This window comes from Rhea pennata, chromosome 5 (assembly GCF_028389875.1).
Source record: "Rhea pennata isolate bPtePen1 chromosome 5, bPtePen1.pri, whole genome shotgun sequence".
Taxonomy (NCBI): domain Eukaryota; kingdom Metazoa; phylum Chordata; class Aves; order Rheiformes; family Rheidae; genus Rhea; species Rhea pennata.
Window position 1 is genome coordinate 30,100,255 of NC_084667.1, and position 71,230 is coordinate 30,171,484.

Sequence of the window (71,230 nt, forward strand, 5' to 3'; positions counted from 1 at the left end):
GCTTAACTGCAGCCGCTGAGCGACGCGCGGAGCCCCTGGCCCAGCGCGCTCCGGCGGCCGCGCCGGTCCGGGCGCAGCTGGCTCGGGCGCAGGCAGCGCAGCCCCAGGACGGAGGGGCAGCCGTCGGCCGGAGCAGCGTGCTCCGCCGCAAGGACTGAGGGACGGCCCGGGCTCTGCCGCCGGCTGGCATCCCTCCACTCGCTCCCTCTTTCCTTAAAGGGTTGCTTGTTTCCATTTCCAAAGGCCTCCGGCCTCTCTGTGCTATCCAGTCGGGTTGACCAGTCACCTGTAAGAAACTGTTCCTCACTCTCAGAGGAAGTTTTATAAAGTTGCGTTACTAACCTCCAGGGATTGTTCCTTAAAACCCTCCTTCTTCAGAATACCTACAAAAATACCTAAGTCTTTTCTGATGTTAGAAGTAAGTAAAGATAGAAGTAATTAATAATAAGTATAGATGAGGTGATAGAAAAATAGATTTGAAAGGGAAAACATAATACAAGACATGAAGGAAAGTAGAAGAAGAAACAAGAAATAACAGGAAATCAGCTAGCCTCCATACCTCTGACTAGTCTTTACTACCTCTTCTCTGGGCTTTATCGAATGGTGAGAGTGCTGCTTCAAAGAGAAATAAGCAGGATATAAAGGTCCTCAAGTAGGAGTCTACATCTTTCATTTTTCCAGCATTCCTAAAATTCTTCTTCCTAAGCCCCCCTTTCCCCAGGAACCAAATCCCTGAGGCTCTGGGGGCTTCAGTCTGCACAGGATTGGAGCAAGGGGAACGGGAAGGGCTCTAGAGAGGTCATTCACCCATCTCCCACCTCAAGGCAGCCCTGTAGCCATAGCACGCTAATAAGCAATTTTGTTGGTCAGAGATCCAAATAGATAGAATTGCAAAGATTTTTTTAAAAAAAAGTTTAAATTGTGAAAGTTTGGGTTCAGTTGTTAAAAGCTTCATATAACGGTTAACAGAATCACAAGGTTAACCTTTAATATATTTCAAATTAAGAAAGATTCAAGATGCAACACTTACGTCGTTATTTATTCCTTTGCTACAATGATATAATTGTAATAGCTGCGAAAACGTAATAATGATTTTGGAGTAGTATGAAGAATTACTTAGTCTTTGTATTATAGAAAACAAATCTATATTTACTTATGATATTATTGCCAAACATTTGTATAATTTTTATTGCTAAAAGTCCTTCCCAGAACATGTGACTTTTAGTAGCCCTCAATTTATTCTATAAAATGTTTCTGTTTCTGGAATGTCTCCCACCTTGATTATTTCTAAGTGTTTTAGCCAGTATTTTAAAAAATCTGTATGTTTCACAGATATATCTGTTTTCAAATTTGAAAAATAGTTTTGTGAACAGATTGTTGTTTTTACTGTGTAAGTGCAATGTTAGATTTTACTAGATACTTCCATAAACTATTGCAAATAAGTTCTTCAGAAGGATATAATTAATGGTTAATTGATTTAATGTTAATGTATGTAAAGTTGTATCAGTTCCTAAAAATTATCTATGGTAGCTAACTTTTTGTTTACTTGTCATTAATCACTTAGGTTCAGTTACATGAATTTTGGTTTTTTTTCAACTCCATTTATAGTCAGTTGAAGCCTGGGTACTGTTTGTGTGCATTTTGTAACTGAGTTGTAAGCAACGTTAGGGAAGGTTTTTACAAAAACTGTGTTAGGAAATTTTCCTAATACTTAAGGGAGAAGTCTTATACCGGAAAGTCTGTTCTTAGTACCTCTGTAAAACAGTACCCTTGATAAAATAAGTTACGCTGGCAAAAGCACTTGCTAGCGTAACTGTATACCAGGGATTTTATTGGTTAATACGCACGTATATACATATATACACACATAGCCCAGCGAGAGGTGCTAGCCCCCGGGGACTTGCTCGAGTAGCCGTGACGAGGATCCTGGTGTCTCGCCCTCTGAGGCAGACCGGTGGCAGAGAAACCCCCGCGCGGCGTTCGGCCTCCGTGCCGGGCTGGCGCTAAAGGCTCGCTCCGCGGCGCTTCCACCCTGTCGTCTTACGTATTCTTCTCTTCCCCTTCCACCTTTCTTTCCTGTTGAGAACAAATAAAATAATTAGAAATTGTCTTCGGGCAGAGGGAGGAGCAGAAACAAAGCCCGTAATAAGTTTTGTCGGAGCTGTTTTCCTTTCGTAATGAACGCCCTGGAGCTGCGGGCTTAGCTCTGTCCTTTAGAGCTGCTCTTACGGTCCCACAGCCTTCGCGGCCTCCCCAAAACCGGGGAGTCGCGGGGCACCAGCCCTCCGCTCTGCTGGCACCGGAGCACCCACCGTGCCCCGCCGGGGGCTGTGTGTGCGCAGTAGCGAATCGCCTGGTTTGGTCGCCAGCCATTTCCTTACCAAGTGCATGAAGCCTAGGCTGTGATTCTGAAGATCCTCGGTTTAAACCTTTCTGACAGTATGGGTAAAAATAGTATGGGAGCATGTAATTAAAAGACATTGTAATAATGCAAATACACAGTTACCGTTGCATAAAGGAAGTTTATCCTGGCATTTCCTAGCTTTTATACTTCTAAATTTTAGATTTCTTTTGATATAAGCCTTTAAAAATTAGTACTAGCAGTGTGATTATAGGACCCTATTTTCACTTGTCTATTTACTGTTGCCAAACTATGACCGTTTTGCCTGAAAACAATGTTATGCTGCCAGCTTGTTGTATGCTACAGGAATTTTTGTGTTTATCCATGCACTGGAATATTTTAGTGAAAATTTTGAATTATTTACAAGAACAAACGAGGGGAAAATATGTAATTTTGTATCTATCAAAAGAGTAACATTTATGCCAGAGATGTGTTTTTGTTGTCCTGTGACAATCCAGATCTGTTTGGCCTGTGTTGTTCAGATACTCTCGGTGCTGCCTGTTCAACTTGACCTTTCTCCAGGGAGCTGCCCGCTCTGCAGACAGCGCATTCCCCAGGTGACGGCCGGGCAGTTCTGCCCCTGCAATCTCGCCGCAGCCTGAGACGAGGAGCCTGCTCCCCCTCGGCTGTCTGTTGCTCCCCGTCTCTGCCTGAATAAAAGCAGCCCAAAAAAGGAAGCTCGCGCCCTATTTGCAAGGGAGGAGACCATCCGCTTTTGGGGAGGCATTGCCTGGTCTCGCAAAGGGGCAAGAGCAGGCGGTGGCAGGGGCAGAGAAACTGGAGGTTGGAAATGGGGAGAAGAGGGCAGGCTGGGCTTGTGGGAGAGGGAGCGAGGCAGAGAAGCCTGACCGCCAGGAAACATTTTGTCCTAAGCTGGGACTGCATCTCTGTGGTCAGCAAATACCTGTGACAATGTCTGATCATTCTGTAATGCTGGTGTTAAAAAGGGATCAGAGGCTATTGGGGCTATCAGTTACTGTGTTAGTTCAAGTGACTGCGACGTCCACATTGGCGCCAAGGATTTTAGGCCTGTTGATTAACCTTGGGTGTCTGGATAATGCCATGTGATGAATGTCCAGTTTGTTTGTGTTTGAAAGCTTAGGAATTTTTTTTTAATTGTTAAAAATATTAGTAGGTTTCATAGTTGCAATCCTATTTATATTTTTAAGATGAGCACACAAGACTGCATTTTAAAATGCCTATTCATGCTTTTTTCAGACCTAGCATGTGCATGAATTATGATTCATATCTTAATGGCAGGATAATATACAGCTGTTTTCCTAGGACCTTAATCTTGTTTATTGTTCAGAATACATCTGATCTGAGGATAAATATGGCATATGTAGTGAAATATGCTTCCTAGAAGACTAGTAATTTGTTGTGATATTGGAAAATGGGGGTAGTAAAGAGGAGAGGGACTGCAAGAGGGAGGGTCTCATAATTAAGACACTTGAGTGATATCTTGGAAAGTATGATGTGTGTCTGCCTGTATCACTGAGCTTTCCTATGATCAGGTCGCTTCAACCTAGAATTTTTATTAATATACTCTTACTTTGTGTCTCTCGCTTTCTGAATGTCTGACTCAGGGTTCTTGCAGAAATACTGAGCACTCGTTGCTGCAAGTGACATTAGTGTTTGATCATGCAAAATGCTGCTTAATACTAAATATTCTGGAAGAGCAAGTTCTAAAAAGCTCAAAGTGTGTTTCTGAAATTAGTAGATACATTTGATCTTGTTTTTTGTCAGTCTCAATTCCTTGTCTATAAAATAGAGATAAATTTGCTGCTTTATCTCACAAGAATATTACGAAAATAACACAGTTGGTGTCTGTGAAGCATTCAGGTGCTATATACTGACATGTAGCACTGAAAAGCTATTCTGTCTTCAGAACAATGTTTGAATACTGTACAATAAATATGTCAGAAAAGTTCAGAGTAAGTGAGCAATGACAAGAAAACAAAATACTGAATGACCATCACTGAATGAGCACTGTGCATGCTCATCACTGAAAAAGATTAGGGTGTAAAAAGGTTATGTATGTGTGTAACTAAACACTATCATAGCACATATATTTGTAAAACCTTAATTCAGTCCCAACATCCAGTGTGAGGATCTTTAATTGTGACTTTTCCCGTCTCAGGCTTTGCAAATTTATCAATATTCTTCAAGTACTCCTTTCTGTTTAGATTATCTGTATAGAGAGAACACAGCACCAACTAAGAGGCCATGTATGTGGCAAAGATTCTTTTTCCCCCCTTTAACCAAGAGTTTAAATCCAGGCCAGTGTAGCAGGGTTTACAGTCATTCCCTGCTTGTGGTATTAGTTAGTCCCTATGCAAGAGGAATTTTCTGAGTCTCAGTTCTGTTTGCTTTTCATCACCTTGCTCTGAATCCATTTGGCAGACTTGGCAAAAAGGTCAATAATTGCACAATCGAGGAAACGGTACTGCATTTCCCCTAAAGGAAGTCTTCTCCCTCACTCCCCAGTGACGCTAGAGATGAACTAGCAGGCAGTGGAGACGGTTGGATTATTTCACTTGTCTCTGTGGTTCCCCCCTGCCAGGTACCCTCTTTCCTGTTAGTAGAGCACTGTATATTTTTTTTGGAAAGAAAATGTGACTCAGAGATCCACAAGGTGCTGCCTACTCTGTACTTTCTGGAAGGAATCTGATTAACACTGGCCTCTCCTCTGACCTTTGTTTTCCATGCTTAGGCCTCTTCTCATAAAACCTAAATTGTATTTTGACTCTTTAGTCAGATTTCTTTCTCAGCAGGCAAACATAAGAGGCAGATAGCATAGTTTAAGCTTTGCTGGTGTGAAGATGGAACACCATGGACCATGGTCAGTGCCCACAGCCGTACTTAACCTTTTTAGGCTAGGTATAATATGAAGAACTGCAGGTGAAAGATACCATACCAGAACACTAGTTTTAACGTAGTGAAATGCAAAGAGCCACATGCTGTTACTAATGGTATATACATATATATATATATATACAAGGTCCTTTTTTAACTACATAAACGTCTGGCTGCCACCGCATGTTTCATAGGCAATGTGCTACCAATAAATACAGAACATTTGTTCTATTTCAACAGCAAGGTATTGCATCTCACCTGGCGACTGAACTTTCCTGCTCTCCCTATGTTGCTTGTAGGCGTTTTCCTCCCTCACAGGCAGCAAACGACCCAACGCACACTCTTTCCTTGTGCCGCGTACAGCCGGTAGTGGGCTGTAGCAGGCAGTCTGGGACACCTCTCGCGTTGCCTCTGACTGCACAGTCTCAAAGCCAGCAATGAACTGAACAGTCAGCGCACTGTGAATACATACGTTTGTTAGGCCTTTTTATTGAATCCCTATCTACGTGAAGAAAGGAGCCTAAAAAAGTTGTAAGATATTGAATAAAGGGAAGCTGTATGTGTTTCATGTTGTGACATAGGGAAAAACATAGCAGAAGCGGAGAATAAGAATGTTGCACACAGCCTCCTCATACAGTTCTGTAGCTGCTGCTGTTACCCTGCTGCCTTCAGAAGCGTGTATGTTTTAAAAGAGCAGCCACCCAGCTTAGCCTTTGCCTACTAAATCTTTCAGTAGCACTTGTTTCATGATACCAGTTTCATAAATGATAGCACTGTGTGTGTATATGCTGTTCAGCTGGGTCTTCTGACTGGCTTCCAGTCCTTGCTATGTCCAAAACTCAGTCAGTAATTAACAGAGTAAAGCTTCAATTTTGCTTTAATTTCCAACTTACTATACCAAAGCTAAATGATAATGTCATATCTTTTATATACCTCTAGTGTCACAGAAGCCCCAGAGGGAGAGTTAAAATCTTTCTATCTATCCTGATTGAAAAATAAGGTTTATTATGCAAGAACTGCGTGCTTGTGGACAACCATGTAGTCTGTGTTCATCTGTAAAATGGATGTAATGTTTCTACAGCTCACAAGGCACTGCAAGGTTTAATTAGCATATATGATTGCGTAGTAGAAATGCTACTCATTTTGTTAGTGACAGAGTACTGTCACTACTCATTTTTATTAAAAGCTGTCAATAGAATATGAAGATGAAAGACTTAAAGAATAATGCTACAACTAGGGTGATCTCTGTGCGTCTTCTGTCCGTGGTGATGTTTTTTTTTAAACTCTGCCATTAAGTAGGTGTAAACATCTGAAGAGAAAGTATATTGTAATGACAGAGAAATCAAAGGTTTTGATATAGCTGTTGATAAACAGGCAAAACACTCGCTTTTGAAGGAAACATGCCCATAGATACAATTAAATACCTCAAGTAGATTTAGATATTGCTCAGAAAATTTTCATGAGGAAAATCTATTCCAATGTATGGAAGCCAGTATTTTGAAGTGCACTAGGAAAAAATACACAACTATTTCCATGCCAGCCTAAAAGACTATAGAGCAAGTATTGTGTCTGTGCGAGTAAACACTGAGCAGTGGGGGGAAAGAGCGTTGTGAAATATGCTATGGAAAATGCATTTTGTTGCAATTATTCTTTTATTTTTTGCTCCCTGTTTCTCTCTCTCTCTCTCTCTCTCTCTCTCCTCGGTCTCCCTCTCTCTTTTTCTCTCTCTCCTGAAAACCTCCTGCCGCAGCGACTGCATTTGCCTCCAGACTTGTCAGACACAGTGAGCCGCTCAAGCAAACAGGATCTGGCAGAATCCGCCAAACTGCTGAGCTCAGGATGTGGTGCGATGGCCATCGGCAAGAAGCACCTGGACTTCTAGTGATTTCTACTTAGCAGTTTCACTCAGATTTATGTGACACTCTAATTATAAGTGTTAATGACTTATATAAATATTTTTCTTAATGATTTGACCCAGCAGTCCTTAAAAATACACATTATCGTATGGTGCCTCGTTTTTTTGTTCTGATTTCTTTGTGCTAATTTTTGGCTTGTTTGGGTTTTGCTTCTTGTTAATGCTTCTGTTACTTTGGGTCCTGCCATTGTTCTGCTCTATTGGAAGTGTACAGGATTTTGTTCTTTTCCTTAAAATATGAAAATTACTTTTATTTTTTCATTTCTAGGTGTTCTATAAAATAAAACTGAAGGGATATTTTTCCCAACGGAATTTTCATATATTTAATGTTTTGTATGAATAGTAAGTTAAGTGGGAGTGTTTATTGAAATAAATGAATGAAACTAAGGAATTCATTGTCACATGTTACTCCAAAAGCAAACTGCACAATTACTGTTTTTAAAAGCATTCATTTTTATATTGGAAATATCATTATTAAATTTCAGAAAGTATTTGCATTGTTTTATATAATATATAATAATAATTAAAAGATGTTCAAGATATTTTTATTCTAAAATTCCAGTAATTAAGAAAGGTTGGGTTTTAGTCAGAATGTATTATAGGTAATTAGTTTGCCTTATGGGTTAATTCATGTATTAAATTGCAGTTGAATTGAATTTACTAAACGTAGAAAAAAGAATTGATTTCTTTATGTAGTTCAAAACAGTAATCCTAAACAATTGAAATCAGCACTATGAAATTATGTCAACAGACATAATTCGAGACTGAAATTCAAACCGACAGCTACACTCATGCTAGAAAACCAGAAGAGCGCACTGGAGCTTGGGGAAGAGTATCACAGCATGCTGGTCTAAAACAAGGCAGCAAATAAAACTAATTCAGGTTTCTGTACAGTCACGTATGCTATTTGTGAACTTACGACTCTTTTGTATGTATCTGTGCATATATCTCATCAAATAAAAACTGTTAAATATTTTTTAAACGTGGATTGGCTGCTTGGCAGTGCTGACCTGTAAATTAAATGCTTTGTATCCTTTCTGCTGCTGCTGACTTCCATTTTGAAACGTAATCTCTTCTTCTCTGTACAACTTCTAAGGCATCCAAGTGTAAGATTGCATTATGGTTTCAAAATCCGGTCTTTCTAATGTGTGCTGCGTGGCGGGAGTGAAACTGCTCTTCCGAGGACGCGTTAATATGATGCAATAACTGTGATGGGGCTGGAGCCCAGAGCTGGGTACGTGGCTTGCTTTTTTATGCAATCCAGGTTCTACTTTATTTTTTTTTCTTGACAACACTGTGTAAAACAAAGACATAGCTTTTAAAACTGTCTAACTAATATGATGAATGTCAATCACTTAAAAAACTCCACTGTAGCATAAACACATACTGTATACAGCTTTTATTCTGAATTAGAATAATTGAATCAATGACAGTGATTTGCCAGGATGTCAAATCTATCCATCATATCCTGTCACTACCAGTTTATTTTTTGTGATCAAAATCAAAAAGACTACTATTTTGTCATCAGCTATTTCATTAGTTGTAACAATCAGGTTTTCTCTTCTATATTTTTTAGATATGCCTGTTATATTTTTTATTTCTAAAGACACAAATCCTTTTTAAATCTTTTCAAAATAAAGTTTCAGAACTGAACTGTCAGTTTAATAAAGCAAAAAGACATCTACTTTCCAATGCCAATATATTTAAAATATTATCATTGATGTCTCAAACATTTTTTTCTTTCTGTATTATGTGTAACATTGAATGGAAGTTCTCATTAGCTACTTAATAGTGCCTTTTGAAAGCATGAAATAATTTAAATACGTAGGATAGAGTGATTTTTAACAAAGGTGACGTTTTATGCAGTTCAGATTTTTAATATAAATAACAGAAAACACAGTATTTCTTTGTAAAATATGAAGTCAAAGGGCATATAAATTGCTGGCAACGTATTTAAATAGGTCATTGACTTAACATACAGGAGGGAAAATATCATGAAAGTCACAGTCAGTTTCCAGTTACCATATTAGCTGAAAATTGTTAGCGAGTAGTGTGAGTTTTGCACATGTGTGTGTAATTCCTATGCAGTTAAAAGACTTCAGTTTCCAAAACTTTAGTTGGTTAGTGTTGAGGCTAACAAACATTTTGAATAATAGAGAGAACTCCTGCTGCAAATCTCGATTAATCTTTTTCAGATTCACTAACCATGCTTTGTAGAGTGTTGCAGTTTACAGATGTACAGTGTTGTTTACCTAAGGCAAAAACATGTAGCAAAATTTCTCCTCTTTTATTCCAAAATTCTGTATCGGTTACAACAGCATATGACAGCGACTTGGCTTATCTAGTAAACTGATATGTGAAATAATGCTATATGTGCGTGCTGCTTGATAGTATGTAAGATGAAGAGCTCATTTATTGCACCAGAAGACTGCCGTCTCTCGCTTTGACTTGGGAAGCAGGAGAAATGTTTAGATGGTGATTTTCTGTGAATTTTCCCCATAACCACTCCATGCTGTCAGAGCCCTGTGTACAAAACCCCTTCAGTTCCTTCTTCACTTGATTTGAAGACAGATGCTCTAAGGGAGCAGCTCAGGTGATGGGAGGAAGGGCACAGCCTCTCTCCACAGCCTGGTGTAATGTGTTACCAGCTGCATTTTGCATCTTCAGAGCCCCCTTGTTGACTTGGGTGGAAAATTTGCACAAGAATGGGCACAACCCTGACTTGTTCAGAGGGCTCTTTTTGCTCCAGAGCAGGCGTTATTGATTGCGATGCAAGGTCTTTTTATTCGTAGAATTTTTGTAAGCAGAACTTCCTACTTTTTAACAGGCTACAGACTGAAACCACCTAACTCAGTAAGGAAACAATAGCGTCGTTCCAGTGAAGACATCCCCAATTCAGAGTTAGAACCTGATCCCTACAGAATTGTGACATACAGTCAAGAAAGCAGTAATGAAATTTAAAACATTGTGCCTTTAATATGTCAAACAGGAATTCTTTATGTAATTTCTGTTGTGTTGAGGTTTTCAAAATATAAATATTTGGAACATGAGAAGAATATTATGATAGATTAAGTCTTCTTCTATGTTTGTAAAGAAATTTGAAAAGCAGTTTCAAGGATGCAGCTGAATTCAATTTTCTGTAGCAGTAGCTGCGAGAATCTGAAAATGGCCATTGAACTACTTCAGATTTGATACATATGGTAATATGCCACTGATTTCATCTTTGAATCTTTAGCAGTGTTGTTCCAAATGCAGCTTCTGGAAAAGTGCAAAGCTCTAATTTGCAAAAATCCTGTACCATGCCAATATTGGAAAGTGGTCTGTTAATCAAGTATTTCTGGAACCACAAGATTGTAATACATCCCTGTAAAAATGTATATATTACATACACTACATGCACACTTTACACTAGTGTTTATACAGGATCACATAAGTTTAATAAATTGTGCTTTTTCCTGCTTTGGAGAAACACCGTTCTTATCTACAGAGCACAATAAAAATAGGAAAAAAAAAGTGATCTTTATCCCTTTAAAAGATAGTGGAAGCAAATACTATCCCCACATGACTTCTCTTGGGGTTGATGTTTTCTGATGGGGGTTATCAAAGTGCAAGTCTTGCATTTCTCCATTTTTTTAAATCCTACTGAGTACATACTTCTTGACGCTTATTCAATAATAAATGTACCTGTGTAGAAAAAGAATGCATGTGAATCCTCTTCATCTTAAGCAAAAAAAGCAACTTAGCTGAAAAAGGAGGAAAAAAAAATCCACCATTTTTTTGAGTTTCTAGTCTTACTTAAATAAAAGTCAGATTTTTTGAAAGAATGGTTCATTAATGCTGTGGATACCTAGATCTGTATTCCAGCATCTGAAGAGACAGGCAGATTTTCAGAAGCACTGAACATCAAGCATTCCAGATCATCTGCTGAAAACTTAGCTGCTTATTTTATATCAAAATACAGACATCTTTTATGCATTTCACTTTTTTTTTTTTTTCAGATGTATTTTCTGGTCCTGTAGAGCTCAATCTAGAAAATCCTCCAGAGAAGTCAGTGGTCATTTAGACCAAGAACAAGCTGATCGGATTAAATCCAGTTAAATCCAGTAGACTTTTTAGAAAATGTTACCAAATCTAGAGAATTTGTAGCTGCATATTCCTGTACAAAGAGTATTTTTATGTCTTCTGGCATGGAAGGTAAATGTTAAATCCAAAATGTAATGAGGATCAAAGGAAAACTCTTCACTCTAAAGAATCTGGCAGAGTTTGAGCCTGAATATTCGTGACCTCAGAACACCATCAGCACTTAAACATCAGAGAAATTCCCATAAGTCTTGAAACATATGAATTTGATGTACTTTCGTCTACCCTGGGAAGAAGTGAGATCTGTTTTGGTATTAGATACAAGATCAAACTGTTTTCAGTGCCAGTGTTTAGGGAAAGCAATGACTGTATGGAGAAAAAGCTGCAAATATGTTTTAAATATATTGCTTGAGTGAGACTTCTGCACTTCTTACACATTTGTTTATATTATCAAAGCATCTCAGAGCCATTACTCTCTTGCGCTGGGCACCACTCTTGGCCCGGAGGTTGAACCAGTGCTAATCACATTTGCCTTCCTGCCCAATTTTAAATCGATGGGACAGATGTAATTCTGGCAGGAGCTGATGTGAGTGCTGGGCCCCATTGCTTCCAATTAGCAGTCGTGACTGGAAACTGCAGCTCCACCACTTGGTTGCTGACCAGTGAAAGGCGCACGGGTCAGCGACCTCCCTGGACGGCTTCCACATCTGTAGGGAACCAGCAGATGAACTGGTCAGCCCACAACAGCTGTGCGTCTGTTATCCATCGCATATAACCAAATTCCTGCCACAAAATGGCCTTGCACTTGGAAAGGCTAAACCAATGCATAAAGCTGAACTCAGTCAAGATCAAATTGAATAAGGAGCGCTAAAAAGGCTTCTCAAGCACAGAGTGCTTTCCATTCATAGCACTTCCTAGCCTACGTCCAGAATAGTTCAGCAATTTCGGAAAACCACTTGAATGAAGAGGAGCTTGGCAATAAACTCTTGGAGCAGAGTGGAGTACCAAGGCCATCTGCACGGCAGACTGTGCTCAGGAGTCACCTCAAAACCCCCGTTCTTCCTAATGAGCAAAAGTTCATAAATACAGAGTTTCAAACGTGCACCATAAATACATCAGCTTCAAGCAGGCAAGTAAAACTTTACCACAACAACACACTGGGAAGGAGGATGCAAGAGTAAGCAGTATGCTAGTTAGACACAGCTAGTGTGTGGCAGAGGCTCTTGGACAGCACAGCACATAAGCACACCAAAACAACGTATGCAATGGAACAGACTATTAAATGCATCGGCTTTGCAGTCCTGGCCTAAACAAAGCTCTACAAAGTTTTAAATTTGTCCCTGCCCAAATGAGTGTAAATCAACAACAGTTCATGCGGAGTGACTGAATCATGAATCAGAAACTAATCAGACCCAGCAGAATCTTAGTTTAAGTAAGAATTGCATGGTACAAATGTATAGTTTGTAAAAGCATGCTATTGACTTAAATGTGGAGAAATCAAAGTGTACAACTTGCTTATTTAAAAGCAAAATGTTACAGAATTTAAATGACTGAATTTTTATTTCAAGCCAATCTGACAGAGAGGCGTTTTAAAAATCTTTCCTTGCAGTACCTGAAACCCAGAATTGCAGACTACAGAACCTGAGTGTGAAGCCAGCTTTGCAGAGAGAAATGTAAAGAGTTAAAAACATCAAAAGCTACAAAGAAAAAATATCACTTGTGATAAACTAACATATGAATTGCAACAACCTAAAGAAGTTTATCTGTTGTATGTGATTCCATATAAATCACAATCTTTCTGGTGCCTATACATAATTTCTATGGAATAGCTGTTCATAAACTTCTCAAAAGTCATTGGCGCAGGCCTGAAGTGAAAGAGGTTATCTGTGAAGCTACAAGCTCCTCTGGTACAGCTGGAAAAGCTCGTATGTCCCAAGAGAAGAAAAACTGCAATTCACAACCCGTACACATTTTAGCTGCTTGAGCGTACGTGAGGTTTGGCAGGTGCCTGGAGGCAATTGCAGCCTCTGCTGGAGGATTTCCTGCAGCTTTCGGCTCCTGCCAGGCATGGAAAGGCAGCTGGAGTCCTTGCAGGCTCCCACAAAACCTCTGCTCACCGTATCACCCTGCTGCAGTTTGGCATCACAGGTCAAGTCCCCACACCTGAGAAACCATATACTCAGCCGTCCCAGCAAAAAATATTGTAATATTTTGGGTGCATGATGCACCTCTATCGCACAAGCCACAGATGTACATCTTTACCTTTGCCCCCTTCAAAATTATGATCATCTCACGAAGCCGTCATGGTGCAGTATTACTCAGAGGGAAGAAGGGAATAATATGCAAGGCCCCTGAAAGTCTTACTGTGTTTGGTTAAAAACGGTCATCGGTGGTTCATAGTGAAACTTCAGGGAGAGCAGGGTTCTTGAGGACTTTCCTTTAAAAGCCCGGCTATTAAAGAAACAACCAGGACTCTGGCAACTGGCCTTCTCGTGACAAATCTGTCATACATGTCGGCCGTACATATAAAAAGCCTGATCAGTGGTTGCATTTCTTTGCAGTTTCATTTCTGTAGCCTCTGTGAAAACACTGGTATCTTTCAGGGGATCGCTGCTGAAAAGCGTCGTAGGGCAGTGGACTACGCGAGGAGTTGTGTGCTGGTTGAGGACAGGGTGCCGGCTGCAGGGGCTGTTCGGCTCTTTACTGCCACACAAGGGTATTTCCATTCCTGTGCTATTTTCCAATACTCTTTAAGAACTACTAAACAGGTAATGTATGTGAGAGACTTACCTAGCATCATTCCCCAACAGCAATCTGAAGTGAGCTTCCCAAATGAGCGATTATGGCAAGTCTCTACTCTTAATTCTGTAAATCACATGCCTGTTTTTGCTGGGGGCGGGGATTTGCATATGGGTGCATTTGCAGGGGACAGTCGCAGTTTTGCTTGGGAACAGGACTGCAGGAGCTCAGTGAGCAAGCAGGTATCTTGTCAAAGAAGCGTTATTTAGAAAGGAGATGCTATGCCATTCCCTTTGGCTCCCAATCAATCTGCTTCCCATTGCACCACTGTCCTGACAAATAGCCGCTATTACGAAACTACTCCAAGTTGCCAAGAGCCTATAAACCTTACTATCTGGGTTTCTAAGGCAAACAAAAAGGACTTTTCATTTTTAAAAAATGCCCATGTGAAAGAAGAGCCATGAGATTCCTTATGCCCTTAACACCGGCAAGAGGCATAGAGCAGAGGCAACTTAATAGGCTGCATGTAGCTCTGTGCTCAGCTCCTGCTGAAGCAGAGGACAAGAGCAAAGGCAAATGAAATGGAGGTGGAAAAAAAAAAGAAAAAAAAAAAGTAAGACATTCTCAGTTTTACTACTAATGCTTATATCATGGAAACACGGGGGAAAAAAAAGACTTAAAATAACTCTAAACCAGCATATAATATCCAGAGAATGTGAGATTATGTTTTAGTTCGTAACATCAGCAAATCAATCAACAAAAAAATACCAAAACCTGTGGCCACGGGAAGTGAAGGAAACAGAACCAGCAGCACATGAAGGCCCCGGGAAGCGGAAACATGCAACCAGTCCCGAGTTGTGCCTTGCAACTCTCTAACCTTGCCCTGAAAGATAAATGTAATGTTCAGCTGCCGGGTCTATAGGGGCAGTTCGCTCATTTTGTAAATAAAGACACAGTTAAAAAGGAGCGGTGAAGTCCCCTCTCTGCTATTCCCCAGGCTTTACAGGCTGGGTGAGAAAGCAGCTCCTCCTGTCTCATTAAGTGAGGCACACGCTGACTTCTGCTTACCTTTTAAAAACAATTAAAATTAATATCGGAGCAGTGCAAGGTGATCCCGGCACGTATGTCAGCGTCCGCGTGCCTGCCTCACCATCGGCACGTATGGCGCGTCAGCTGTCTGCTCCGAACAGTAACTGTTAGGTTAGCAGCCTTTTCACTTGTAAATGTAAATATTGTATCTAGAACACGATATTTGAAATACAAAATACAGTGTTATTAAGACAGCACTCACACATCAATTCTTGTGCGACTATAATTTGTGAAATGCCTTAGGAGAGGCTCATAAATGAAGTACAAGGTGTTATTATGAAATGCATTTTAACCCAACGCACAGAAATTCTTGTTCTTATTGAAATCAGGAGGAGGACTCTCCGAGGCGGAGAGCCTCGGGCAGACGCGTGCTGCACGGCGCGATGCGTTCTAGCGCAGTTCAGGCTTCGTGAGTGTCGCCGCGCGCAAGGAACTGGGTGCGTGGGAACGGGTATTAGATGCCGTTCAGCACATGCTGAAGATATTAATTTACTGGTTACGCTCCTGCTCTTGGTGCCTGCCCGGGCGGCACGCAGCCCTGCGCGCACGCGGCGGTGCGACGCCCTCGGCCTCGCGGCCCCGGCGCCGCGCTCGCCTGAGCCGAGCGGCGTCGGGGCCCGTGCACGGTCTCTCCCCGAGCAGGGGAAGAGGCCGGTGCCAGGGCGCGGAGCTGTAAAAGGCTGTGTGTGTGTGTGTGTGTGCACAACACGGTGTGTCCAGTCCATGCTTTCCCTAAAAAAATAAATAAAACCCTCCCGAAAGAGCACACGGGGCACGCTAGCGCCGGCGGCAACGCGGCCGCGGGGCCCGGCCCGAGGCAGCCGGGAGAGCCGGCGAGCAGTGCGGCAAAGCTGCCCCCGCGCTGGTGTCTGGGCCTGCGGGGAGAGCAGCTTCCCCACGAAAGCGCTCAGGGGAGGCAGGCGTGGAAAGCTCATTTCCATCTGTGGTTAAGCAGAAGTTGGCATTTAGATAACCAACTACATTAGTAGATATAAATATGCTAAGTGACTATATAAATGCTGGGTTTGTACCTGTAATTAATTGTCCCCAGAATCAATTTAGCTATGCAAGGAGGGACCTGCCTATTGTGCTGTTTAATGTGATCTAGTCATATCTTATAAATATATAATGTATGTGCGTGTTGGATAAAAATATATCTAAATAAAAAAAAATCTGCCTTTGTAATTAATATTTTCAAATTGATGGCTTCCAGGTAATTAAAACTATTTAACGGTGCTGTAATGAATATACTTATAACAAACCAATATCAATTAAAAAGAAAGATTTTAATCTGATCTTTTTGCATGGTTTTGCTTGCTTCAAGCTCTTTATTTTATTAGCTATCGTCCTGCGCTTTGAGCGAAGCCGCTCTTTGTCCCTAAAGGATTTTGCGTTTACGTGCGTTTGATCTTGTCAGCAGCGCCGTGATTGCCGCAGCTCCACAACTTCTGCTACTTCAAGTTTACGACGCAGCGTTATCTGCCGTTACAAATACGCTGGACTGAGCAGAAAGCAAAACATAAGCAGCCCAGATAACATCTCTGCTTTACAAAGGCCCTTCGTGACGCCTGCGCTCGGACCCGAATCTCCCTGCGCGTCGGCTTTGCAATCGCGGGAGCGAGCAGGGGCCGCGCCGCGGCAAGCCGCCTGCCCGGGAAGGGCCAGGTCCGGCTCGCGCTGCTCGGCGTTGCCGCAGCCCAGCCGGCGGCTGCCGGGGCCGCGGCGCTGCCAGCCCCGCGCCGCGCGCTGCCAGCCCCGCGCCGCGCGCCCCGCGCCCCCCGCGCAGCCGCCAGCCTCGCGGAGGGCTTGCTGCCAACACGGCTGGTTTGCGTTTTCGACTCCCTACCAAACCCGACTTTATAAAGCGAGGAATTTGTACTTGTGTGTGGGTCTGCATGTATTTCCCGTAGAAATACCGCAGACGCACACGCCCGCACGCACGCGCCTCGCGTCTCCTCTCCTGCTGCCTGGCGTAATCCAGGCTCCCCACTGAAAACTCTGCTCGAGCCGGGAGCTCACGCAGACCGTCCCCAGAAATCCCGGCTAAACGAACAGCCTCCTCCTGGCCTCCAACGGCGGTTAGGTGAGGGAACCTCTCTTCTTTTTTTTAGCCCCAATTGCAGGCTGATTGAAGCACTAGAAGTCTATAAACATGTTTCTTGAGAACCCTCCTTATGGAAAACTGAAAATAAATTCAAAATAAAGCTTAGTAAGCTTAACCTAGCACAATAACAAAAGTTGCAACACCACACTATAAGGTTAAAAAGAAAATAGTATAATAAAGGAAATACAAAGGCTTTGGCATGGTTTTTACAATCAACAATGGTTAATTTTGATATGTAGTTGTGAACAACTTCAAAACACTTAAGTTTAAAACTCTTGCAAGCACTTTTAATTGATTAGGAATGAATTCTAGATGCACAAAAATGATTGGACTGTGAACAGTAGTACAACTATATCTAAGAACAATTAACTTCTGCCGACCAAAAAAGAAACGTATGATGCATGAAAATGTGTATAAAACATCTATAGAATATTCTTGTCAAATATAAATGAAATTAACTTTATTATAGAAATCATTCTGGGAGATTTCTAGGGAAGACAAATACTTACATTTCGACATAAAACAAATCGGATTATATCGAAGACACAATCTACCTTTTATCTATCAAACTCTTTTCTTCATCGAAGTTCTCTCTTAACCCTTGTTTGCACATAGCTTCATCCGTTAACAACCTTTGGAAATACCAACAGATATTTTTCTTACATAAATCTAGTGCGTATTGTTCCAGGTTTAATTATATGCAATGGAATGATACAAACTTGGAACATCAATCCATAATCTATGAACAGATTGGTAGAAGTATTCGATATATCTTGATAAAACTCTTAAATTCGTGGCAAAGCTTGTTGATCATGGCTTCTTTTTTTTTCTTTCTTTTTTTTTTAAACAACTTCATGACCAACACAGATCAAACATCCATCCAGTCTACATTGTTCTTTTTTTTTCATTATAACATACAAATGCCCATTTACAAATAATACACCAAAATGAATAAAAGTTTGGATACCAAAATGAAGATTTGTTCCAACTGATATAATGCCTTCAGTGTACAAAGGTCCATGTTAAAGTCTTTTCCATGTGTTACAGGATAGGGCACAGTTGCAGTACAGAAGTACTCTGAGAGCCATTCTTCCTTTATAAAATACTGCTGAACATCCAACTGTTGTCCATATAGTCATTTACGGAATTAACACATGTTTTACTGTAATCTTGGCCAGTATTGAGACATATCAGGTTCGCTGCCAGGAACTTGAACTGGAACTGACACTCCAGGGGAAATAAGACCTGAAAATTGAGTAGGAAATTTGATATTTTAGTTTTTCTACACATAGCACAATTTGTGCTTTGCACTTTCACAGAGTTGTGCTTGTATCCTGGTACATACTGAACTTCGCCATCTACCAGCTTGCAGAATCTGGGGGGAGGGCAGTATATTTTAAAAATCAATGCACATCTAACTGATTTGTTGTTATAAATAAACTGTCGTGCCTTGAGAAAAATGGCAGAGCCTCAGCTCATTTATATCAGCTGGGAATTCAGCCCAAAATACACCAGACATTTCTATTTTTTCTCAAATGTGTTTAGCTTGTCGCTGTTCACACTCACGCTTACCCTATCTTTACTGTATTTTGCCTTATTAAGCGCAGATTAAAATTTTTACAGGTTATCTGCCTTTTAGATAGCTTTGAATCTTTAGCAAAAAATAGCCTCTTGACGTAGACACTGTAAACACATCTTCAGTCCTGCACTTTCATGTACACTTAACTTCATGGGTGTGAGTAACTCTGCTGAAATTCAATATCCAAATAAATACTATGCCTTAACAGCAGCAGAACTTAATTATACACTTAAGATTTTGAAGGCTTGGGGCCTCCCTGAGAAGCTCTGCACTGCACCAGTATTAAAATACTACCTCCATTAAACAGTCGTCTTCTACCTGTTCCTTCAGTGGCAGCTTAAAAATGAGACTTTCTGCACTAACCTGCAAGGTTATACATTTTGTCTCCAGCCCTGTTCCACAGCTACTAGACCCAATGGTAACAGGACTGGGCCTGCTGGGAAAGACACCGCTCCCAAGAAGGGAGGACACGTGCAAAGCGGGCTTGCACGAGCCCCCAGAGTGCCCCCGCAGAGGAAGGGGACGCGCGACGGGCCACTCACCTGTGGAAGTGGTGCCAGAGGTGCCCATCGGCTGGCTGTTCATGTGTGTCTGCATGTGCGGAGGTGTGTAGGTGTCATAGCTCCGGCCGTTCACGGATGGGCTGGTGGGCAGCATGCAAGAGTAGGAGGAGGTCTGACTGGGTACGGGGGGCTGAGGGAGCAAAGCACAAAGCAGCGTTACGCGTCTGCGCAGGTAAACGTGACGGTAACCAGCCCTGGCTGCGCCTGCCGGCCCTCAGGGGCAGCACGGGCAGCATTTCCTCTGCCTGAGCACAGATGAGCTGCATCTTCAGACTCGGGGGCCTAAATCTCAATCCATATTTGGGATACAAAGAAGCTTTCTGGAGGTTCTCAGGCCACAGAATTGGTTCTGATAGTCACTGGCACATCCTCAGATACACATGCAGAGCAGACCACTACATCTAGATGCCTAAATAAGGTGTTAGATACCAAACTTCAGGAATCCGTCCGAACGCTAGTCATGTTTGCACTTACGTAAAGGAAAAGAGGTCTCGTGCTCTGGCAGCTACAGCTAGACAGAGCAGGGCGAGGGCCTCCTCTCCCGTTTTGTAGTGGACCTTTGGAAAATAATTCCTGAGGCACGTGGCTCGGAGCCTGGCTACCCGGCATTAGCCAAGTGAGTGCTTGTGCATGTGCATGTGCACATGCACACACACAACATGTGCATTCATCTATATAATGATATAACATGTGCATTGATCTATATAATAAGATTTCAGTCACCCCAAACTTATGTCAACAGTCTCCTGTGCTGCATGAGGTCAGACATCTCCGTTTACCTAAACCCCAACCTGTAAAGCTCCCTGTGCCGGCAGGGAAGGCAGGCTGGGGGCGGGAGGGCAGGTGGTGGTGGGGAATCGCCTCGGCAGCAGGGCTGTGCCGGGAGCTGCTTCCCGGGCTCCCGGGAGGGACCCGGCCCCGGGGCTGCCGCGGCGCGGCGCTGCGACCCCGCGGGGTGCGGCGGGCGAGCAGCGAGCGGGCCGAGCAGTCCCGCTCCCAGGGCACCAAGGCCGGCAGGCTGCCACCTGCCACCTCCGCCTGCACGGCGCGGACACGCACGGCCTCCCTCGCTAAACGTGCAAGCCAGGGCCGTCCACGCAGACGGGCTCGGGGAGAGCCCGTGACACGCTGCGTTTTCCCCGAGAAACGCTGATGATTCAATTGCCCAAGCTTGCACGTCATGACCACATCGGCAGGCATTTCCAGAGCGGCCCTCGGGTGCCAGGTCCCTGCCCAGGTGCCTGACATTGCTCTGCCAGCACAGCGAACACCCAGACCGCGGAGAAGTGATGAATCAGGGGCCTTCTGCTCCCCAGGAGCCCCTCCGCCAGCAGCCTTTGATCTTTTGTCATCTGCTCTCAGCTTCGGCGAACCGGACCCTGGCCTCACATATCAGGAAAAGACGACTTCGCCAAGGAATTTCTTTCCATGAACTTGAGGGACTCTAACTTTATTTGGTTAATTTTGGTTCAGCAATTAGTAACATAGTAATTGCCACAGTGAAGGAGTCACACTCGCTCTAATCTGCTCGCCTGTCTCCAGCAGTGGTCAATGCTGTGTGCCTCAGACAAAGCTGTAAAACTCCCGTAATTGGCCAGCACCTTCCTAGGCCAACCCCACCATTAAAAAAGGAGGAATTTTGCATCTGAAAGGTCTATAGAAACAGACCCCAAAGGAATAGATTTCTTCCTAACCCAGCTGGTGATCAGCTAATGCTTTCAGGCATGAGGATTGACAGCTCTTGCAATTCTGGCTTAGCTAGCATAACCACTGATGCTAATCACATCCTTCCCTTTCTCAGGTGTTCCTAATGTGCCTCCACCACACTACCTAAGCAGAAAAGGTCTAATCCTTCCAGCATTTTATTAAGTCTGTAATTTCAACAACACTGCAACAGAGAGTTCCATAGGTTAATGGTAATTTTCTGAAAAAGGTGTTTTCATGCTGAATTAGTTGCCTTTTAATTTCGAGGATCTTTTCCTCTTAAAAATGCTGGGAAAGGACTTGTCAGAGTGCCGGTACCTAGTGCCACCCTTCCCCTTGCGATTCTTCCCTGACCAAAAGAGGGCAGCTCTTCTCGAAAGCAGGGGAGCCCATGGTGCCCGGCTCCAGCAGCGCGCTTCCCGCGCAGCAGCGGGCCCGGCGGCCCTCGCGCACCCTGAGACACTGCCCTGGCCTCGCACCCCGTATCTTTTTTGTGCCAGTAGCATGTCACTTACTTGCATAGGCAGGTTGTTAGCCATCGTGAAGCTAGGCATGGGCGGCAGAGCGCTGTATGTGTTTGTGAGCGCCGTGTCTGTTCTGCCCAACATGGAACCTGATGTGAAAGAGGAAACTATAATAGAATAGACAGATAGATGAGCGCATTAGTTTAACCACAATTAAAAATGACAACAGAGTCTCAGAGTCTAATTTTCCCAAGAGGATGAATTAATAGGAGTGGATTTGCCATATTACCGGGGGTGGTTGGTTGCGGAATAGGTTGGTAAACGCTCGTGCTGAAACTACTGCTGATGGGAATGTGGCTGGGAGTGTTGCTCGCTTGTCTTCGCTGATTCCTCAGCTTCTCTTCCCTTCGCCACTTAGCCCGTCTGTTAGAAAACCACACCTGAAAATACAAGATTTTAAAGACTTGAGTGACCTAACCAAGACTAGAGGCATGTGGTCCTTTCCCCGCCTTATAACACAACGCTGCGCTGGGACAAAGCTGTCACACAACGTTGCAAAGCAGTGCATTAATGCAGACCACATCTGCTGTTATTTTCTGGAAGGAAGAGGTGGACAAATATCCAGCCACAAGTAGTGGCTTCCCTGTACTTTGAAAAGCCAGTAATAAAAACATTATAATAGTAATAGTAAAAATAACAGTAGTAATAATTACACAGCAACTTCGCTACCTGTATTCTTGCTTCGGGCAGGTCTATTTTAGCAGCTAGTCTCTCTCTTGCAAACACATCGGGATAGTGGGTTCTCTCAAATTCTGCCAAGGGAAATAGCATTGTATTAGTTATAAAGAATTAAAGTGCCAGACTTTAAAGTCGTGATCATTTTTACACTACCTGTGCTCTCAGTTCTGGTAAGAAATGCTACTGTAAAGAAAAGTTGAACTTTCTGCACCTACATGTATGTTAGGAAGGATGACACCTTGCCTACCAGGGAATATCGCTACAAGGATTTGCAGGATTGGGTCCAGTGCTAGCATCTTTCAGGAAAGGTTGAGACAGAATAATCGGGCTTCTGCCTCCACTTACAGGGTCCCCAATGCAGTTCTGACCCTGCCACCACGAAGTGAAATGGCACATAACAGAGTAAGAGCAGAAAATGGGACCAAAGACCCGTCCTGGCTCAAAGAGAAGGTGCATCCAGGCCAAATCAGGGAAAAGGGCATCTGCTACCAGCCGCTGTCAGCAGCAGCCCCAGGACAGGGAATTAGCACAAGGGCGAGCAGCGAGCGAGCGCTGCCAGCGCATGACTGCTGAAGCCGTGCTGCCCTCGCTTCCCGGCGCGCGGCAGCACGGCCCCGAGCGGGGACGCGGGCGCTGCCAGCCGAGCCCCAGCCCCCGAGCTCACATTTACCCCATGCCTGGGGTAGGAAAGGGTTTGCAGAGAGGAAAGAGAGAGGCATCAGGATGTAACTCTGATTTTTCAATATATGTCCTAAATACGTTCCCTTTGAAAATCTTTTTATAGCTTTTCAGTACATACTACAGCCAACAATAAAAGTCTTCAGGACGAGGAATAAAGGAGAATGGAGGGAGTCACAGACTTAAAATACACACACACACACACACACACATATATACTTATATACATATATTTATATATATATATATGTATGTATGTATGTATGTATATAAAGCTCATGAATGCCATGCTTCTCTTTTGCTCTTAATATAGCACATTTTGCTTTTCTCTACTGCTTTAGTCATACGGAAATGTCACTCACCTTTCTCAAGGGCTTCAATTTGCTCTTGGGTAAAGGATGTCCTATTTCTCTGCAGCTTTCTTTTCAGCTGAAGTCTCATTTGGGCTTCATCTGAATCTTCTCCATTAGAGCTGATGGAGTTAGTGTTTTCCCCTCCTCCCTCCTGTTGCGGGCAGCCATCTGCAGAAATAAGAGTAGGAAACTGAAATGCAGGCACCCTTATTTTAAGATTCCTATCACAGAAATAATGCAATTGGAAACAAGTTCAGCCATGTTTGCTGATGCCCTTTCTTAAAAAGGTCTTGATTATCAAAGCAATATTGCACTAATGACATAGGTAACGCAGAAACATTTAATTTTCCAGTGTTATCGTAAACATTAGAGACGAGGAATTACAATCATATGGTCTTAATTTCATTCTGTTTTCCCTCTAAAATAAAACCTGCATAAAAATACTTTCCACTCAAAGTGATTCTTTATATGGATTGTTACTGAAGGGCCATGGCAGTCTTCTCCGGCTGCTGAATTTATTTACCTATTGCTATATTTGAAATAGTGATGTTCAGTATTTCAGATTATCTATAATCAGTAATTCCTATCTAATCAATTAGATGTTGATAGGTTTGCAGAAAATGCTATTAAGAAACCAAACCAAGCTTGTAATCTTTTTAAAAAAATATTTATCCAGTTTTTATTTGAATTCTGCACAGTCAATTTCATTTTAAAGGTTGTGAATTTAGAAGTGCCTGCATTGTTCTGCAGTTTTATTCAACTATTGTATGAGTGTGCATTGCCTTGACACCTATTACTGAGCACAGCTGTAATTATATCATCACCAAGAACAGGCTATAATTGCTGAAAATGGAATTTTATATTTAGATAAAAGGACTGTCCATTCTTTGTAATGTGTTGCACCAGAGAAAAGTAAGATTTCTTTTAAAATTTTAACATGTAATTTTAAAAGAAATAGTAGCGAGTTCACTAACTAGCTAAATATGCTATTCTGCAGCTGAACGTTTGGCATATCATTTAAGTGGCACATTTTTAATTAGGGCATTTCCACCACTTTTAATGTAATTTCTATCATTAAACTGGGGAAAGTTTTATTGTGTTCTCGTTTCTGTTGGACGTAAAGATGTGTGCTCGGTCTGGCTGTCTTTCAAAGTAGCTGCAGACACCTAAGCCGGTTCGCGACAGAAACGGACGTTTCTGCTGAGGCAGAAAAGTCGTTGTCCCTAAATTAGCTCGCCCTCTCTTTTCAAAGCATATTTTTCGAGGCGTTTTGATGTCGCATAAAGGGGAGCGGCAACGAGGGCCGCATGGGCTACTTATGCTAATGCGCTTTAAAAGTTAGGCTAAAAATAAATAGCAACACTCCCGTTACATCCTTTAAATATTGTGGGAAATCAACTTTGAAGTAATATCATTTATAATCGGCTAACAATAGGCCCGGTCTTCAAAGCTTCGGGAGAATTGTGACAGAATCTGGTAGGATCCTTTCAAACACTTTGAAATGTTTTAAAACCCCAACTTTCTCCCCCATTTAAACAGTTGGATTCATCGACAGTGGTCACCATATGGGCGTCCGCGGATCTATTGAGATGACCACCAACACTTGAATAGCGCGGGGCTGCTTTTCAGCGGGACACAATGCCGCCGGGCCGGGGGGACCGCGCCGCGCCGCGCCGGCCGCGCCGGCTCGCGGGCCGCGCCGGGGGCCGCGGGCCGCGCACAAAGGGCCCCGGCCCGCGGCGCCGCTTTGTGCCCGGGGAGCCGCGCCGCGGGCGGCCGCCCCGCCGGCCCCGCCGCCGCCCTCATTAATCACTGTCGCGGCCGCCCGCGGGGGCGGGCGCGGGGCGCGGGCAGCGCCGCGTTCCCCCTCCTCCCCCCCCCCCCCCCAGCGCGTGCGGGGCGCGGGGCGCCCGCCCGGCCGCGCCCGCCGAGGCTCCGCGGGCGCGGAGCCCCCTCGGCGCCGGCTCGCGGGGGGCGCGCGCTGCCCCGACGCCGCTGCGGCCCGGAGCTTTTCCCTGCAGCCCCTTCCTTCCTTCCTCCCCCTTTTAACTTCTGCAGCAGCAGCTCTCGTAACCTCGGGAAGCCGCGTCTTCAGCCGCTTCCTTTCCTCCCCAAACGGGCGCTTCTCAGCGCTGTTTAGCGAGCTAAAAGTTCCATAGAGAGTTAAACTCGATGATGATTATTTTAAAACCCCACGCCAGACAATTAAGATATCTTCTTTTTAGACGGGGGCCTTTCTAGGAGCCCTAAAAGAAACCATCTCAATAGGGCTGTTCCACCTTCCAGACCTAATCCGTAAGAAAGCGAGTGAATGTCCGTCCCTATTATCCTATAGCTAGACCATCTGACGCTGGGTTTAGGATTTGTTTCCTGGAAGAAAAAAAAAAAAAAAAAAAAAAAAAAGACGCTGGGAAATAAAATCATTCCTTAGTTTCTTAGTGTCTTAATCAGTGAGGCGGAAAACAAGCAAAAAAAGATAGCAAACCAATTGCGGCACCTCTCAGCTATAGAGCTGGGATCAAAACATTGTAGCATCTGTTGAAAGAGAAAGTGTCTAAATCCTATAGAAGGCTTTAGTCTTATAAGAGAGAGAGGGGAAAAAAAAAGATAAGAAACAGTGTCTCGGCGATCCCTAAAACCACTAAATCACTAGAGAATTTCTCCCGGATAGAGATGTCTCTTTTTGTTCTGTCAGCCCTCATGTATCCATTATTTTATTCACTGCTGCATGGCGTTTATCAGATTGAGACCATATTTGTACCCCTCTGAGACCTAACCTTGCCTTATGTTTTTTGAGTAATGGACTCTTAAAATCCAGTAACATACCCCTGCAAGGAAAAAAACATTAGAGGGAGCATGAATATTCCAGAGGAAATCCATTTTATTAATTTTAATTTCGTGATGTGGACGTTTTAAGTGCCTGCCTGCCTCCCCCGCCTCTCCCCTCCGCACACGCACGCACACACGCACCCACCGTGTAAAGCGCTGGCTTTACCCCGTCGCACCTCGGGCCCCGGCAGAGTCTCCCCGCCCCTGCGCGCTCTTGCGCGCGGGCCCGCGGAAACTGCGCTCGGTTTTCTACAACATCGGAGCGCGGCGAGACCCGCAGCCCCCGGGGCGGCCCCGCCACCTCCGCGGCGGCGCAGGGCGCCCGCCCTGGCGCCGGGAGCGCGCCTGGCCCAGGTGCGCCTCTGCACCCGCGCACGCCCGGTGCTCCCGGCCCGGGGCCGCCCGGCCTTGCGCTGCCCGGGGAGGGCAGGCGGGGGCGGCTCGGCTGCCCCGCTGATTCCTACAGCCACCGCGATCTCTACAGTCCTGGAGGAAAGGGGGGAGCGCGAAGGGCCTGAGCCCTGCCGAGCGCCGCTCACCGCGGCGGCGCGGCCCCGGCCGGCCCGTACCTGGTTCTAACGGGCGGGCGGAGAAGGGAGAGGGGACGGGAGGAGGGAGCCCCGGCCGGGGCTGCGGGCAGCCTGCGCGCCCGCGGGCGGCTCCCGGCGCGGCTCCGCCCTGCGGCGCCCCGGGAGGCGCAGGTAGGGCGCGGGCGCGGGGCCGGGCGCGCCTGCGAGCGGCTCCCGTTAGGGCTGTCCTGGCTCCGAGGGGGGGACACGAGACAAAAAACACGGGGGGAGGGGGGCGAGCTCTCCGCTCTATCTTTCTAGTGTCCTTCATAGATTGTTTTCTTCTCTTAAAACTGACATGTCTAATTGGCAAGCGGTGCCATATCGTGTCCAGAGGTCTCCTGTGGAACATTTCTACAGCTGTCTCCTTCAACTAGACGCTTATTCATGTCGCCTTAATGAGAAACAAAACGATCTCTAATGAGCAATTACATAGCGACAGAATTGTTCCCATAACAAATTCTTGCGTGTGACAGAAACATCCTTTGTACCAGATATTCCGCACACTGTTACTGATTTTTTTTTTCCTTGCGGGGTGAAAACAAAAAGCAGGTTGTTGTATATAGACACCTCTTCTAAGGGAATGACCACAGCCAGGGAGAGTGGAGACTCAACACAGCCCGTATTCAAAAAGAAGCCATTAACCATCTTAAGTATGTAACGTAACATCCCATTATCCTTCATATTATCCCCTTGTCATTCCTACAACAAATACCTATTAATCTTCGGGATAAACAGTTTTCTATATTTGCAAAGTTGTTTCGGGTCCATTGAGGAGGAACTGTAACCAGCCCCCCGGAGACAGTCCCCATCTCCCTGCCTGCAGAGGGACCGCGCGGAAAGGGCGCTGGGCGGGGAGCGCAAACCCCAATTAACGGGCTGCCGGGCACGGGTAAGAGCCGCACCGGTACCGCACACGCCGCGCGGGGCGCGGGCGCCGCCGCCGCCGCGCTGCCCTCCGCGCGCCGGGGGCCGCGGCCGCGCAGCGCCGGCCGCCGCCCCCGGCCGGCCAGGGGCGCGGGGCCGTTTGGGGCGAGAGAGCGGCGCTGAGGCGGGCGGAGGGCAGCGGGGCGCTCTCGGCGGCGGGCGCAGAGCCGCCGGGGCCGCCCGCCCGCGCCGGCCCGGGGGAGCCGGGCTGTCCCTACCTTGCGCAGGCTGCCCGGGTACCGACGTGCCGGGGTACCAGCCGGGCCGGGTGCCCCAGGTGCCCGTCTGCCCGTTCAGCATCCTTAGCTTGTCGTACATCCCATCAGCACCCATCTGTTGCTTTTCGCTAGCCAGGTTGCGTAGGACTCTGTTAATCGACGACACCTGCAAGGTAAGTGACAGAGAACGCAATGGTAGTGCGGTAGCGCGCTCGCCCCGCGCAACGCCGCGCAACGCCGCCGCGCTCCTCCGCGCCGGCGCTGGGGGGGGGTCACCTGAACGCAATTCAAGAGGTTACCCGAGCGCAGCCTGCGCGCAACAGCCACCGCGGGGCTGCTCGCCTCTGTTCCGCGATTTACCAGCTACCCCTGAACATCTACTCTTGTTGGTTTAAACAAACAAACGAGCCAAGAATAAAAATAAAAAATAAAAATAAAAAATAAAAAAGAACCCCCAAACCAAAAATCACAACCCTGCGAAAACAGATTGATGTTTTTAACTGATGCTCGAATTCCTGAGGCGCCAAGCACGAGGGATGACCCGGGATTTGTTTTGTTTTGTTTTGTTTTCTCTCTCCTTAAAGGCATTTCTCAGGTTCTGTATGAAAAAAAATGTGTCTGACCCTGCCACATGCAAATGATGTGAACCTGCTATCCTCTCATCTGATATCAAAACAAAGGAAGCAGAGGCTCGCTACAGCTACCCAGGCATTGTACACGGCAGATAGGAAGGTTTTTTTCATGAACTTACACTGGGTATATTATCGTTGGTACAGACCCCCTCCGATAGTAATCTGTCTCGAATCTCCCACGCAAAGATGGAGGGGCACTCTCGTTTATACTGTGCTATTTTGCTTACAACTTCTGGAGTCGCTACTCTCGGTTTACTACCTCCGATTGCCCTGGGTCTGATGGAGCCAGTTTCGTAATACCTGCCCAAAATTTTACTCACACATCCATTCGACACCTGGATAGGGAAGCGGACAGAAAATCACATTATTAATAATTTCAAGACAAAAATAAAATTGTTTAAGTATGCATTAAACAATGACAAGCTTACGTTTTGATTGTCCAGCACTTGGACTTTTGCATCTGCATGGGTCTATAACACAAAAATATACCTTAAATGGTATGAGAACTTACTTAGAGAGTCTTTTTTTCTTTAAAAAAATTACATTTGTGGCCCTACTATCTACAAATGTGATACTTTAAAAACATTTGGAAGAAAAAAAAATCTGGTCAAAATGTAATTCGTTTAGTATTAATGTTAAAATATGCCTTAAATCTGAACAGTAGTTATGACAGACTAGTCTCCATTGTCCTCAGTGTTCTTAGAGAGAATACTTTCAGGGGGAATAGGGTGAGTGAGGGGTTATAAAAATCTACATTTACAATGTATCTCTAAGCTGTGCCAAATCATGTTAGTGTCCATAAATACAGATTCCAGGCTAAAACTGCGTGGCTTTGGTTTTTTTCTGCTTTTTGGAGGAAAAAAAAAAAGAAAAAAGACAGGCAACAAGCCACGCCAAATGCATACAGATCTCAGGAAATCATAAGTAAATAACGGAAGGGGGGGGAGGAGAAAAACTGAAATTATGCCGAGTCGTATAATTCGGTTTATTACAGCGAACTAACTGTAACGAGAGCGAACGTTATTAATGGATGGGAATAAAGAGGGAAAAAAGATTTTAAAAGATATATATATATATATATATTTGTAATAATAAAGAAAGCAGATGAATTATTTTATTAGGCTGGAACGTGGGAGGGGGCTCAGTAGTTCAAGCCTGTGCGGTCAGAGATGGATAAAGCGTCTCCCCAGCAGAGCCATTAAGGCGCAAGCCGGGGCGGCCGCCGCTGTTCACCTGCAGGATTCGGGAGATGTCGCAGGGCCGCGCTCCGCTATGCGCTAGTTCCACTATTTTCTGTCGGGTGGAGTCCGGCAGCGGCCTCCCGTTGACAAACACCCCGCCGAGCTGGTTCACGCCGCTGTGACCTGCCGGGGAGCAAGACACCCGCCATAGCACCCTCCGCTCGTACCTGCGCGCCGCCGCGCCGCGCCGCCCCGCGCCCCGCTCCGCGCCCGCGCCTGGCGCGGCGCCCCCGGCCCCGCGCCCACACCCGCAGCGCAACATCTGGGCGCGCGCGCCGCTCGCGGAGCCGCCCGCGCACGCGGAGCGCAGCGCAGCGCGGCCCCGCCGACCTGCGCGCCCCTGCGCAGCGCGGCCGCGGCCGGGCCGAGCCGAGCCGAGCGGGCGCTCCCCGCTCCCGGCCGCGCCGCGCCGCGCCGCGGGGAGCGGCGGGTCGGCTCTGCCCGCAGAGGGGGGACGTGGCCCGGCCCCGGCGCCGTCCTCGCCCTCCGCTCCCCAAGAGCCACCACAGCTACAACAACCGTCCTCCGAAAGCCTCTCTCGCCAACGCTTCCCATCTGCAAAAACAGCGAAAGCGACAAACCCCGAAACCCCAGACAAAAGCCCAGAATATTCTGGGATGGATGGGTTTGGGTTGGTTGGTTGGTTGGTTTCTTTCTTAAAAAAAATAAAACAAAACCAAAACAAAACCAAACCAAACCAAAACAAAACAAACACAGCCTCTTTGCATCCGCACAAACGCAGCCCGCTTCGCCAAAAGCAAACGAAGAGGCAGCCTCGCAAACCGCCAACCTGAAGCTCCAGGCTTTGGAGGACGTCTCCCTGGAGAAGCGCTGCGCTGCGCTCGCTCCGCTCTCCTCTCTTTGGAGCCTCCTGATAAATTGACTCCAAGAGCCCAGGCTTCTTAGCAATAAATAAGCTCCAAATATAGAAGAGGGGGAAAATATGATGAGCCTCTCTGACATTTGTCTTTAAAATAAAACTAGCTGCACGTCAAGTTTGAGCTTAATTTCTGGAAATAGGCGGAAGTCGCCCCGGATCATGCATGGAAGGCTAATTGAAAAGATCAGTTGGAGCACTTGTGGCAGGCGTGTCACTTTATGACAGTACTCTGCTTTTGAAAATTGCATCGTCACGACAAATAGTAGCATGATAAAACGACCCTTTCTGTCCGCATTTGGATATCACTCAGACTAGATTGAACTCTACTCGCTTTCCCTCCGAGGGAGGCTGCGGTTTAAGGTAGCCAGGGGCTCTGCGCGGACACAACCGAGGGGGCGCGCTCCCCTCGCAATGGATTCAAAGTGACATTCGGGTTTGGTAATTTAGCGTCCCGCCGCCCCAGCCCAGCACCATGGGCAGGATTTTTGCATCTATTCCCGAGTGCGGCGGCCCGCCCTGCCCGCACCCGGGGAGGCGGCGTGCGCCCCGTCCGGCGGCGCCGGGCCGCCCGCGCCTGCGGGGGCCGCTCCGCGCCCGCGGGGGGTGGCGGCGGCCCCCTCCCCCCGCCCCCCCCGCGCCCGCGCCCGGGCCGTGCGCAGGGAGCGGCGCGCCCGCGCAGGCAGCGCGGCGGCCCCGCCGCTTTTCCGGGGGACACTTGCCAGCATAAAAAATGGCAGTGGGGAAAGCAAAATCAAAGTTTCACTTAAAAGGTTAAGCCTTAATCATTATATAATTTCCCTGGAGAGCGGTGTAGATCTCGCCCAGTGGCAATGATTATGCGCCTTGTATTCTATTGCTAGTCATCTAATAGGAAAACATATGGTGTCAATTTGGATGCTCTGCACCATATACACCCAGGAGTTATTAACACAAAGCCTGAAGAGCCCGCCGCGACCTTTAAACAAAATAAAGGCTTCACCCGAATGATATCTCTCCTGCGTTTTGCCGCGGAGATCCCAAAGCGCCGTGTGAAGGCATCGCCATTACCATAAGCGCGGCGCGCCAAGGCCAAGGGCGCCTCGCCGCCCGCTTCCAGGCCTTATTTTGCCTTTTCCGCACTAAATGAAAACACACTTCACCCCCCCCACACACACACACGCACCTACCACCACCACCCACACACACACACACGCAGACCCCGGCCCTCTAGGTACTACTCCAGCCGTGGTGGGGCACGGCACGGCCCGAGCTGCCAGCCCCGCGCAAGGGCCGCGCAACCCCACTGCTCTCCTGCACGGTGCCCGCAGGCTGCACCGCCCTGCAGTCCGCTCACACCCGCGCAAGATAAGCGCGTGCCCCGCGCCGGAACGCGCCAGGACGAGATGTTGTGAGGCCGCACATGCCCGCGGCGCTCCGGCGCGGGGCAGTGTCAGGCCCCGCCCGCGGAAGATCCGCGCCCGCCAGCAGCGATCCGCCGACCTTGGAAGCTCCCAGGGAGCTTGGGCCCGGCTCGGAAACGCCTCACCTCTCCGCGCCGGCTGGGCGGCGCCGCGCCCCCTTGCGCGCCCCCACCCCAAGCGCCCCGATTTGCGCGCAGGCTCTTCAGCCTCGGCCTGACGGGAGGTTATTCCTCGCCGCCACCGCCTCGGCCGCGGGTCAGTGCGCTAACGCGTTATATAAGCGCTCGCTCCTCTGAGAAATGCCCTCCGCGGCCGCCCTCCCGCCGCTGCGCGTTGGCAGGCCCAGCACCAAGGGCACGAAAAAATGCCCCCCCCCCCCGAAAAAAAGGAAAAGGAAAAATAATTAAAAATCCCTCAAACGCCACAAAAGGCAACCAACGTCGGGAAGCAGATCCAAAGAGGAGGTAGCAGGTGACGGCACCTAGCACGGCGGGGCTTTTACCTCCAGGGTTTCAACTGCAAAGCAAGTAAGGAGACACACGAGGGGCCTGAACCATCCGAGCCCAGGACAGTCCCACTGGCCCGAGAGTCGTGACAGCGCTCCCGGCCCGTCCACGCCACCGCGGGCAGCCCACGGACACGCCGCCCGTGGCGGCACTGCGCCCCGACGGGCCGGGCCGGGCTGCGCTGCCGGCCGCGCAGCGCCACCGCGCCCGGCGGAGCGGCCTTCCCCCCCCCCGTCCCCAAAGCAAACCCTCGTCCCGGCTGCCCTGCGCGCACCTGGGCGGCCGCCCCTCCGCGCCCGCGGCCGCCCCGGCTGCCCTGCGCGGCCGCGAAGGGGCGCGGAGTCACTTACTGTTCTGCATGTTGGGCTGATAGAGCAGTATCCCACGGGGCTCGCCTATAGTAGTCTATCAGTAATAAAATAGGCGTTAATCAGGGGAGGCAGTACACACGGTTACGCTGCAGATAGGCTAATGTCTCAAAGGCTTACTTTGTTATCCTTAGACGACTTCCCCAATTAGCTTAAAGGTTTTGGGGAATTTATAGCTCACGGCAAAAAGATACATATAAATCCCTATATATGAAAAATATAATAAAGGCAAACCTTCAAGTGTTTTTTTAACTGCATGCAAATGGCATATTGCCTCGTTGTTAATGCCCTTCTCTTAAGTGATGTATAAACTGGAGCAAAAACAATCACAAAGAGAGTCTGAAGTCATGTTTTAAAACTTGCCTGAAAGCTGGGTGGACTGTCCTCTCATACAATTTAGGGACTCACACATCTGCGTGTCACTAGTTAAAGTCTTCCCTCTAGGACAAAGCAAAAAAGTATATTAAGAGTGTGGAGCGGTAGGTGTAACGTGCGGCGGGCCGCAGCGCGGCCGCGCAGCAGGAGCCGCTGGCCGGCCCGGGGCCGGGGCCGGGTCCGCGGAGCGGCGCGGAGCGGCGCGGGTCGTGCCACTCGCCGGCCCCCTATTTGCAAACGCGGCCGCGCCGCGCTCCGGGCTCCCTTTTAGCCTCTGGTGGCTGCGGCCGGCGGCCGGGAGCGCGGCGGGGGCCGGGGGCGCTTCCCGGCGGCCGGGGCGGTCCCTGCCCGCGCTGCGCGCTGCCCTGTGCGGAGCGGTCCCGGCCCGGCGTGCTCGGGCTGGGCTCCATTTTCACCGCAGGTTATTTATTCCATTTATTTATTTTTCTTTTATTTTTTTCCCTCGCGGTACTGGCAACTTTTTCTCCTCCAAACTCTACGTATTGTGATTAACTTCTTTTTTGGTCTTTAGATCTTCCCCTTTTTCACTGTACTGTGACACACGCTGTCTACCTCGCCTCACTGCTTTAAAAAGTAAGAACAGGAGGGGGTGAGAACTGTTAAACAAAGCCTACAGAAAGGGAACAATGGCCTCCATTCTGCTCCTCTACCCAAACCCCGAGTGCAGAAACCCAGGCTCCTTAACCGGCCGCGCAGCTTCCCAACTAAACGGACCAACAACCCTCCAACTTACAAAGAGCAGAGAAACAAGCCCCTTCTCCCTTCATTAGTGCCTGCCTTGACCCAGCGCCTGGACAGTCCCAATCGCCTTTTTTTTTCTCTCCCCCCCCCCCCCCGCCTTCCTTCCCTTACTCCCTCTCTCCTCGTCTCCCCAACTTCCCTTCCTCCCCCCCCGGCACTTATTTATTTATTTATGCATCCTCATGTATTTATTTGAAATTCTCGCTGGTGAAAATGGAAAAGTAATTTCTCTTTATAAATATCTGGCGGTAATTGTGTTACTGGTGCGAGTTGTTAGGGGTTGTAAAAAGATACAACAGCTCAGTGGGGTGCTCAATTGGGGAGGGACAATTACAATAAAGAGCCCATTCAAGGGGGTTGCTAAAAAAAAGGAGGTAAAATAATGAAATAGTCGCAGCCTTCATTTTCTCTCCCTTTTTTTTTAGTCTAAAAATACTCATTCTCTTTCTTTCGCGCCTATAATGAATATTAATTTTACTCTTCCTGCATATGATGGAGAATTCAAAGAGGCACGTTTCCCCATTCAGGACTAGCCATGGTATAATTTATTAAGCAGCTTTTAGTAATCTTAAATCCATAAAAATAAACATCAAACAAGTACTTTCTCGCAGCATGAAGACTTTAACTGGTAAATATTTACTGCTCTTTGGAGAACTACCTGATTAGCAGCAGAGCAAGCTACACTGTACTTCAATGGAGACGTAGCAATATCTCCTTTAGCTAAACTGAACGTGAAGCCATCCCTTTAATACACCAAACACGTCTGCATAGACACACACCGAACAGAAAACCCACTTCTTCAGACAGAATTTGCACACATATTTAACGCACAACTCATAAACGTGGGGCCTAGGGGGTTAAAGAAGCCATCCAGAAAGCCATTATTAAACTTCCAGCCCTCAGCTCTGCCAACACGTACCTCAGAAATGACAATGAGTGAATTTAAAGGAAAAAAAATCCACGAAACAAAACAAAACAAAAAACCTCAATACAACCGAAAACGTTTTACAATACAGGGTCAGGGCAGCCAAGTACTTCAGCAAGGTAAGAGGAGGTGTGAGGAAAGAGAGCTAAGATTCTGCTTGGAAACTCTCTAATTACTTAAGTAATCAGCAAAACAAAACCAAGAGAAGTCAAACAGACCCAGCACCCGGAAGCAATATGATCACAAAATCGCATTCTCATGCCATAACCTAGTGTTACTGATCCCGTGCACGGATTTGATAAATGTGCATATGCAGATCTACATACACAGAGGCATGAGGAGAGCAGAATACAGCGAGCTTTAAAGCAATGAATGAAATTCAATTTGCCGTGTCCTAGGAATCAAACTCAATAGGCCAGGCCTAATCTGCAAGTCGTTTTTTAATCTCAAAATCTTGATATAATCTGATCGTGTCTAGGATTTTTTTTCCTCTCCCAGTGAAAACATAATCAGACGTTAAGATGACAAACTTTTACGTTCCCAGGGCAAATGAGGGAAAGACAAAAACGAAACGCTTTGCGATTAAGCGTTGGTAAAGGTCACCAGCTATAAACATTTATTGTCAAGGGCCACTTTTATTATTTTATGTCCCTAAAGATTGAGAAGATGCAATCACTTTTATTTTCTAGGATGTTGCTATCGTTTTCTAAAGCAGCATCTGCCAAGTGCATTTAATCATTCAGGAAACTTTGTTTTAAACTTTTAGAAATTGTTCCTGCTCTGCGTGTCAGTTTAACACCTCCTTACAAAGTATACAAGGTTAAATTCAAATCCAGAATTTACAATTGCACTTGCGAGGGGAAAAGAATCAAGTTTATTGTTGTGCTTCAGAGGAGAAAATCTTTTTGCACGGCGAAGAGTTCGCAACTTGTTTTTTTTTTAAAAAAAAAAAAGAAAAAAAAAAGAAAGAAAAAAGAAAGAAAAGCCTTGCTGTATTGGGGGATAGCAGGCCCGTGTGTTTCAGAGGGGGGGATTTCGACAGTCTTGTGAAATTATGCGCGATTATATTTCAAAAAGAAAAAAAAAATATCGCTGAAAAAAATACCCAGAGAGGAAGGCAGCGCTTCCCCTGGTGAGGAAGTTGTTGGGAGGGATGCGGGTGGCGGGGCGAGCACAGGCAGCGCGGGGCTCCGCGGGCCCGGGCGCGGGGCGCTGCGGGCGGCTCCGCGCCCCCGGCGCCTCGCCTGCGCCGGCCTGGGAAAGTTGCGGGCACTAGGGACGAGTTGGGAGGACGCGCCGGATGGCTGATTGGAGCTGACAGTCCTTCAGCTCCGCTCAGCGCCCTGGCACTCAGCGCCCAGGAGCGGGCTTGGCCTAGGAGGTGACTTTCCCCAGCACCTCTCCTGGCCGCTCTTGCTCTCTCTTTCCCTCTGCCGCTCTCCTTCCCCTCGCTCCCTCGCCCTGTCCTTGCGGCGAGTGGGCGACCTTTTCTCGGCGAGACCGTCCACGGCTGCCGGCAGCACGAAGCGGAGCCGCGGAGGCGGCTGCGCTCGGCCGCCCCGCCGGAGCCGCGACGCGGAGCCGGGGGCGCCGCTTCCCTGCGGCCGCGGGCAGGTGCCCCGGACCGGGGCGGCGGCGCGGCACGGCGCGGCACGGCTCGGCTCGGCTCGGCCGGGCCCCGGTTCTGCTCCCGCCGCCCCTGCTCCGGGGCCGGCAGCGGCGGCGCAGCGCGGCTGTGGTCTCCATGCCCGGCCGAGAGGACGTGGGAATTGCGCTGCTGCTGGCATTGGTTTCCCAGTCAGATGTTTTAGCTTTTCCAAGGGACACGGGTTTATGTGAAAGCAGAAAGTTTGTGAGCTTCTGAGCTGGAAAGTTCCCTGGGAAGCTCTCCGGAATGCAAATGGGAATATGAGAGAGAGAGCAGGAGAGAGCGAGAGCCCTGTCTAAATATTAAAATGCAAGAAGGGAGAAGTCGGGAGAAGAAATGAGCGGACTCACCTTTATGAGGCATCCTGTCTTGTTGTCAAAGCTCCTGTCAATAGTTTAAGAGCGCACTGATTTGAAATGATGGTGCTTTAAAAAGAGTTGCCAGTAAAATAGTTTTTCTCCACTGAAGCTGCTGGTTGTGTGATCTTGAATTCCTGGGAAGGAGACAGAGATTGACAATAAAATGGGCTGTCAGTGACTGGAGAGTGAGAGATAAAAGAGTGTGTGAGTGAAGTGGGGAGAGAGAGACAGAGCACACCTATGCTGATTGGTGATGGTTCAAGTGTATTAATGTATGTGTGCCTTGGTCTCTGCCTCGCCTCCACTGCTCTTCACTGGCCCATTAGCAAAGCCTGACCTCTGTCATCATCTTCCAGCAAAACACTTCCTCCCTGCGCCTTAACCAGAGCGGGAAATGAGGCTGAGCCGGGGCTCGCTTTTCAAACCCACTAATCACTCCGCACATGCAAATGCTCCGCTCGCTCCCACACAAAATATTGCTTTATGCAAAGCAACGACATCGCCTCCCCGCCGCCGATTGGCCGCCCGCCGCCCGCCCCGCGCAATTGGCCCAGGCGTTTGAATAGGAATGCGCCGGGCCGCGGCCCCGCACCGCGCCGCACCGGCCCCGCGCCGCGCCGGCCCCGCGCCGCGCCGGCCGGGGGAGCGGCGCGCTCGCAGGTCGCCCCGGGGGAGGCGGCCGGGGGGGGGGCAGCCTGCGTTTGAACACGTAGCTCGCCCCCGACAATAGCGACGAGGGGAGATAAAGACTCACACGGCAAAGACAGCAGTGTCGGGGGGGCAGGCGCGTCGCAACCTGCGAGCGGCCCGGAGCTCGGCGCGCCCGGCGCCTCCCCCGCCTCCTCCCGGCGCGGCGGAGGGGAGGCTCTGCCGGCCGCGAAAGAGCAGAGCAAATACACCATTTACTTTGTGTATTGAGGGCTCTTGTGAAAGGCCCTGAAGAGTCCTTTACCAAACACTCACAAACTTCTCCCACGTGCCATTTGTTGACTAAGAGCTGCCGGGGTTTTTCGAGACAGCACCGAGGAGCCGGGAGGCGAAGCCCTCTGCGCGCAGCGCGGAGCCCGGTGCGGAGCAGCGCCCGCACCAGCTTTGTCCCCTCCCTCCCCCCCGCCCCGCGCACGGGGACCCCCTCACTAGCTGCCAGAAACCCGAGGGGAAAAGTAAGTAAATGACTTTGCTGCTCTGACCACACACCACAAGTACATTTGTTGAATGCCGGACTATTAAGACACACCTCAGTAAACTCTAAAGCAACCCCTCCGCGCATGCATTTAAGGTTACACTGGGAGCACCAGTCCTAGCTCAGGGTGTCCCAATCGGTTATGGCGAGTGGTCCGGGGAGGAGGAGGAGGGGAGAGAAGGGGAGGGGAGGGGGGGACAGCACAGGGGAAAAATGGGGGAAAGAAAAGGAAGAAGGAGAAGGGACAGGAAAAAGAAATTCCAAGAGCCTGCGAGGAAAGGAGAGAGTATGGACGCGCAAAGCATAAAATGAAGTCGTAGCCGCATACACTTGACTTCTCTTGACATGTGAAAAGTGCTAAAAGTCAAAGCTCATCAATAAAGTATCTTGAAATTGAATAAGAGCCCTGACAACCATTGCATTCTTAAATAAAGTACAATGAGGAGACAAACGACTCTGCCAAGGAGTTTGCATGTGAGTGAAAGGGCGCCTCAATGGGAGCGGGATAATGGGCTGCCCGGCCGTCATGCACTGTCATCTCCAGTCCTGCCGGGAGCTGCCACCGCTCCCTAATAGCGCAAAATGGGCTCTTAAGAGACTGCTGCTTCCCCTCGGCGGGCTCTCCCTTCCCCCTTGCCTCGATGGCGATCGCCAGCGATGCGGGGAGGTATTTTTGGGAGGCAGGGTTTAACGGCCGGCGTTTCTCCCGCGTCTCTGCCTCGGCTGCGGCTCTGAGCTGAGCAGAAAGTCGATTCGGGGCGGCTGGCGCGCAGGTTAGAGGGGAGGCAGGGAGCTGCCGGCTCCTGCCGCCGCGCCGGGCCGGGCCGGGCCGGGCCGGGCCGGGGGGCTCCGCTCCTGGGCCCCGCCGCGGCGCGGCACTTGCAAGCGCCCAGGCCTAAACTAACCTGCGGAGTGGGTTTTTCTCTCTCTCTCTCTTTTTTTTCTTTTTTCCCCTTCCCCAAGTCATGCATATTTATAGCAACGGAGACGAATGTAGTGATGGACATCTGTGAGCAGTCGGGTGTCATACGCGCTCCCCTGAAGGTAAGGCAAGGTAGGGGCGAGGGGGCGCCCCGGAACGGGCCGGGGGGGGCATGCCGGGGCCGGCAGCCCCGCAGCCGCCCTGCCGCAGCCGCTGCCCCCCCGCGCTCCGCTCGGCTCTGCCCTCCTACCCCTGGGCCCCCCCCCCCCCCCAAAAAGACTTCGCAAACTATCAGCCCCCGCCTGAACCTGCCGGGCTCAAGCGGGATTTCAAATGCGCTAAGGAGAGCTGTCAAAGCAGCAAAAGAGAACCTGAGAGGAGAAGGGAGAAAAATAAAAATAAAATAAAAGAGAATACACAGCGGCGTCGTGCCGGCCTTGCCTCGGGGAGCCCCGCGGGCGAGCGGCGCCGGGACGGGGCGAGCCCCGCGCTCCTGGCGGCCTCCCGCGGCCGCGGCCCCGCCGCCAGCGCCCGCGGCGAGGGGGCTGCGGCCGGCGGCACCCGCGACCGCTCCTCCGCCGGCGAGGAGCCCCCGCCGCGGCCTTCGCCCCGGCCTTTGGGGGTCCTGCTCCTCCTCCTCCTCCTCGCTCTCTACCAAGCCGTGGTTGTTTTTTGTAAGCTCTCATCCGCGGGGAGTTAAGGAGCGGGAGAAACAGCCACTTTGTCCGAGACTGCAGGCAAATATGATTTTCACAAGCGCCCCATTAGCCGTCCTGCGGATTAGCACCTTCTTGCGCCTCGCCGCCAGAATAAAGCAGCCGTAATCTTGTTGCTATTTTCCCCTCGGGCGCAGCGGGCTTTGTATCCCCTCCCCCCCCACAAGAAAACTTTTAACGCGCCCCTCCCAGCCAAAAAAAAAAAAAAAAAAGAGGAGAGAGAAAAGAGAGGGGGGGGAATAAATAAAGGCTCACTGAGGGGAGGGCGCGGAGAGGCCGCTGACGTCACCGCGGGCGGGGGCCGCCGCGCAAAGTTGAGAGGGGACGAGCGGCGGCGCGGGATGGCGGCGCGGGGGCTCAGCCGAGGCAGCGCCGTCCCGCCGGGGGCGGCCTCTGCCCGGCCGGCTCGGCCCGGCCCGGCCCTGCCCGGCCCTGCCGCGGGCGCCCCGGCAAAGTTGCGGCCCAACTCCGCGGGCGCCATTTTACCTCCGCCCGCGGCCGCCGCGGGCCGCGGGTGCCGTTGGCGCGGCCGTTGGCGCGGCCGTTGGCGCGGCCGTTGCGGTGCCTCCGACCCCCCCGCGCCCCGCGGCGCGGCCGGCACGGGCGCTACCTCCGCCGCACTTATCCCGAGGCTGGCGAAACCCAGGGGTTTGCGGCGATCTCCACGCGTGGGGCCGCGGGGAAAGCTGCGGCGCGGAGCCCGGCAGCGGCGCCCGTCGCGGCTGGGCAGCGTCTTGCCGCCTCCGGCGAGCCCAGGCCCCGCGCGCGGGCCTCTCCGCGCCCGCGGAGCGCCGCGGCCCCTTCCAAAGCCCCCCGCGCCATCACCTCACTGGCATTTTTCTGCAGCTGTTTCTCCCTCGCTCTCTTCTTATTTTTTTAACTAATCCGAAAAAAGGAAAAAAGGGAGAATAATATTAAAGTTTTTTTTAATGAAACTATTTTATGCGAGGAGGATTTTTTTCCTGTAATTTTTTGTTGTTTTAACAAGATCGTGTGCCTCGATATTGATTTGTGTTAAGGACTGTTTTTTGCTTCTTTTTTGTATTTTGTTAAATGTTAGAAGCAGAGAGTGCTGAGTTGGATACGCCGGTATCGTCTTGTTGTGTTAATATCTGGGCTGCAAACTACCTTTTTTAATACCCAGAAAAATGCTTAAAGTCCTCTTGTCCAGTTCAGTCTGAAACTGGAGAGATACACAAATTCTGACGTCTCAGCCTACAATGCTTTTGCCTTCGGGACACTTAATGCCTATTTGTATATGTAGAGACAGTGTTTGAAACCTATAATGCACAGGACACTGAGTTAAGTGGAGCTTTTCTAGTTTATAAACAATCTGCAAAAAGTTTGGAATCGATTTAACCTCTTTTATGTTGGCCTTTTGCATAAGGCACAGCTTTGTGTGGCGGGATAAAAAAAAGGCTCCCTGGACCTTGCAGAAGTCACTCTGCCGGCTCTGAAATTGGAAGATGAATATACACGTTTCTCTACAAGAAATCCTTTGATTATATATATGTGAAAAGTGTCATGCAATCGGACTCGCTAGAAAAGCCTTCAGAAAAGAAGGGGGGTGAAAGCTTAGCGCATCCTGACGGGCTTTTTAAATGCTATTGATTGGGACAAGCTGTTCAAAACCCCAGTAACAGTTAATCTGCCTGTTAATCAAGCCACTAAGGAGCTCAATGCGAGTTTTATTAGCAACTGGAGAACACAGGCAGCAGAAAGGATCAAAAGCCTACACCCTTGATATTTGTAAAACCAGCCTTTCCCAAAAATATATTTTCAATTACAGAGCAATTCGTACCTTATCACCACTCGCTAACAGAAACACACAGATGGCTCCGCAAAAGCTGGCAATGCTACGAAACCAAATGAACCAGAATCGCACTCGCCCCACCGAGATGCGCATTTCAAAAATAACACAATTAATAGGGGCTCACCGTCTCGCCTATCTAACACCTCGGTCTTTTCTGGCCTCTGGAATTAGCAGCAAAACGCAAGTTTGGCAAACCCATGACAATGAGAAAATGATACAGAAACTCCTCGGATTCACGCAAACTGCTTTATCAGGCTGAGGGGTCGGGGGGCGTTTTTCTTTTAGCTGGCAGACTTGATTTATCGCGGCAACTTTCCATGGTATCTTTCCCTCTGCCCATCTTTTTGGTGGAGCCGCTGATTTCATTCTAAAAAGTTTAAATCGCAAGATTCATACTTCGGAGAGCCTGGAAGTTGAATTTCAATTAATTTAATAACCAGAAATATAATTATATCGGCTAAAATCAACATTTGATCTTGTCATTTTTAATGCAAACCGATTGCTTTATATGTCAGCGAGATATGCATATAAAAGACTATCTGGTCAGAGGTAATTATGTCACAGCTTTTTCTCGGCATGACAGCTGGATAAACACCATCTCCAATAAACATCTCTAATTAGGGAGGAGGATCTGAGATAGATGGTGTTTGATTTATTACTGAAGGAGAATGTCCATTTACCGGTGCATTATAGTGCAGCATCGCCGGCGACGTTCTTGCTAACGCACCTTAAGGAATATTTGGAGATCTTCAGCATAGGTAAGCGGTGTTTCAGGGTTTACGCTGTTATTTTGTTTTGTGGGGATTTTTTTTTTTTTTTTTTTTTTTTTGGGGGGGGGGTCTTTCTGGTGGCGTCTCCCTCCCCCGCCGGCCCTCAGCGAACGCGGACACCCCCGGCGGGGGCGGCGGACCCACACTGGGTAGCTCGGGGCGGTCGCCCCGCGGCTACCGGACTCTGCCCCCGGCCGCGGCGGGGCCGTCGGGCGGCGCGGGGCCGCGGGCCGCGACCCACGCGCGGCCCCGACGGCGGCCGCCCGCCCGCGGGCGCGGTGGCCTGGCGCTGCCGGTTCTAGCTGCGCGGAAATCGCTGCTCGGGAGCTCCGCAGCGCAGCTCGGGGATTCAAACCGCTCCCGAGCCGCATCCTCGCGTCGCTCGGTGAACTTCGAGGAGCGGCTGAGGCGCTCGCAGCTCCCGGCGGCGCCGGCGCCCGGGACGAGGGGGCTCGCACGGCCCCGCTCGCGGAGGGGCTGCGGCGGGCACGGCCGCTCCCCCCCACACCTGTTGTGCGGCGCCGGTCCCGGGGTTTTGCGCCAAGGCACACCGGGGATCGCGGCGCGCCCCGCGGCCCCGCTGCGCGCCCGCGCCTGCCGGCGAGGGAAAAGCGGGCGCCGAGCCCGGAGCGGCCCCGTGGCGGCAAGAGCGAGCGAGCGAGCGGAGAAAAGCGGCGCAAGGAAGTGTTTTACCTGTCGCAGAAAGTGCGGAGCGGGCCTGGCGCGCCGGTCCCCGCGCTACTCCGCGGCCGAGAGGCGGCGACGGGCGGGCTCGGTCGCCAATTTCCACGCAAGAACCTGCCACACAGTTTAAATGTCAATGACAACAAAAAGAGGGGCGCCTGCCCCGCACTAACTTTCCCTTAATATCGGCGCCAGCGCCCTCCCCCATTGGCTGGGCCGCCCCGGTGACGTCACGGCAGACAGTAGTTAGCTAAATGAGACATTTTCGGCGACACCAGCGCGCCCGCCGCGAGCCGCCGCCCCGGCCCGGCCCGGCCCGAGCGGCGGTTTGGCTCCCCGCAGGCTCGCAAAAGCCCCGCTAAATCCTCCGAGGGGGCGCTGACGGGGTCGGGCCAAGGGAAGCCCCCGCCGCTCGGCGAGCCCACGGGGCCCCTCGGCGGCGCTGGCGGGACACGCGTGGGCCGCGCCGCCGCTCGTGGGCGCCGCAGGTGCGCTGCGCCGGAGCCCCGCCGCGCCGTCGGGGGCTGCCCGTCGCTCCCGCCTCGCTCCCGTGGAGGGAGAGGCCGCTGTTGGCACACGCTCTCCGGGGTAAATAATTTCCGAGCCAAGCGCCCCCCGCCCCGCAGGCGGCAGCGTTACTGAGCCGTACTTAAGAGCCGCACGAGCCCGCACTGCGCCCCCGCCGCGGCGGCGGCTGCCAGGTGAACGGGAAGGACTCGAGGGGGGAGCAGCGGCCCGGCCCGGCGCGGCCCGGGTGAGCCACCTGCAGCCGCCCCGCGGCCGCGGAGCGCAGCGCTGCCAGGCGGCGGTTTCGCGGCGCGCCTGGAGCCGCTGCCATTAAGGGGCTGCGGATCCCTGCAACCTGCCAGGGCCCTCCAGGGAAGCGCTGGAAACGCCACGGCTCCCGCCTGCTTATCTGGCTGTCAATAACAGGAGACGGCTCCCGGAGCCGGGCCAGGTGCGGCCTCCCGGCTCTGCAGCGCGCCGCTCTCCAGAAAGCGCCGAGGCGTGAAGGCAGGCGCGCCGGCCGCGCCGCGCCGCCCCCGCCTCCCGTGGGCAGCGCCGCCAGCACTCCGCGGCGGGCCTCTTGCTCGCCGCGCAGGCCCAGGGCTAACCGAAAATAAAATAAAATAAAATAACAGCTGCACCTCCCGGAGCCCAGGGGCACGGCGGACCCCGCGGGCCGTCTCCCGGCCGCTGCCGCGACGCTTTGCCCCGACGGGGCAGCGCGGCGGGGCTAGGGCCGGGCGCCCCCCGCGTCACCCCCACGGACGGGGCGTCTGCGGCAGAGTGCAGCGCCGGCAGAGCGGGGCAGAAGCGCTGCCGCGCCGCCCCCGTGCCTCGCCGTCGAGCCCGGAGCTGCCCCGGGCCGCGGGGGCGGGAGGCGGTTGCGCGCGGGCCGGGCTGGGGCCGTCGGCGGGCGCGGAGCCGCGCGAGGCTCGGTGCGGGCGCCGCCGCGCCCGGCTCGGGCAGGGGCACGGCAACGTGTTACAAATTTATAAGCATTATACATATTTGATTTACACCGCGATACGAAGTTTTTTTTTCTTTTTTTTTTCTCTAAAGGCTGCCCCAAACCCCCGTGTTCACATAGATAGAGCAATTCTCAGCACACACTGTAATAATGAGCTTTAATTCTCTATCCAAGCAGAACTTGAGCAATAATAATAAGCACATCAGAACAATTTGTTTACTGTGGCATTGCGCAGGCTTCAGGGTCCAAGACTAGCTACAATAAACGGTAAAAAGCCAAAGGAAACTCTCTAGAACAGGGGAAATATTGCAAGTAGAAACGTGGTTTGGCTTTCAAGGAAAGATACTTGACTAGCATTTTAGCTGGGATATACTGCCCTTTTCCAAGGTATGTGCTTTTAAATACTTTCTTTTCATTTCACCCCACGTTTATTTTCTTGTCTACCATTCCTGTTTTACCCCTAGAACTGTGTTTAAACTTTGATGCAGAAATGTAATTTTGCTCGTGTTTTCTTCCTTTTTTTTTCTATCCTGTCGTCCCGTGGTTTGATAGAAACTGAATAGCTCCATCTCTTCAAATAAAAAATGTCTGAATAATTATTGAGATGGCTTTTTGTGTGTTGCCATACAAAGATTTGAGATATTTCAACATGTTGTAGGTGGGCTCGAGTCTACAGGGCTCTCGTGCAGCCTGGTCAGTGTTTCTATCTAGACTTCTCTTGACATAAAACGAGATCAGTCTAAGGCGTCTAATACACGGCATCCTATTTTGTAAACCCTCTCAACTTCTAAACTTGTTTAAACAAGCGGGATTAGTGCGCCTGAGTGTGTGTTTGTGTGGCTTAATTTAAGATGCTGTAAGAAACTTCTGTGAACTGAAGCGTCCTAAAGACAGAAATTTAGCAAAGATAACATTTCTCATCGTGAAGAATCCCACTGTAGCTGACTGTATAATAAGACTATTATTTTCAATGCTGTAACCTTGTTTTCTCATCCAAAAAAAGGTTCAAGATAAAAAAAAAAAAAAAAAAAAAAACTGCTGAAAAAAGAAACATAGAGCTATGCATCATTTTTGTATATTCCAACTTTGTAGCTGGGCTTTCTCCCTATATATTTTTTCCCGATTACTCCTAATGGTATTAATTTGTCCAAAACTTTATTCTGGGTTGTCTTGAATTATTTCCCTTCTCTATCCTTTTAAACATTTTCATAATAAGCGTGACTCCGGACAATGTTTGATTTGTTTTTCTCCCCTCATCCCGGTTTAGACTGAGACATTAGCTGAATTCCCTGGGGGTGATTGGATGCAATTCGCTGAAAGTCGACAGGCACGTCCTGGATGTTAGAAATTCACTTTTCCTCAACGTGACAAGGCTGAGTTCGATCTACAATTGTATTTGAAAGGGCAATGAGCGGAAAGATCTCCTATCATTAAAGCCTCCCTCTTCTTTAGCAAAATAACAAGATACTTCATTTGCACACAAACACTCAAGAGGAAAAAAAAATCCCAAACCCCAAACCGACCCGCAATAACTCTTTAATAAAACGCTATCTCCGCATAATTTGGGGTGGGGGAGGGGGGAGGACGACATATCAAAAGGTATCGGAGGTTCCCCAAAGCGCCCATGTGATCAAGTTGACTTTTTACTTTAAATCTTGAATAAGATGTGAGTTGTAACAAGGGGATTTGCACTTACTCCATGACCCTTGTAATTGGATTAAATATAGACTGAGACGTACAAAAACATACCAAGATTGACACCTGCCAACTGGACTTCCTTATGATTGATTGTGATGCTTCGTGCTGGCAACAATAATGAAATAAATTGTATGGATAAAACAGCACATTTGTCATTTCCGTGCCATAAGAGAGGAAGCCAGCGTGTTAGGCAAGCTGTTATCTGACAGACGAGAACAGCAGACAAAACTAAAGAGCTAAACAAGGATTCCAGACATTGACAAGACAAATTATAACTTGTCACAACCTCTTTAAATTCAGAAGTTTTCAATTAACATATATATTGCTGTTACATATAGGATCGGGTGGACTTAAAGCACAAACACGCGGGGGCCGGGGGGCTGCGGCGGGGCGGGCGCGGCCGCGCCGCTCCCACGCCGGGCCGGCCCGCACCGCCGGAGCCCCTGCGCGGAGGGACGCGGAGGGCCGGCCGCGCCCCTGCCCCCCGCCCTGCGCTTCTCCCGCGCCGGCGGGGGAAGGCGGAGCTGCTCCGTGGCCGGCGGCCGGCTCCGCGGCTGCTGCGCGCCGCGGCGCGGCCGGAGGTGCCGGGCCGGCAGGGAGCGGGGCAGCCCCCGGCGCGCTCCTGGCCGTTGCAGCCCGGCTGCAGCGCGGCGGGAGGCCGCGCAAGTCCCGCGGGGCAGCGCCGTGGTGCCGGCCCGGGGCCGCCGAGCCGCCGCCGCAGCTGAGGGAGATCCCCGACCTGCCCCGAAACCTCTCGAGGGGCAACTGCAGCGCTCATACTGTGTTTATTTATATTTTTTTCTCCCCCTTTTCTTTTGTCCGGTCTGGAGGTGACTGATGGTAAAGGCAGAGCGGGAGAAACGCGGGTCCCCCCGGCCGTTACGGGGGAGACAGCAAACCGAGGGCCCCCTCCCCCCCAAATCCCAAGCCCCGACTTGGGAAAAAATAACTAATATTCTAAAGCGACCTTTCCATTTTCTGTAATTACTGCCAAACTCATTCCTCTAAATTAAATGCTGAAAGTGATTTGAATCCTTGTAAAGCAAAAAACCAAGTTCCATCGAATTAGTTGTAGCCTGCCTGCTTTCCCCAGTGACTGCATCTATTAATATTATAATCTCAAACACCATTTTTTATGTAACACTATTGTTAGTAAATCAACTCCTCAGGTCCACAGAGACGCTGACCCCTGGCAATTCAGTGAAAGTGTAATTATCTCCCCGAATCTTGGACAGATTTAAGAGATTACATTTCAACTAAATCTATATCAATGCTAATTTTTTTTCCAGACTCCAGGTGCTAGGCACTCCGAAATGCTGTTTCTGCCCAGCAGAATGGGTTACAAAGAGGAGAGGGCTTGCTGTGTAGAGGGCCAAAAGAAATGAAGCCCCACATTAAATTACACCTATTTTTGCTACAAAACCTGGTTCTTATATGGCAAAGTTAAACAAAGCAGCTATGCTAAATTAGCGTTAAATAAAGGCTAGTTTAATGCTCGGTTACAGTCAACTGGTGTATATTTGATGGCTAATTGTCTATCAAAATTAAAAAGAAAAGAACAAATGATTCGTTATAAGAAGGTGTTAAAAGCTTCGACAAAAGGACATTTCACAAATATAATATCTGTGGATAGCGAATTGTCCTTTCGAAGCTTTTTTAATGTAGTAAAGGCCTGGGACTCCCTAGTTATGAATAATAGGTAGAAACGTGCTCTTTTATTCGTAAAGAGCCTCCTTTAAAACATGCGCTCTAATAAAACCGAAAGGACAATATTCTGGAAGGAGCCGGGACCCATTTTGATGTGATTTCCAACGGGCACTTAAATAAATAATGCCTCGGCAGTAAAAAGGCATTTAAATGTTATTTGGTTTGCGCTTAAGGAGACCTAAGCGCCTTCCCTATTGAGAGCAGCCCTACCTTGCAAATCAGCCGATATTAGCACGAAGAAAACAATATTTGGGCTGCTGCGGGGAGGGGGGGCTGGCCTGGGTGCGCGCCCCGAGCAGGGCCGGCCGCGCACACAGCGCCCAGCGTCCTTGTGTCCCCGCATGTAACGGGCTCCGAAATAGTGGGCAGGGGAGAGAGAGAGAAAGAGAGAAAGAGATGCAAAAGGAGGAGGAAAAAGGGTAAAAATCAAATAATTGGGCCAAGTTAACTAAACAGGAAAGGCGCAAAGGCGGCTCTGGGGAGGGCCTGCGCCCGACGCGGGGCTCCGCGCCCCCGTGGAGGGCGAGTGGGAGAGCCCAAGTATGCAAAAAAGCCCCGACTAAATCAGGCAGCAAGAACGACAAACCGTCTGGAAAATGGACCCATGGAGCAGCAAGAATGTACTTTTTTATCTTTGACAACTTGTGTCCTAAAGAAACTATCTTGAAGATAATTGAAATGATTACAATTCATTGCTGCATTACTTTGAGTATGAACAGTCAAATAATGAAATCTTAGTAATACAACAAAAAATTTAATTTACATTATACCACTGCTGGAGGTTTTTCTCTTTTTTTATCTTTTCTTCTTCTCCCCCCTCCTTTCTTTTCTTTCTTTCTTTTTTTTTTTTTTTATGCCCAGCTTCCCCTAGAAATTTTGCGCTAACACATAATTCTGTACTTCGTTGCATTATTCATATTTTCGGGGTCCCCTCCGCTTCCTCAGCGATGGTCGCTGAAACGGCGGCGGCGCGGGGAGCGGCGCGCTGGGGTCGGGCCGCGCTGCCGCTGCTCCGCGGCCTCCGCGCAGCGCCCGCGCAGCGCAGCGCAGCCCGCGGCGTACGCGGCCACCGCCGCTCCGCCGCGCTCGCGGCGAGCCGGGCCAGGCAGGGGCAGCGCCTCTGCCTCTCGGCGCGTCTGTCCCAGGCAGCTCAATTTTGGAAGTTGCGCTGGGGCTGCGCGCTATTATTTATTTATTTATCAAATTACTTTCGTAGCTTAGCATTACTATTATTTTTTTCGCCAGGAAAAGGCTCCCTAGAAGCCGCAGGGCGTCCCCGGTGCGGGCTTTCCGTCGGGGCTGGTGGAGGGCAGCAGCGCTCCCCTGCCCCGCGCCGGCGGCGGAGCTGGGGCGGCCCCTGCCCGGGTCCCTCCGGGTGCCCCCGGGCCCCCCGGGCCCCCCCGGTGCCCGCGGCCCCCGGCGGCGCTGCCCCTCGGCGCCCCGCAGCTTGCGCGGGCGCAGCCGCCCTTCCAGCCGAGGCAGGAACGGCCCCGTACGCATCCTCCGCGCAACTAACTGTTCCTAAAAAAAAAAAAAAAAAAAAAGACCATCTGGTAATTGTCTTCCTTTAGATCTTCCCTTAATTATGCTTTTAATTAAAGATGGTTCAAGGCATTGGACCACATGAAGGGCAGTAATTACAAATTACATTACAAACCCAACAGATGTAGCTCTATCTGCTGGGAAAAAGGTACCGGAATAAAATTTGACTAAACTTTAGGATAAATTAATCCGCTGCCTTGAGAACAGAAGCACATTTTTTATTATGCAGACTCTAGCCAGGATTTAAGTTCTCTGTCATGATTGTTTTCATATTTCTTTGACATCTATTGATTTGGAGGCAGCTGCAAGGCTTTGTCACAAGAGAGAAGAGCAGTCACAATATATTAGCTTGATGGCATAACTCGAATATGAGTAGGAAGGATAGAAACATGACAGGGAGCCACGTGACCGAGTGATGGGTCTCCAACAAAATAAAGAAATTAATTTTTAATAAAAAGCTTTAAAAATACCGCAGCCAATGCAACAGCAAGAGCAAACGGCAGAACTTGTGAATTATCGAGCTCTGAAATACACCCCCGAAGACAAGGAGGGGCTCTGCCTTGAATTTCCAGCTAGGGCTCCTGCGCTCAGCCTGGGCTGCAAGGAGCAGAGCCGGCCGCGCCAGGCGTGCTGGCGGCTGCGGCCCAGCCTGCGCCGGCGGCCAACCCGGCCTGCCGATGCCAAGGTGCTGAAAAAGCGCAAACTGCTTTGCCCCTCATCCGCTCGGAGGCAAAACCCTGAAGCGCCAACGAGACTTCACGTAAACCCTCTCCAGTCTGCGGCTGCACAGAAATGCAGACCCGGTCACCTCTGCAATGAGGGATGGCAGCGGAGGCTCGAAGGTGTCAGGGGGGACGTCGCCCCCACCGCCCTGTGGTCAGTGACAGCCCGGGACAAGCCCCTTGCGATGCACATCGCCGGGCGGACGGACTGCCTGGAAGTGCCCTGCTTGGTAGGGGCTGGCTGGCGTGTCGGGAGGAGATGAAGAAATTGCGGGTGCGGGGGTTTACGAAATCAAGTTCTGGTTCAGCGGCCAAACACATCACTGACAGTCCAGGGGCTGCTCTCCAGTCAACCTCCAGTTCAAAGCATGCGCCTCTCCCGCCTTTTGCCAAAATCCTCTGCTAAATGTGTAACTGGGAGCTCAAAGTATTTGAGCAGGTTTGGGCACGGCAACAGAATTTCCCTGTCTGGGGGAGGCTGTTTATTAAAAGCCGTCATTGAAGTCAAGCCGGAGAGCCGGGACAGTGAGGATTCACATGTCAGACGCTTCATCAGACCATTAAAAAGAAATTAAGTTGGGGCATTTTGTCTGCCCCTCTCCCAACTCCACTGCTGCGGGAAACGCACACAAAAATTCAGTGCCCAAAGCGGGGGGAGAGACCGTCTCGCCTCCCATCCGCAGCGCCGCCTGCAAAGCCCCGGCGTCTCGCAGAGGTCGAGGTGGGCCCTGCGGGTGCAAGGCTGCCCAGGGGCACAGCATGTGCGCCTGGGCGCAAATAGGTGGGTGCCTGCAGCCCTATCTCAGGCAAAATTTCCAGGGTGCTTTGGCTTTAGCTAAGGCACTGCGGCATTTGGCCCAGCTGCCTTTGGCCCCCAAAGAGGTTGCGGCGCAGCACGAGGACGGCTGGGCTAGCACACATGCGCGCGCCTTGCACGCGGCCCCAGCCTCACGTTCACACCTTTGCACATGCTCTCTTAGTAGCTACGTATTTTTTTTCATTCCGATGCCGAAGTGTTTAGCACCACTTCGACCGTCTCTTCCTCCTCAATTTCTGGATTTCAGCTTGCTTGCACTGGAGAAACAGGAAAAGCTCCGCCGGACTTCTCGGGGCCTTTGCGTCGGGAAGGGAATCACTTCAAAAGGCGTCTTTGAACGCCCTTTGATCAGCCACCTCTCTGCTCCCAGCAGTACCGCAGAGCAGGACTGCGAAGTGTCGGGAGGTGCTGCTGGCAGGCACGTGCCGCACAGCTTCTGGACTCGTTTCTTCTAGCGGGGGCAACCATCATGCTCCTCTACCTGTGCAAGGCGGAGGCCTGTGTTTTGCTCCCGTTTCCCACTTCTTTAGAAGAAAGTGACCCAAATGACAAAATCTTCTGTATTGCAAATGAGGAATAATTTCAGGTAGAACATGATGTTACTATGAAAATTACATATTCTATTCTGGGAATATGTAATATGTATATAACACAGCTATGTATATATACAACTCTGTATACAATACAATATTCAATGCAAACTTATGGATGCTCTTGAAAAGCTCATATTGCTTCTTTATAGAGACATTTTATGCGTTTTTGCACGTCAACAAACACACACATTTGCCCCGGTTTGCAATAAGGCTTTTACAGCTTTACAAAGTGCATGAAATGAGTAGATTTTTGTGATACTTCTTTATAATTAAATAGCTGTCAACAGTCCCGTGTGTTGCCGTTCAGAAATGACGGCGCGAGCAACTGGGCAAATGCTTCCTTGTGAAATACGTGAAAGACTACAGGCGTTTTCCTGCTCTAGACCTTTTTTGGTGGGGTGGCATGTGCTTGCTCAGAGCAGGAAGGACCGCTTTGCTTGGCACTGGAGACTCATCAGACACAGCACCGCTGTGCCTTCCTGCGGGCCTGATAGGACGAGCGCCGACGCGAAGGGCAGGTCGCCCAGGCCCGCGGGATACAGTGCTAGAGCGAAGCCACAGCAGGCGCACGGCCTGATAGTGTTCATGTTAGTAACCGAATTAGGCAGTTTTTAGCTGTATTCTTCTTTCATGGGTCGCTATTAAGCAGATTTTTCCCCCCCATTATAGCATAAAATTGAGCTTCTTATTAAAAATGACAATCCTTATTGCTGTTAAGTGTTGAGAACATATTACCTTAAATATGAATTACTCGGCCCCAGTGGCTGAAAGCAGGTAGTAAATGAAGCAAGTGAAAGGTTCTGCCCTTTTAGCAGCAAGTCCCCGGTCGCTATTTGTGTGCAAATTGTGTTTCATGCCATAATGGCGGCGGTTTCAGGGTGCAGAATGGGTGCGAGGTGCCGGTGGTTTTGGGTGCAGAAGCACGTGTTCCGGGAGTTCCTCTGCGAGGCAACGATGATGCCTGCGCAGAGGCGGGAGCTGGGAACGTCTGCAGGATGCACAGTGGCAAAACGCAGCGCCGTGGGTCAGCCTAAGTGACCAGAAAATCCTCCCGTCAGCTTGTCGTGCAGTATGTGAAACTGTGTTTTTAAACATGTATGTAGATGGCATATTGCAATTTTTGCCAGTTTTTAAAGAGAGATTGCCTCAGTAACACATCGGCGTAGAAAACAAGGGGTGAGAAAATATTCCTGCCAACCGGAACATAAACAAATTTAACACTTTGAGAAAACACTGCCAATTACTTCCGTGGGCCTGGCGATGCCACGTTTTGAAGGTGCAATGCTTTGGTGTTCGGTCCATGCCGGGCGCTGACGTTAGGCATGGCATTTGGGATCTTTCTCAGCGGTAGCTACCTCCTCCTCAGGTATTACAGGCTTTACGCGGAGGTTGGGAAATTGCCCCTCCTGCACCTCTGCCTGTATACTCTCTCCAATTGGGTTTTAGTTAAGAAAGAATATATATCGATACATTCTTTTTTTTTTTTCTTTTTTTACTGCAGGTTGATTTGGAGTAAGTGGGGAAGCTGCTTAGGCGAGAAATAGTCTCTGGAAAGGTGGATTAGTGAGAAAATACACACACAGTCACAGTCCCAGGCTACTTTTATTATAGAGCTTTTCAGTTTAGCACCCAAATGGCGCATGTGTGCACGTATTAGATCCTAGAGATTATCTTAAAGGTGAACATTTCTTTGTGCATTTTTACTCTTTCTGATTAGTACAAAATTGAAAAATTCAGCACGTTGCTAGGAACTTTTTCCTGCTTTCCTTAGCGAATTGTTGAATTGTTGTCAGCCAGCAGCAATGCGCAGCGCGCTGCCAGTAAAGCGCCTGCCCTGCTCCGCGGCGCACTGCATAAACCGTTGTGCAAGGGTGTGCGGACTCGTGTGCACACGGGTGCGTGTGTGGGGCAGAGTCGCACACACGTAGCCCTGGCCCCTCTCCTGCCAGGGTCTCTGGGCAGGAGAATTTCTCTTTTTGTTAGCAGGACACATTTGCCTGTAGCAGGTCTGATGCAGGACAAGATTTCAGATCTTACCCGTGCAGACCTGAGATAAAGACAAGCCTGTGCCGTACTCTTCCTGTGCAGTTTATGTCCATTCTTACAAACAGGATTTATCCATATATTTTCTTCACAATATCAGACTGCCAAGAAAAAAACAAACAAACCGGGGATAGCACATATTCGTGTGTTGTTACTGAATTTCCAAAGAAGGCAGGTTTAGGGCAAAGCAGGGACTTTTCCCGAATTCGAAACGGTGTAATTTTCTCGTGTCCGCCGAGGATGCGCGGTTGGTCTGTGCGTGGTGCCGGAGGGGCACGCGGGTGCGCGGCGGCTGCTGGAGGGTGGCTGGGGAAGCCGCGGGCCTCGAGCCGCCCTGCGAGCGGCGCGCCGGCAGCAGCAGGCCTGGCGCCCGGGTGGCTGCAAGTTGCTGCTGCCTCCTGCAACGCGGCTGGGCACATACTGGACGGCCATGCTGCGGTGCTGCGTACATAATTGCAACAACAACCACGGAAAGATATATGTAAGTATATACATGTATACGTGTGTGTGTGCGTGTGCATGCACAGAGAGGGAGTGACAGCGTCTCCTGCAGACAAACATTTCAAATTCTCGATGCTGCCGTTTTGCACGCTGTTGGCTTCTTCCGTGGTGGCCTCAGTTTATCCAGGTACAAGTACCCAGTTAATACCAAACAGCATGACATGAGAAACCCCATGAACAGTGAAATCAGTGGGATTATTAAGACATTCAGAAGGAAACAGGGCTTTCTGGGGGCAAAGGGGGTTGTCGCCTAACTTGGTATAAATTGCTTTTTTATAACTGACATTGTGAAATGCATAGAAATAGAAAACATGGAGTAGCCAGCGATTGCTACCTGTATCAAGCAGCGATCCGTATTGATCTAAATAACATGTGATTAACACTAACCACATCTGGCAGAAGTGCCCATCACAGCCCAAAGCCGGATCTACACCCAGACGTGAAAAGCAGCAGCTCAAGCTGCGTGGAGGCAATCTCCATGTCTCTGAAGGCGACCAAAGTTCAGGCACCAGCCTCCCCTTTGCCTCGCTGCTGCGTCTCTGAGCGCAGCCATCGCCTGCTCATGCTACTGCTGCAGGTAGAGACTTAGATTTTGCAAATTTTTGCGGATTTTGCACCTGGATGTCCGGTTTTCCCAGATGACTGTGTTTTCCTAAGGGTTTTTCATGAGGTTCCAGTATCCTGTGTGATTTGCCTCTGAGTCATATTCTGAATTCCCCTATCTCAACTGCCCCCCCTTCACTGCCAGATTGTGAGTAACTGCTTTAACGTGCTAAGATGGTCGTTGTGAAACCTGCCGTGCCGTTTCTGCACAAGTACGCAGCCCGCGTTTGTGCAACGCGAGCGTGTCCCAGGGTCTGCCAGTCACGCGGCCGCAGCGGGGGCTCATGCGCGACACGGAGGGTGGAAATTCTCAGGCGATAAGGAATTTACGGCAGCCTCGTCACTGATTTTTTTCCTTGTCTTCAGCCAAGCCCTTCACCCTGATAATTCCACATATTTTTTGCATGTTTGGAAGAGGACAGGAGCATCGGTGTTACGTGCAAGTTGCTTGGAGCATATACCTGAAGCCACATAAAGAAAGAAGCTCGATTCAAGGAAAGGAGCACGTTTTCCCTAAAAATATTGTCCAGACAATCTGGCTAATATAAATAGCTGGCTTTAAGGTAATAGATGTGGTCAAATTCCATACTTCTAGATAACTGCTCCAACATACCGGGCACAAGGTGCTGCCCCTGTGGCTGAGAGCGAGAGCCTGGGACGGACGCTGCCACGCCGTCAGCCTGCACAAGGGTAACGCAGCCGGGGTTTGAGACAATTTCTCTGCAGTTTGTGCCTGAGATGGACGGTGTTTGCTGGAGTGTGGTGATTGCCCCTGAGGGGTATGTCTGCACACCCCGATCCTAAAAATATTTTGCATGTGCTTTTGCAAAGTGATTTCACTGGGGCTATGAGATCACTCACCGTTTGCAGAGTAAAGGCTCGGCCTGAGCCTTTGCAGGCTCAGGGATTTGTATCTTAATCATAAGGCGGTATCCATGGGTGTAACTGATTTTTGTTTAAGAGAAGTCTTTGCATATCACATCTAATGAATGCATTATTGCAGTAACAACAGAGTAAAAGCAGTCCTTGTGCTCCAGAGGCTATAAATGAAATGAGTTCAGTTAATTTTTTATGCTGTTTTATAAATGACTTTTGTTTTACGTTACACAAAATTATTTTATTGATATGAGATCCTCCAAAGGAATAAAGGCTCTCTCTCGGTATCTGGAGCTTTCTTAATATTAGTAATTTATGTTGATAGTGTGCTTTCTTGTTGGAACCACTAACTAAGCCATCTACAAATCAATCACCTAAGAAAAGTCACTGAGAAAACTGCAGAAATGCAGTTTGTTTTTCCACAAAACTCTCATTCAGAAGTAGAATGCTGAAGTTTTACTAAATGGATTTTACCTCCAGGAATAAAATCCTACATGCATTAATTTTGCATATTTTTAATTATATTTCACATACACAGAGAGCCAGTACGGCAGCAGGGCAGGTTCGTGGCTGTGTCTGACTGGGTCACCGCGAACGAGACATGAAAGGTCTCCACACTGCAGCGCCAGCATTGCAAGTATTAACCTCCCTTTTCAGGCTGCTTCAGTGCAGATCCGCCGTAGCAAAAAGATTTTCCAGTTTGAACATAAGCAGTAAAGTATCATACAAACAGCAGCTACTTTTCCAACATTAGTGTCACGGTCACAGTCATGGGCTCGCTTTGGAAAGCTCTTGGCGACTGGTCTGTAATATGGATTACAGGGCTGCAAAATAGTTTGTTGAACAGTGCAGCCCTACTCTCAAAAGCACAAAGCAAGGCTGCAAATCCCAGGAAAATTCGCTGCTGCACTCCAAGCGTGATTCACCATTGGAAAAATGTTCTTTAATATTCTGGGGCTGAGCCAGGGGCCCCCTGTTTAAAAACTTCATGTCTGGTTTTGAGGAGCTTTGTGTCCCACCCCCGTGGGATGGGGAAACCCTGGACCGAGATCTGCACGACAGCAATTTTCATTTGTTGTGGCCCTGATTGTCTCTCAAAATTGTAAGGCGATTTTCTAAGTTATTTTATTAGTATCTTCGAAATAATGCATAATACAGTAGGAAATGGCAATTGAAAAGATAGTGCGAGTTATCTTGGTCTTAAGGTCGTAGGGCCAGTAGTGATTTCCTCTGGTAATGAGAAAATCTACCTCCACCTCTAACTTTAGGAAGAGCAAATAAACCCCGGGAAACCTCCAGCAGCCTGTGCCCCGAAGCCAGCTCCTTAACCTCACAATCACGTTTGTCTGAGTTTCTTACACTTCAGCAAAATTCAGCAGAGCTTGACAAATTCATTTTGCAAGAGAAAGTCTGCTATGACTTGTTCTCTTTTTGTCTTTAAATTGTGGGCACACTGGGAAGCATTCCTGAAAAAAAGATGTTTTCACCATCATTAAGCTGTATTTTACAGAGAGGCGAAGGTTGGCTGCGGTTAGACCGCCCTGTAATTTGCATCAGAGCAATCTGCGACTCTGAGGCCGTGCTCCCACCCCAGGTTTGCCGTCTGCACGTTTCGCAGCATTACTGTGCGCGACCATAGGCACAGGCACGCGTGGGCTGCAGCCTCCGCGCGCTGCACACCCTGGGGTACCAGCACCGGCTAATAGCCAGGGTGCTGATAACCCCTGGTTACATTTCAGGGGCAGTTCAGTTATTTGAGAATACAGATTATACCTTCTCAGACAAGTAAAATTTTTTTTATAAAAAAGAATTTTTAATAATTAGTTTTTGAACGGCAAAAAGCAAATGAATACTGTGAGGGCCTTGAAATTACAGCTATGCACTGGACTGGATCGCTCAGCTTAATCTCCAGTGTCTCTGAATTCACTAACTAGGTCAGATCAGCAATGAATACAGATGTCATAAGATAAGGTCAAATATCCAGGCAAAAATTGCAGGAGAAAAATGCGAACCCCAAACTCTGTAACTCAGCGAATGCTTGAAACCTCTCCAGCACGCTCTCCCCTAGGGAGTAACACCCGCAAAAGATCCACATGCAATTTTAATGTAAAGGAACAACCCGGAGACAGCAGAAGGTGGCAGAGAGGTGGCATCTAAAGAGAAATAAATTGCAGAGGGGTTCCCTTGGAGGCTGTCCCTGCCTAGTGCCGGGATGAGCTCGGCCCTCTGGGCAGGGGGCATGGAGCGGAGCGATGCCCCGGCACTGCCGGGCTCGTTCCCGTCCCGTCCCATCCCACGGGGGCCTCCGAGCCCGCGGCCGCCCCAAAGACTGCGCAGACCCCGCTGCTGTGGGCACACGCTCATGGGGCCTGACAGCCTTTCTGCATGAGCAGGGCTATTTAAAACCCTAAAAATTCATTTATTTTAGAACCTAGGCCTCTGTAGACTTATTAATATGAAATATGTGACCCACAGAGCAGATAACACTCTGCAAAAGAGGAAAGGACACCAGCACCTAACCTCAGACTAAGGCACTTAGACATGTATCAAACCGAGATGGGCTTAATATGCACTGCTCCGTCAATCACTGGCACTTACTGCATGTTCGGGAATGATCAGGCAGTGTCCTCTCTCAAAATCATGACTAGTTTAACACAGAAAGACTGTAAAAACCAGCACATTTAGGGCTTCCTTCTGCCTCGTGCTTTTTGAGGCTTTCTTCCCAGTCAGAAGGATGAAAAATGTTATTTCTGCATGAAACCCCCCCCGAAGAGCACAACACCGACCTGCCAGAGCAGCAAGCGCCGCAAGACCCCGGGAAGCACCCGCGCCGGCACTGCGGGGATTTGGGAACAGGCTGATTTCCCTTGCGCCAGCAACACCCCTCACTTCAGCTTCGGGGGCGGGAGGGGGGGTTTCCTCACGCTTTCCTTTTCCTGCGCGAAAGGCAGCGAGAGCAGGAGGTGTCGATCCTGTTTGCGGGCCGGAGTCTGCAGAAAACCGTGGCTCTCCCCAGGACAGCCCAGCCGGAGACACGGGAGCAGCAAGGAGCAGAGAAGGGAGAGCAATCCGTCAGCACACGAATGAAGCGATAGGCGCGTGAAGGCTTCCAAAGCCCGGCTATCATGCAGCAAGCAGGGCTTTGCAAAGGCAGAAAAGTTCGGGTTAAATGTGGACTTATTGGCACTGTTAAAACCAAGTGTGATCAATAGGGCCCTCGCCGGCGTGCCGAAGCAGTACCTGTTGCGGGAGCTTTTACTGCAAATTCCTCTCCGTTTTTGCAGCTCTGCGACGCTTGGGTGCATAAGTTAGCAGAGGCCGCTTGTGTGCAGAGAACAGCCATAAATGGACTGGAAAAGCATATGCTTTATTCATAAAAGTGAGTGGCAGATTTCTGCTCAAAATATAAATAGTGAATGTTTTTTCTAATGAAATGCTCTCTAATGGCAGTTAGGAGACCTCCCTTTTCCCCAGGTATGAACACTGGGAACTCAAATAACCAGTAATATTTTTGCAAATTGCAAGCATGTTTATGAGCTATAAACTGTGTAAAATGTAGTGGCCTTTGGAGAATATTAAAATCTAGCTTTATGAAGCTCATGTACAAGTTCATATTTTTCAGCAAAAAGCAATTAAAAAAAAAACTCCTAGTGGAAGATGGGCCAAGGCAAGGGCTACTTTCGTGATCAGCCCGTTTGCAAGGGTCATACAGTGAGGAACGTTTTAGAAATAAATCCATTAGGTTGGGGCATACTCTGAGGCCAGAACCAAAGTCCTTGACGTACCTGGGACCAAAACCTGTGATCGACTCCAGTGGGGTCTCAGACTCACAAGTAAGTATTTATTACTCAGGAGCTTTTTCCTTTAAGCTTGAAGAGTTTTTCGTTAAGACAAATCAGTATCTTTCAGTTTCTCCTTCTAACAACTGCGAGAGTAAAAGAAAGAACAGCAAAGTGGGAGCAGGGACCAGTTAGAGATGTTGCAACCCTCAGTGAGGGAGGTGGAACAAACCTGCAGTCTCAGGGACAATAAAGGATTTTCCAGACATCTGTGGAGAAATATGTTGTTTATGGATTTGGAGAGCTAGATCAGGAAAAAAATTAAAGTATCTCCTAATACCAGTCCTGCAAGCACTGAGCATGCCAAATTCCTGTTGAGGTGATGCTCGTTTTGTGCCCGAGAGACAGCATATGGCATAAAGCACTTTTCATTCTCAGTACTGCCTAAAAAGTTTGTTACTGTGGGCTTATGCCGGGATTAATTTATCTACCACAAAAGTGAAACCCTAAGAGCGACGGGCCGCGGCGTCTCTGTTGCGGTGGGAGCGAAGGCCGCTCTCGCTGCTGAGCCCGGGCAGGCAGAGCCAGGGCGTGCGTTTGTATTGCACGGCACCACCGCTACTAGCGACCAGCATCTGAAGGCAGTAGATACAAATAAATCAGAAAGGAAAAAAAAAAAAATAAAAGCTCTTAAAGCACTGGTAATGCTCAGCAGAAAAACCAAACCCAGCTGTACCCTCACCACTTGTTTATTTTTAAAAGTGACCGAGGCGAGACCGTAGGAGCCAAAGCAATGCGCAGGCTGGGGGTGTCGCGGGGCGTGATGCGGACTGAGCGGGTGTTGGGCAGGGCCGTGTGAGGCAGAACGCAGACGTCGTCCGCGGCCCCAGAAAACCTGCAGATCGCTGCCAGAACCCCAACAACGGGTAAACAATTAACGCAAATCTTAAATCAATGCTCTGTCACCTTAATAGCCGGCCAAGTCAGCTAAGATGGGAGTAATACGCTGAGACAGTTTAATTCTTGTTATGACACTAGCTGCAGACTCTTGCAGCAGCTGACATCGCGCGGGTGAGGAGAGTTTCCCGTCACCGCGGCGCGGGGCCAGGCCTGAGCGGCCGCCGGGGCGCCCGGTCCCGGCAAGCAGCGAAAGCCGCGGGAGCTGCCCAGGTCCCATCAGGAGCTTTTCCCTTATCTCGCGTTGCCGATACGCTTTTAGGAAGGTTTACTTCGGATAAGATAATGCCGTTTTAAGGTGTCTAGCAGCAAAACCCGTTCTGAGTCTGCACCCAATATATTACTGCGTATCATAAATACATATATCCAGGAGGTGAACTGAACCAATCTGAAGCAATTCTGTTTTCCCAGCATTAAGCTTCAAAAAATTAAAAGTCATCCAGGCTTGAACCTCAGATCGACAGGTAATAAGCCATGACAGCACTTCAGTGGGATCCGCAGGAATAGGCAAGTAGAGCTGGGTGTCATCCATATAAATATGATAATCAGACCCAAATCTCCGAATAACACCGCCAAGTGTGAGCATGTCAATCTTAAAGGCAAGCGGGCTGTGAAGAGCCGCCCGGGGGACCGCTGCGTCTCAGACAGGTAGCCCCGGGCCGCCGCGGCCGTCTGGGCACGCGGGGAGGAGCAGGTCTAAGCCACTTAAACCCAGACACAGGCCCCCGTCCTGGGCCGGGGCTGGCAGCGGCGTGGGCGCGGGAGTGCTCTCCTGCGGGGAAACGTGCATGCTCGCTGCCGGGGTGGGGGGGGAGCACGTCAGGTCGCCTACCAGTGCCTTGGGGGCATCTGCAACTGTGGCAGGAAACTCGGAGATTTGAGATAGGGACTCTTTAATTAAACGGTTGCCTGTGTCGTGTCGCTTCCGTGTTGTTGCTCTGCATTTCTTAGGGAAGAGCGGTCTGGTGCGAAGGCGGCTGAGCAAAGCCCCATGCTGAGCTGGCCAAGGCCTTTACTGAAAATAAGCTGTAATTCTCTGAAATACCTTTTTCTTAGAAAAGCCCGGTGAGTCTTCCCCAGGCGCTGCTACGGCGCGGCGGTGCCCGGCGCGGCCCGGGCTGCGGGCAGCGGCGAGCCTGCTGCTCGCCCCGACGCTGCGGCGTTCCCCGCGAGCAGGGCCGTGAGAAGGGGATTTCACACAGGCAGAAAAGACGAAACTCCACGCAAAACCCCTGGCAGGGGAAACCTGCCTGAAGCCAGGCCTCCTTTCTGCTTTGCAGTCGACTTTATCCAGCAAATGATTTTTAAAGCGGTTGGCCTGCAAAGTCGCCCGGTCCCGCAGCACCTTGTTCTGCACGAGGAGGTAAGATAATTTCTCATTAAAAGGGTTGGCTCTCGACCTCCTCCCCTCCCCAGCAGAGGAATAAATAAAAATGCCTGTGTATGTCCTCAACGTGCTTTGGCAGGCAGTGGCGGGGCTGCCGGGACCTGCGGGCCGAGCACGGCCGGGGCGGCCCCTTCACGATGCTCCTCCGCGTTGGCCGCTCGCCTGCCGCGGTGCGGGGCTGGCGCAGCCCCCGGCGCGCGGTCGGCTCGCCCCCCGCCACTCCGCCGCCCGGCCCCGCGGCCACCGCCGCCCGCTCCTCTCCCACGCCTTCACCTCCAGCGTTTTGTATTTCGTGATTCTAAATCCTTTTAGTGAAAAGAGGTTTTCGTGGCTTTATATGGAATTGCAAACCTGTATTAAGCCTTAAAAGATGCTTTTATCAAAGAATCTAGACAGCTGCCAACTTCCATAAATCCCAAACTATCATTACGCATTTACTCTTAGACAGGGGATTTTTCTGGATCTTCCCTCCTGACCCAATGATAAAGCCAAGTTGGTTTGAGATTGAAGATTCATTTATCTCTCCTTGGCAATTATCTCTATTACTGCCCACAATCCTTCCCAATCTTTTTAAACAACATCCTGCTATTAAAGCCACTTGGCAAGCATTTAAAGCCCTGGATAAGTTAACCATGCACAAAATATCCCACTTGGGGAAGGATCCAGCTATAAAAATAAATGGTTTACGTTCTGAAGGCCATGGTTCAGGATGGGTGTTCTTCATTTGTGAAGAGAGGTCATCATTGCTGACAATAAAATTATGTAGGACCTGATCCTCCCCCACTGAGCTCAACAGCAAAATCCCTCCTGGTTTCAATGGTGTTTTCTGGGGTCAGTAGCTGGGAAAGCCAGCATTCCTCAAAGTTGCTGAAAATCTGTAATTGGATATATTAAGAGCGCTTTCAAAGAGATGTCAGATTTGGAGGTTTAGTGTAAACTGTGCTGCAAAGGGGATAATTTTTTATAACTGAATCAATAAAGCTTTTTTTAACATTTCTGCTTGATCTCTGAGGGTGGAAAAGCTCAGCTATGGGAACTTACCATTAACGTGGCGAAGGAGGCCCGAGCCTGGCGATCCAAGGGTGAGCGAGCGCAGGGCGGAAAACTTCTGGCAAACAACAGGGAGCAAGCTGGAAATTTGAGGAGTCTCGTCCCGCGACCATCTGATCCGGCGGGACTGCTCACGTCACCAAGGTTACTCGTGTGTGCAAGCACGGGGGGTATCGAGCCCTTATTTTCACAGGGTTTCTGGTCTCCTGTCACAGCGAATCTCTTTGGGGGATATGAGTGTGAGTTTTGATGAATTCGGCCAGGGCTGACTTGCCTATATTTAGTAAAAGGAGCAGAAGGGGGGTTTCTCGGAGGTGGGGCCGGGGCAGAGAAACGTGTGGGAAAACCCATGCTTTTCCATTACTGCTGTTCCTCTAGAGCTCCAGTGAGGCAGCCCTCCGTGGGGTCACAGGCTGCAAGTTTTCCGCTCATTCCTAGAGAACTTGAGATACATATATTTTTTCCTTCTTAGTGCAAGCTGAAATTCAACAGCTGCTGCCGAGTCCGCCACCGAGAAATGCCAGCTCGCCGCGCTGGCTAGCGCCAGATTAATCTGGCCCCGGCTCCGGCTCCGGGGCGTGCAGCCCAGGGACACAGGGCTGAAAAGAAACCCGCTGAAAAGGATGAGTCAGCTGGAGGCCGGTGGGCAGCGAGCGCGCGGGAGCTGACTGGAATTTAAAAAGTTGTGGAGCTGCCGGTGGTTTTGCGCCCTGCTAGCTGAGATGCTCGCGCACACAAAATGCTGCAAAATCTGGCATGATTACGTTACGTTGCTGGTTAGCCGGTAAGCTCTTTCCTAAATGTTTTTAGACAACACTAAGTTCTTGAAATGCAAGCGCTTCCCCCGACACGGTCTGTCAGAGCTTGATATTGTGACCCATCTTCCCCAGGATGTGGGCACACTACTGACCAGCCACTAAACTGTTCTCTTAATACTTACGATAATATTGATGACTTATCCTAAAACAGCTAAGGTAGGGTCAGGCCTGCACTTCTGTGACATGAACATGCCTACACTGATGCCTGATGTCGCTACTCTTCTAGTGCAAATCATATTCCTGTGCCTTGTTTTTGCACATTTGCACCAACCAGGACAACAGCAGTTTGGGGTGAAGCTTCTCCACTAGCTCCTCACCCAGGTACGAACAGGTCCCCGTTGCCTTCACTGTAAAACAGCACCGGGCACTGAAAGGTTCAGCGGGTAATTTCCAAGTGAGACAACAGCACTCAAAGATTTGAGATTTTAGCTGCAAAACGTTATATAAGTAACATTAGAATTATATTTACTTGTTGTGTGAAAAGATGCATTTTCTATCCCCTCTGCCTTGCAAGAAGCCAACCTGTTTCACTGCAGCTTGCCAGACCAGTTCCCCAGGAGGAGGCTCTGTGCCCGTTCCCAAGCAAGCGTCGGCTCACAGCGGGGTAGGGTGGAAACTCTACTGCTGTTGCTGGTCGCCCTTTGTAACTACACTACACTTTCCTTTCCTGCATTTCTTTATCTTTCCTTTCACCAAAGCTTGCTGTTTACACAGACCCTGACATGATCAGCGTATCTGGCCTTAAGATAGGCGCCGGTCAGCGAACATGAGGCGTAGGTGGTCATGCTACCTCATTTCAAAGAACTAGGCCCCTTCTCCACGTGCACGTGAATGAGACATCCGTCTATCAGAACAGGTAACGCCTCAAAGTTATTTTCTACAGTCTTTAGTGGGAAGTATGGAAGTATCAACAGAGCGTTTTACTGCATTTGCTCTCATTGTGCTGGAATTGCTTCCTTGGCTACCTGGGACAGTGAACACAGGGCCCCGAGCGGATGCAGAGCTGTTAGCGGTTCCCACCAAAGGCTTGCAGAGGACCGCTGAGGGCAGCCTTCACACTGGGAAAAGGGTTAGGGTTTTCATGAGTTTTAGACCAAGATAATTTCAGTCCCTGGAAAGTGATGGAACAAACACTCATACAAACTGTGGACACTTGGAGGAGGAGCAGCTGATGGGGGGGTTGTCGAGAGCAGATTGCATTAACTCAGCCGAGTGTCTCTCTGCGAGAGGGGAATGGCCCTGTCGCACGGAAAGCAGCGGTGGAAGCACCTCTGCTTTCCCTGTAGGGAAGCAATGCCTCACACAACATCTTCGTGAGCCAGAGAGGGACATGTGGCATGGAGGAGGCCTGTGCAGGTTGCTGCAACACCACCACAACACCCCGACAGTAGTTACAGTAGTTACCTTTTGCAGCTGCAGATGACCCAAAGTGGCAAGGAGCCACATGTACTCTGGGAGGCAGGACTGCTGCAGTGGGCTCCCGTGGGGCTGGAAGGGGCAAGGGGCTACTCAGGGGCAGGCCAAGGGCTGCCTAGCGGCTCAGAGGGCTCCTTCACTGCTTTCAGCTCCACACAGCCTGCAGCTGTGCCCAGTTTGGGATGTCATTCTTCAAGAGTGATGTGGATCTTGGAGAGAGTTCAGAGGTGAGCAGCAAACATGATGAGAGGCCTGGAAAATACAACATATGAAGAACTGCTGAATAACTGGAAGTGGTTTTGTTTAAAGAGGAGAAGGTTTGGGGAAGGAAGACAACCCTCACCTATGTTAAAGATGGTTGCAAAGAGGAAGAGGAGGACTTCTTTTCTGTGTCTGCCTTGGGTAGGACAGGAGCAAGTGGGCATCCTCTGCAGCAAGGAGATTCAGTTTACACCTGAAGAGACCATTTCCCTGGCAGTAAGGCAAGGAAACACGGGGACTGATTGCCGGGGTGAGCTACAGGAGTCTTTAGGAGCAGGTCAGACAAATACTTGTCAGCAATTATATGGTAGATCTTGTCTAGAGGCAGAGAGGTGGTCTAGATGAACTCTGAAGGTCCCTTTTTGGTCTTTTCTTTCATAGTCCTTTGAAATGATCCTGTTCATTTTGTAAGGATCACTCCTGGAATAAAATTTCCTTGGTGGGCTTGTTTCTGTGCCACGGTCCAGGTCCACCTGTGCGAGCCATTGCTCTGGTGTGAAGTGGGTGTGAAATGCTGCCACGCTGATGTGTTGCTGTCTTACACCTCCTCCCCAAAGTGCAAATAACTCCCTGAGCAGCGAGCTGGGGTGAATCCGGCCCACGGCAGTACAAGCCACTGCTCAGGCTCTGACCTGTGAGTTTTCACAACAGGTGAGTGCAGCCAGAGAACACGACGGGTTTTCTTTGCAAGCCATAGCACTAAAGAAGAGAAAATGAGTGAATCCCCCAAGATGTAGCTGCTGGATCAGAAATCAGCCCCAAGGGTTAGCTGGCAGTGGAAAATACCTGCCCTGCACACCGGTGAGGGGCTCCAAGGTGGCGCTCGCCCTGGGGAAACAAGGGCCCTCTGTTCTGCCCGTGCGGTGGAGATGAAGGGGATGATCTCCCTTCCTCCGTCTTCCCCCAGTTTCCCTCATTACCTGCTCTAAGCTCTTCTCAAAGATAAGTAGATCTTGTGCAAAGCCGCTAATTTAGTCCCAGCAAACAAGAAAATAAGGCTGGATGCGAAAGGCTGGAGGAATTTTGACAAGATGCACATCGAGGTTGGGAGACTAGGCTTAATTAGGCCATCTTTGTTTACATTTGATGTTTATCAGCTAATTGGCATGGCAAGGTGTGAGTCACACAGCTTCCCTCTGGCATGAAAGCAGTTTGTAGGAGAAAAACTGGGAGAACAAATGATCCCAATTATAAGAAAACCCACTGTGCTAATTATCATCCCACGAAAGACTGAGCCTCCCATCCTTCCCTCCATCAGGCTGCTGTCTCCTCACTGCGTGGCCCTGTGCTGCGCTCGCCCCTTGTAAAGGAGCGTTTCTCCCCTCCGCGGGGACCCTCTGCTCGTCCCCGCTGGCCCGCGGGAGCAGAGGTGGTGCTTGGCAGGCCAGGTGCATGGTGCCGCACCGCATTTCGCAGGAGCTGAGGCTGTTTCCATGCTGCTGTCCCTTTTTCCTGCTTTGTCTTAGGCTGGTGGAGATCATGTCACAACAGCAGCTTGTCGGAAATAACATCGGGCTTCCAGCATCGCGACAGCCGTCAAATCAAAGGCTTGGTGGAGCCCAACTGGAACCTCACTGCTTTGGCTTATTAAAAATAATGTTCAAACCAGCCCTGACTCTTTCCCCCCTCCCACTTTTAAAAATATTTTTAGACCGTCTGCAAGTTGGCCAGTTTCCTGGTCTACCCCTGCTCTGTTTTCTTGGCACCTGATTTCCAAACACACACTTACCCCTACTTGTGCGTATACGTATGCATCCACATACTGTTCACTGCCATCGGTCTCCCTCGGTCTCCCCGTCTCTCCGCAGGCACCTCTGGATCACTCGCCCCTCTGCCCTTTCCGGCCTTTCCCTGTACACGGAGGGTCCAATGTGCAGGAATGTTCCTTGGCTGCTCTTGAGTTGAATGATGATCCTGGACGCTTGGAAAAGCCACAAAGCTCAATGCTCTCTGTCTCCCTGTGTCTCTCTTGTCTTCCCTTCTTAGTAGGGGTAACAGATGGCTGAGGCTTTCACCAACAGCCCCGAACACATTGTCACTCCCAACTGAAAGTGAAATATTCAGTGGCATTTAAATTAAATAGACTCTAATGCTTCAGTAATATTAATTACGGTTTCATTCATCCCTGGCCTAATAAATCAACACATAAAGATAGGATGATCCCGCGGCTGGCAGCGAAGCGGGGCTATTCTGCCCTTTGTAAGGTTATGCACACAAAGCCCCATTCTTACGGGGACAGCGCCGCCCCGGCAAACATCTGTGCTCAGCACCACTTGAGGGGCAGCCAAAGCGCTAACATTTAAACTTTTCTTGTCCAATTTGTCCACGCAACAGGGCTCAATTCAACAACAACTCGCAAGTAAAATTATCAAACCCATGTTAAGCGGGTGAAAACTTCTCAGCAGGGCCGTCGCGGGGCATGCAGATTTATTCCGGCAGCCGCTGGCCGGGCCGACAACAAGCTGTCCGTTCCCGCAGCTGAATTTGTTACCCCGGCTTCAACCTTTAAAAGGTGGGGGCAGGGGCGGAGAAGCCTTAAAGTGTTTGAAAACCTCCTGACACTAAGCTAAATTTCGCTATTTGGGGAGGCCCTGGGCCACAATTTTTCACACAATTTTTGTGTGTGAATACCACAGGGGAAATAGACTCTGTACTGCGCCACAACAGGTTTTTCCCCCTCACTGCCATACATATGTAAAAGGAGGCTAATAAAACGGTTGAATAAAAGATCGCTGCTAGTAAATCTTCTGGAGACAAAAACCTCCACTTGTGATGCTTCAAAGCTGCCCAGAGCTACCAGTTTACCCCAAAAGTCCCAACTCAGTGCTGCTGATTGGAAAATAAAAAGCACCGCGCATAAAAACTTCACTCCAATTGTTAGGCGCTGAATGCAACGTTTACGTACAGCAGCTTTACTTGACCAAATGACTCCCAAGTAGACAAATGAAAAGCTTGTCGACTATACTGTTTAGCTCTTTTGCAAAGGTCCAGCTAGAGTAGGCTTATAGGGTAAAAAAAAAAAAATTAAAATGACAAAGCAATGCCATATATTTTAAGTGCATCATAGAAAGCTGGATGAGTTGAAAAACAAAGAGAAATGGAAAAAAAAAGCAATGGCGCCAATAAAGCATTGGGGAAGCATAATTCAGCAGCAACCCTTTGGGGAGAGAGCGGGGAGGAAGGGCCTCTTTCCCTCCCGCGATCCGCGCTCCGGCTGTGCATGGCTGCTCCGCGGCGCCGCCTGCGCGGCAGCCTCGTGGCTCGAGCGGTGCTTGCACTGACGACAGAAAAGGGAGCGCAGCTGCTGGCCGTGATCTCGAAGCAGCCAGAAATGAGTGTCACGGAGCGTATTTTTGAAGGCACCACGCAACAGAGCAGAGCAACCCCTAACCTTCTGCGAGCCACTGCCTTCGGGAACACGCAACCCAAATTAGGCTGCTCCATGCCAAAAAGCCAGTCTGTAGTTAAGTGCTTAAGAAAGGGATTTTCAGAGCCAATCGCCTAAGCAGGAAGGTATTTAAACTACCCTGGAACGAAATGCTGAGGAGCTTACCGTAAATTAGTCCAGGTGGAGGTGCGCGCTAATGCCGCTCATCTGCACTTTGACCTTTCTTGTTCTCGTGGAGTTCGTCACTGCACCGCACGGTGTTGCACAGGTATTTCTGACCAGGTGTCTCACTGACGGTATCTGCAACCATCAGTCTGGGACTTACCTCGCTCAAACCCCATCAGCTGCTTGGATAACTCATTAGCCTTCCCCACTGCTAATGCCAATTAGCTTGATATCTTTTTCATGCTTTCTTTAGCTGCCCCCCAAATCACTGTATTTCGTGAAGGTGCTTTCCTTCAACACTGCTTAGCTGCAGCCTGTGTCTAGCCCCTCTGGTGCGGGGCCTGCATGGTAACTTTCGGAGCTGTGCTCCAAGGCCACTGGGGAAGGGACTCCAGGCTACCCATCAACGGGGATGTGCCAATAGCGCTTTACCTGCTCTAAAAAATACAGCCGTGGTTGCAGTTTTGACATGCTGGTGACGTCCACCTGGAAGACCTGCGCATTAGTCTGCTTAGTTGGGGCTATTTTCTCCTTATCTGTAACGCAGTAAGAAAAGCAGTGCTGCCTGGCTGGCATACAGGGCTTGCACCAGCCCGCCTCAGCTCTCGGCTTGCTGCTAGCTGGGCGATTTGAACCAGGCTCACATTACGCCCCCCCGGCTCTAAAATGGGAGTGATGTTACTTGCTTACCGCTCTGAGGGTTGGTGTTCAGATTTACCTGCTGGTGTCAGTAAGGAACGGTGTGCAAAGAAGCCTGATCTGCTAATATTCAATATTAATAGCAGAGACTGTCCAGGTCAGGTAAGCGCCACCGAGATAACTGGCGGAGGACTCCTCTCAATGGACAATTTATTAGGTTTAATGTTATGCAAAACTGTATTTTAATCTTCTTTTCAGAATATGTTCAGCCTCTTTCTGGACTAAAAATAAGCAAACGATCCCAAGTAAATGCTGCATTATTATTTTATGCCGTGGATTGAGGAACCCTGTGTATGTGTGTATGCAAGAGAAACTAGCTGATACCCATTAAAAAAAACGGGCCAGAGGAACCATGGTGCCTGAGATGCCTCCTCACATCTCCTCGCATTAAGTCCTTCCTTCCTGCCCTTTTTCCTTCTCCTTTCTCCCTCCGTCTGCCGTGGCCACCCTCTCTTCTCCGGTGTTATCGCTGAGAGCGGGTTACAAAGTCGGGAGCGAGCAGGACGGATTCGCGGCAGCCGCGCGCGGACACCGTTTGGCAGGAGGTTGTCTCTGGAAGTTGGTGAGGTTGCGCCGGGCTCAGAGGGGCTGCACGCCGCAGCAGGACGTGCTGCCGGGCGCTCGCCTTGCCTCGGCCAAGCCGTGGGGCCGCCCGCCTCTGCCGGCCAGCGGGGCCGCCTGCGAGCGGGGCGCCCGGCGGCCACGGTGAGGGGCGTCCGAGGGCCCCGGCGCGGCGGCCCGGCCGGGCGCACCAGGCAGCGCCGAGTTGTCCGGGCAAGGCAGAGCGGGCCGCGGTGCCGGCGGTGAGCCAGAGCCGCCACGGCCGGCGGGAGGCTGGGGAACCGCGGGGCCGCCGGGCCGGGCCAGCGGCGCGGGAGCCGCTCTGCCGCGCCTGCGTGCCGGGAAGCCGGGCCGGGAGCAGCAGCTGCTTCTCTGCCCTGGGGCGCGCTTCCTCCTCTCCCAGGCAGGGTCTGGCTGCCTCCACCAGCCCGGCCCCCGGGGCAATGGCCGGGGGAGGAGGCTGCTCAGGCGCTGCTTGCAGCTCCCTCCCGCTCCAGCTGGCCGCGAATCCATCACATCAGCTGGACAAGGGGGACTTGCTTCCCCGTCATGTCCCAGTTCCCATCAGCCGGGAGAGACCGTGCATTAAAAACAGACAACAGGAGCATATGGTGTTCCAAGCCATCCTTACCCAAGCCTCCGACTCGGGATCATGGGAAAAAATGGGGCAGGATCATGGGAAAAAATGGGGCAGGAGCTGCAGGAGATCCTCACTGCTCTTGCGGGAGGGTGGAGGTGGCCATGTGTCAGACTCTGCGCTGCCCAGGGAGTATGTGGGCTGGAGAGGAACCACCACCCCCCTGGGCCAGGCAATGTACCAGGCTCGGGGGTGACACAGAGGGAAGAAAAATGGAGGAGACAAGCTCTGTACATTATATATTATATATATATGGTGAAGGCAACTATCTGTGTAGGGGTAACTTGTTTAAGTTTGTCCGTTCAAAATAGTTCATAGTAATCTTAAAAGGTTCTCCTCTGACCTATAGTTTGGAAAAAAATATTTAAAGTAGCAGGATTCCAAAATTACCAGGTGTTCACACAAACCAGCTTTTGTCCTACCTCTTTCTAGGAGGGGGCACCAGGGTTCCCTGTGGGTCTGAGGTGCTTGAAAATGCCCTTTGCCAGCTGCACTACTGCTCTCGCGAAGGGGCTCCTGCAGGTGCCTATCTGCCAAGCAAGCTCA

At 49.5% G+C, this 71,230-nt stretch overlaps 2 protein-coding genes across 2 annotated transcripts in view; one reads left to right on the forward strand and one right to left on the reverse strand.

The window, feature by feature from the left end:
• Positions 1-7,625, forward strand: part of ELP4 (elongator acetyltransferase complex subunit 4) — a 152,973-nt gene extending 145,348 nt beyond the window's left edge. Inside the window, exon 10 of the mRNA XM_062576307.1 lies at positions 7,008-7,625. Coding sequence (XP_062432291.1) covers positions 7,008-7,139 — 132 coding nt within the window. The 3' untranslated portion in view covers positions 7,140-7,625. The remainder of the gene's footprint in view (positions 1-7,007) is intronic.
• A 10,718-nt stretch (positions 7,626-18,343) lies between these two features.
• On the reverse strand, positions 18,344-33,245 carry PAX6 (paired box 6). The gene is given in 14 exon segments (XM_062576330.1): positions 18,344-18,429; positions 19,306-19,456; positions 21,546-21,661; positions 21,784-21,934; positions 22,224-22,306; positions 23,273-23,431; positions 27,807-27,972; positions 28,558-28,773; positions 28,867-28,908; positions 29,672-29,802; positions 30,470-30,491; positions 30,494-30,596; positions 32,816-32,870; positions 33,197-33,245. Coding segments are annotated over 14 exon segments (1,530 nt in total).
• Between the last annotated feature and the right edge of the window lie 37,985 nt (positions 33,246-71,230).